The 72,089-nt window shown below is 40.0% G+C and overlaps 1 protein-coding gene and 1 pseudogene across 1 annotated transcript in view; one reads left to right on the top strand and one right to left on the bottom strand.

Annotated features, from left to right (window-relative positions):
- The window catches only part of LOC137255456 (sodium- and chloride-dependent glycine transporter 1-like), a 15,739-nt gene extending 10,368 nt beyond the window's left edge, over window positions 1–5,371 (bottom strand). Inside the window, exons 1-5 of the mRNA XM_067792892.1 lie at window positions 5,260–5,371; window positions 4,783–4,914; window positions 1,966–2,275; window positions 1,103–1,235; window positions 1–107 (exon numbers count right to left, since the gene is read on the bottom strand). The exon at window positions 1–107 is cut by the window's left edge and continues 28 nt beyond it. Coding sequence (XP_067648993.1) covers window positions 1–107; window positions 1,103–1,235; window positions 1,966–2,275; window positions 4,783–4,914; window positions 5,260–5,371 — 794 coding nt within the window. The remainder of the gene's footprint in view (window positions 108–1,102; window positions 1,236–1,965; window positions 2,276–4,782; window positions 4,915–5,259) is intronic.
- Window positions 5,372–38,818: 33,447 nt separating this feature from the next.
- LOC137256537 (uncharacterized) lies at window positions 38,819–71,873 on the top strand (annotated as a pseudogene).
- Window positions 71,874–72,089: the final 216 nt, after the last annotated feature.

Below are 72,089 nucleotides of genomic sequence, written 5' to 3'. Positions count from 1 at the left end.
GGGTAGATGTAGTAGTACATTCCTTGCAATGACCCCGGAAGTAAACATCCCCGAATGAGGAAGACGGCGATGAGGATGTAAGGTATGGTAACAGTTATGTAGACAAGCTGGAACAAAATGCTTCTTGCAGACTGCTGATCAAAAGAACAATCAAACACACAGGCACTAAATTTGGCAGTGATATTATCTCTAGTGGTATCGACACCGCACTATTTGAGCTTTATGAAACGACATTCGAGTCTGTACCAGACAACTTGAACTTATGAGACATATCCACGAGTACCTGGTTACAGTGAAATACGTTGAGACAAATCCTTAAGCTTAAACATCCGATCTCATCCTAAAGAAACAGATATAACACCATCATTTGTTGATTCTGCACGTAAAGCCAAGCGTGGGTGTTTGCCTCTGTTTCTAAACCGCAGTCCACAATGTATCTATTCTATATAGACAAGAAAGCTATGAAGAAATTGCTTCAGCACCTGATACTCATCTGTGCTACATCAAACATTGAAGTCCCAAGGAAATATATAATAATAGTGACCCATGAAGGTCCCGGGGTTGAACAGGCCTTCAGCAACCCATGCTTGGCCTATTACGACTAGGCTTGTCGTAAGAGGCGACTGACCTGTCATCGGTTCCCAGTTCAGGAGATCGATGCTCACGATGTTGATCACTGGATTGTATGTTCCTGCCTCGATCATTTACAGTCCGCCGCCATATAGCTAGAATATTACTGAGTGCGGCATAAAACTAAACTCATTCACTCATTATAATAATAGTTTCATCGCACGAAGAAGTCTTAATTGTCAAACTTGATCAGTGATGGTGACAGAAAGAAAAACAGCAGTGACAATAGGAAATATGATTAACACCACGAGCATTTACACATCTGGGATACAATGACAAGTGTCAACCAAATTATTAAGCCTAACCACCAGGTCTCCTTACTCGTCCGTTAAGACAGTCATGGCCTGCTTAAGATCAATTTTAAATTTAAACGTACTATGAAACATCATTGCTCCCATATTACTAATGTGACGATTGAAAGTTCTCACTGCCTTAAGAAGAAGGACATGTATAAGTATAAAGAGGCTATTACCTTTCCAGATACTTTGATTCCTTGGGCAACCCATAAGAACAAAATGACATTTGTAACCGCCAGACATCCCGCCAGTGGCCATTGTATGTTTCCCAGATGTTCCAGGCCGTCGGATGTGTCCAGGACATGGAATCTACAGGCAAGACAGATACATTGTCAAAGGTGCATAATTAAATGAAGGTTTGACAAATGTTTCAGAGAGACATGTCATAAAAACTTCATCTGGCAATCTTCATCTTTGAGAAAAACAAACGCCTCTCTTCACTTCTGTATCCGATGGTTCTCTAAAGGATGTTGACATGCTCTGCAAGTTTCGGTCCAGTTACATTTCCATGTTAGAACGTGCGAATAAATAGTGATACACGCTGCAATCAGTCATTTGCAAAAACAAAGTAAACCCTCAGTAACTGGATTTGCCACAAATACGTATTGCTACATATACTTTAAATATTGAAGTTACTGCATTTCTAGAATTGATAACATACATATCTATATGTCTACCAGAGACTGAAAATTCATTTCTATTTTTATTAATATTAATTTCCGCCGTGAATATGAACTGTTTTAATGAGTGGTCTATGGTGAGTTGATACCATGATTTATCAATCAAATACAAATATTTCCCAAATTCAGGGTAAAAGTCATGTCAGAGGCAACAGAATACCATGATTAATCAATCAGAATGAAGTATACTCGTGCCAATAACGGTTGTCTCCCCTTTCATTTTATGAACACGAATGGAGGTGACAACGAGTATTGATTATTGGGTATATTTCCCGAATTCGCCGTGCAATTCACATCAGATGCAACAGAAAGGTGAGTAAAAATTCGGAAACCAACTATATTCAGTAGACGGGACGTACCTCCAGAACTCCTCTGCTGCAGTTCTACGATCACCATCCAGAACAACTGATGTCAAGTTGTGGACAGTCATGTTATTGATGTCGACAGTGACGTTATTGTTGTCGACAGTTACGTTAATGCTGTCGACAGAAGATGGGTTATTGGTGGGTACATACGATACACAGTCTAGGGTGTTCCAAGTGTTACGGCAGTGAGTCCAGGGCAGCTTGGTTGAGAAGGAGTGATAGAAGTAATACATGAACCAACCAAAGTAGACGTTGTAGTAGGAATAATATAGCCCCGAGAATATTAGGGCCCCCACACCAATGCCTAAAACATGAAGGAAATAACTATGAGAATATGCAGGAAACTCATAAAGCTGAAACAAGACCATTAGGCTGCATAAAAAAATTAAATGTTTCTCGGGCACATTTGTTTCAAAAGTGACGAGAGTGGTAGAACCTTTTTGTTTTAAATGATACAGCTTGGAAAGTGTAGCACGTGTTCATGAGTTGTAGATTCCGTCACACTCGTTCTTACAGATACTCATTCTTATACTGCACAAACTGGCTCGACTGGGACGCGGCAAAATCAACATTATTTTTTTTTAAATGACAATAAAAATTTGTTACGAGCACAAATAAAAGTGACGCGCCAATGCCCGAGGAACATTTCACTTTTTTATTTAGCCTTATAACCATGGGAATATGATCCTCTCCTAACAGTGAGCATATGAAGGACTCGTCAATAGGTGTAACAGGATTTGTAGAATCAGTAGGATATGATTGTTGTTTAAAGTCCCAGCAATCTTCTAGTTATGAATAAGACTGAGGACCGACCTGACCAACAGACTCCGTTCTGTCTACAACAAGCATGGACAGCTATAGAACTTTCACATCACACATCAGCATCCGGTGTTGCTTAAAGTCTTTCTTGCAGGCATTCTAAAAGATTAATTACGGTTGTCCTTTGGGCTTTTTCTGAGAACACATAGACGTAAAAGTTCAATTCCGAACTTTCAGGCAAGTAAACATTTTAGTTTAGCATGTCCTAAAAGCAGTCCTAAATCAAGAATTCCTATCAGCTTTTCGACGCATGTTTAACAACAGTCAATATCGTTGAAATCCTGTTTCTATACAGGACAATCTCAGAATATGATTATACAAAACTTCAAGTATACAAGTGACACATCTATTCGCAAAGTAGGAAGAAGTAACCGGTATTTATGAAACATATAATAAAGGATGATTCCATACAAACTTCTGTTTCAAGAAGCCTCTAGTATTTAAGAAGTAACTGATGTCAAGAAAGTGAGAAAGAAGTCATTCCTGTGTCATAGTATCCCAGTTGTGTAGATCGATGTTCATGCTGTTGATCACTGGATTGTCTGGTCCAGACTCGATTATTTACAGACAGCCACCATATAGTTGGAATATTGCTGAGTGCAGGAATATTGCTGAGTGCTGGAATATTGCTAATTAGACTATGCTCAAGCGCGAGCGAGCGAGTTTAGTTTTACGCCTCACTCAGCAATATTCCAGCTATCTGGCGGCGGCTATGCTTAAAACATACGTTGCTTTTTAGGAGTTTATGATTGAAATCTAAACTGTCATGAGAGTAATATTTGTATTTTTGTATTTTTGTATTTACAACTTAACGGATTTATGAACAGAATATTCATCGTGGAGTTTACGGTAGCTTATCTGGTTGGAGCTACTGAACGTTTAAAACTATCCTAGAACTCAGTGCCTGTTTTGCATGGCCAATGTTGGCTCGTCAACTACCTATGCAGATAGCATGCCAGTATCCTTGGCGACGGTAACGTACTGTTAAATTAGCGTTGTCAGAGTTGTCGTGGCAACAGGCTATATCTCACATTTTATTACCGAATTGTCTGAACGAATTGTCTGAATGTTTAACCTGTTCGAGAACAATTGGTTTTGTTACTGATTCTCAGTGGTCTATGCTGATGCTTTTTACAACGAAGGGTTACATAATGGCGTGTTACATTACACGACACGAGGTGTCATTGCATTGTTAAATCCTTATCGTTTACCTTAACTGGATAAACTTTGTCGTTATGTATCAACTGGTATGGTAACTAAGGCTTCATAAAAAATTAAATGTTTCTTGGGCACATTTTTTTCAAAAGGGCGGTAGGACTTTGTATTTTTTTAATTTTTGATGGAAAAAGAGGTCACGAGGGAGGGACACATTTTTATTTCTTTTTTTCTTCTCCCAGAAATACAGCTTGGCAGTACGTGTTAATGTGTTGTAGATTCAGTCACAATCGTTCTCACAGACACTCATTCTTATGGTGCACAAATGGATGATCAGGACGTATCAAAGTCAAAATTATTTTGAAATGGTAATAAAATGGTTACGCGCACAAGTGACGCGCCTATGTACGAGAAACATTTCACATTTTCTTTTTAGCCTAAATGTTTTGTTTCATTTCCCTTGAATGGCACCTGTTCCATTGAATAAAATACTAACAGTTGTGGGTCAAAGATTTTTGAGTGAAGAACATGAATGCATGATTGGTACAAAAGGTATCTGATATCACAAATGAGAACTTACTTATTTACTTACAGTGTTTGAATCTATGAATCATATATCCATGCTGAATTCAGGATTCAAATTACAACCATATTGTGTAAATCATGTCAAAAGAAGACATATCATCTTGTTCGTCTTTATCACATGACAACCAGGAGTGATACCCTCCACTTATAGCACATCGCTGAACTTGAAGAATATGGATCCATATTGTCAGCACCGAAATGCATCTACACAATGCAACTAGAAGACGTCATGACACATTTTAATCCTCCTACCCTTGAAAGGTGGGCAGAGATTCCAGACCTTCACGGGGCCACTTTGCGAATACTGCCCTATCACCATCTCCAGGAAGACACAGGGGATGCCACAAATAACGGTAAAGAGGAGATAGGGTATCAGAAACGCCCCTGAAAGTTAATTAAATTCCTTAATTAAACCCCTGTCATAAAGACCTTGAAACAAACATACCCAATGGATCCCAGGCACATCTGGAATGCGTGGCAAGTCTAGATTACCACAAATTCTGAAGATGAAGAAAGTGTCAGTGCTCCTTATCCTTTGAAATATTTTACTTTTATGCTCTTGGAAAGACTCTAGTGTATACTAAGGGTTAAACGATGTGACTTATTTTTTTATGAAATATATTTTCTCGTTTGAATAGTCCTGTTCCCTCGCAGTGGCACAATGGATTGATATTATATACAGCATAATTTCATTGCTATGATTGCAAAGTATGGCCATTGGACACTTACCTCCGCCATTCCGCATACAGTAGAAGGGGAACTTGATGAACGTGCCAGATCCGACACTGTAGCCGAGCAGGGTGAAGACGTAGTCCAACTTGTGACGCCACTGTTGATGCATCCTAACGACTTCTAAACTGAAGGGCAGAAGAAAACATAAGTTTACTTTTATGCTGCACTCATCAATACCCATGCTATATGGCGGCAGTCCGTAAATAATCGAGAGTAGATCCAGGGATCAAAGGCATGAGCATCGATCAACGAATTGGGATACGATGATATGTGTCCACCAAGTCTGCGAGGCTGTCATCTTCAAGAAAAGATTAATATATAAGCACCTGACACCGTGTTAACTACCTTTACCAATCATCATCATCACGTTGCTGCGGTTTCTTGTTGTTTAACGCCGCACTCAGCAATATCCCAGCTATGTGACAGTTTTCTGTAAATAATCGAGCCTGGACCAGACAATCCAGTGATCAAACGCATGAGCATCAATCTACGCAGATATGTGTCCACCAAGTCAGCAAGTCTTTCCACCTAATCCTATTAATCGCCTCCTACGACAATTCACGGCTGCTGAAGATCAGTTCTAATCTGAATCTTCACAGGGAGATTTGACTAAGAAAACACAGACGCTATTTCGTACTGAAAACAGAACGAACAATTGAAACATAATGTCCAAGGCATATACTTCTTTCCCGTGTTTCAGTGTTATGGCCATCTAGTGATTGACATCATGACCATATTTCTACGCATTTTGGACACCGCCCATCGTTACACAGGCATGGGTTGCAGAGGACTAATTCTAACCTGATTTCCTTTTCGTTCTAGCAGATTATCTATCTGTATCACCTGCAGCTTTAATACAGATCGGTGGAGCAGTTTTGTGGTTTAACATCGTAACATCGAAGTCCCTATATCGATTCCCTGCATGGGAAATATGCTTGAAGAACTGCTCCGATATTGCTGGAATATTGCTAAACGCAATATCTTATTCACTTATTCATCTCATTCATCTTATTCACTCAGTTTCTTAAAACTGGCAGAAACATCAGGAATACCAAGTTAACCCACAAACACTTGTAAACAAACCCCATATTTAGTTGTATGTATACGATGTTGGAAGAATACGAAATCATTGTTGTTCCGCATATTGCTATGTTTGCGCATAGCCTCCATATACACGTATGTGGCTGGTGTTACTGTAAAGACCTGCTGCAGACGTTAAATGATTAAATGAAATACTAGTACCAGAACAGCAATGATGTCGCGTGGATAATATACAAAATGATAAATTACCAAGTACAATTAGTTGGGTTTTAGAAACGTAACTGCATGCCGACTCGCATCTAACATACCATTGCACGTTGTTAAAGAAAACACCCTTGTCATTTAATGACAATGCGTTCCAATTTAGGACAACTTTAGCGTATTTTAATAATTATTATACATATGCAAGCATAAAGAGTCATGACCTATTACAATACATTCACTGTCTACATGTACACTTAACGCATGGAAAATACTATATATCTCAACAAAACTAGGAACGCAGTGTTATCGCAGTTTTAATGAAAGGGCCAAAAGACAAACTGAAAAAACAGCTTTACAGGATATTGCAAATGAAAAAAAGATTAAGCAGTTGTCTGTAAAAGGTGAATGATTTAAAACATTTTCAATAGCTGAATCATTTTTGCATCGGATATGTCATCGACAAATGAAGGGATGGAACGACTTTAAACAAACTGTCTGCAATATGGTGTAGAGATGTGTCCTGGCCATACATCGTAGATGACCATGTGCGACAAAATATAATACACTGATCATGTCTGGTGTAATTTTGTTAAAAACAACAGACAGTCGTAACGAGTGAGCATATACCACAAGAGTACGACGTGTTCAGTCGAATTGTTCCGACTTGGCAATTCATGTCTACTTGTGAAGCATGAATCTCCTCCTTCTAAACAGTTCTTGTACGAGGGGATGTCAATAAGTTTTGAGCCTTGAGCATTTTTCATACCCAGGTGTCACAGCCTATGGTACGACATTGGGGTGTAGCTGATGTGATATATAAGTTTTGGTATCATACTCTTAGAAGTTATTGAACAGTTTACACTGACAGAAAGAGACCCCCCTCACGGCAGTGAAAATGAATAAAATTGAGTATACAGTAGTAATTAAGTTTTTAGTTTTTAGGAAACTCGGCGAAGAACATTGAAGAAACCTAAGGCTTTCAGCAGTTTATGGGAAGTCTTCACCTTCATCTGCTACCATCAAACGATGGGTCAATGAATTTAAGCATGGTAGAGAGAGTCTTGAAGATGACCCCCGTCCAGGTCGCCCAACAACAAGCACTAGTCAGGAAAACATTGACAGAGTGCATAGACTTGTGCTGGAAAATCGTCGAATCACACTCCACGAGTTAGAGGAGACCACAGGCATTTCACACGGATCCATCGAGACAATTCTTCATGAAGATCTCGTCATGTCTAATGTGTGCGCACGATGGCTGCCAAGAATGCTTACAGATGAAATGAAGCAAACAAAGGTCACCATAAGCAACTCCATGCTAACCAGATATAACAAGAATCCAGACGATTTTCACTTTAGGCTAGTAACCTGTGATGATACCAGGATCCACCACTATGATCCTGAGAGCAAACAAGAATCTATGGAATGGAAACATGTCACTTCTCCCAGGACCAAAATGTTCAAAGCCTCCAGATCAGTGCAGAAGGTAATGGCGACAGTCTTCTGGGATAGTAAAGGCGTCATCCATATAGATTACTTACCAAAAGGAAGAACAATGAATGGGGAATATTACGCTAACTTGTTGAGACAAGTGCGACAGTCAATCAAGGAGAAGCGCCGGGGCAAGATCAGACGTGGTATTCTTCTACATCAATACAATGCTCCAGTACACACCTCTCGCGTTGCAGCCGCTGCTGTCCAGGAATGCGGGTACGAAATCTTGCCGCATCCCCTCTACTCTCCAGACCTGGCACCAAGTGATTACCATCTGTTCCCAGATCTCAAGAAACACTTGCGTGGTCGTAGATTTGAGAATGATAATGAGCTTATTGCTGCTACTGAGGCTTGGTTTGAGGCGTCTTCTGCAGAGTGTCTTGACTCACAAGAGGACTATGTTGAAAAGTAAATGTGGTTCATACCAATATTTTGAGGTTATGCAAGGCTCAAAACTTACTGACATCTCCTCGTACCTACTTGATGTTAGGCAATGGCTGTCTTTCCATTTCCACGTCCGATGTCTGTTTCAAAGTGTCAAAGTTAACAACATTAACTCTCTCTTCACATGATGAGAATAAATTACCGGGCAAAAAAAAGGTATCACCAACTTTAATTGGCTCAACAGTAATAACAGTATGAGAATATTTATGACGCGCCTTTTCCAGGCCACTCTCCTGATCAAAGCGCATACATCTGACCAGTTGCTCCCTGGACGCTGAAATCCAAATAAAATCCCCGGATAAACCAAACTGCCTGTTAGGAGCTTGAGCGTAAATAGCCTCGAGACTTATTTTACCGGGTACCCACTTTCTGCTGGATGAGCAAAGAAAACTTGTAACACGCTAATTTGCCTTAAGTGAGACCACAGTCAGTTTGTAGCGTTTTGATCAACTTAGGACAAGAGTTATTTAACAAGGGATCATGGATTCCAATCTGTAATGCTGTTTTGCATTACAAGGGGGTAAGCTCAGTAATGGGAACAGTAAAACAGTATGGGTTCCTGAAAACAATATTTTACCCTGATCTCCACGGTTAGTTGGTTTGTACTAGTCCAGACTAAAGCTACAGCCCTATTCCACAGTAACATGATGACGGATCCCAAAATAAGAAATGCTGATACATCTCACTCCCTGTTTCATGCCCTTGATTCCGAGAACCAGGCAAGGTAAGAACTTTTAGCAACTTTTAACTCCGTTTTGGATGACCAAGGTTTGGATACGCCAGTATTCGATTCCCGGCTACAGTATTACAAGAATGGGCAGATGCACACACTTTTGAAAAATCTGCTTAATTATATTCATGTCTCTGATAACAGAAAATGCAAGTTCCACAGTTTCACATTTGAGAAATACATACCAACTGCACAAGAATAACGCCCAGGGGCAACCGACAGCTGACGTTTACATGAAACGAGGAATATGACCAAAATCATTTGTATGTACAATGGGGATTACAACAACGAATGTGCAAACATGCACGTAGTCTGATTTACATGATGTTGCTACCTAAGCTGAACCAACATAAACTAATACGTGAATAGCATAACAGTGTTTGGTTGGGTTTAGTTTCATATTCCAGTTACATGGCGGCGGTCTGTAAATAATCGTGTTTGGACCAGACAACCCAATGGTCAATAGCATGAGCATCGACGAACGCAATTGGGATGTGGCAACCATGTCACTGAGTCTGACCACCCGATCCTGTCAGTCGCCTCTTACGACAAGCATGGGTCACTGGAGGCCAATTTCAACCCGGGATATATGTCAGGATAACCTTTTCGATTCTTATGTTGCTATGATCAGGTAAGATGGTATGAAGGATTTTCTCAAATGTGTCAGTCGTTGTGTCTAACAGACTTGATTGTAAATACTGCAGTTCTAACGAGGTGCAATAAATGATCTCCCATCTTGAACTAAGCCACTTGCCATATTTAACAGAAGCAATGAATAACAATAATGATAATAATGATAACAACATAATGAGTCACTTGACATACATTTTCAGCACTGATAAATCAATTTCCCCTTTTAACCTATGTGTATCCAGTTTTTATGCCCACGTGGGTTCACATTAAGCAATGTTTCATACCGATTTCTATGCTGAAACAACAAATTATGTCACAGACAAAAAAGCAAATAATCCAAAAATGATTACAATAAAAATGGCCATTCATAACGAGCCGTTTCCACATTTGTGCATGCCTCAAAGCCGGTTATCCCGGATAACCAAAGGTGCCTGTAAGGCGCTAGGAGGATATTCGTTATATGACTCATCCCAACGGGTACCCACTTTCTACTGGGTGAACAGAAATTATACCTATTTGGCAGTTGTATCACAGAATTACTTGAGCATAGGCACCCTTCCCAAACAGACCAAGGCTGCATATTTATATTATTTGCGTACTACTGGTATTGGTGTAATGTCAGATAGAGGAATACGGTTGTCCATCGGCAAGCCTAAACACCTGATCCTGTTAGCCGCCTTTTAACGAATGAGTGTGTGGGTTAGTTAAAATCTCTAGATACAAACAGTATTTAGCCACATACTGACACGTTGCTGTATGCTTTAGGCAGAAAACCCAAAGTCCAGATATCTGTAGAGGAAGTTTGAAACAAATAAAAAACACAGATGCAGATGTATTTTATTAAAATGTAAATCTGATACTATAGACAATACAACAACTACAAAATGAAGCTTCAGATCGTCAACAGCTGATGGTGGATCACCATACCAAGACCAAAGACCATGGGTCTAACAGTACATTTGTCTACTGTATGAGCTCTAACTGGATTTACATGATCACTTCAGCCTTTGTGTGATATATCATTTTACAAAACATGTCAAAACTTGTCGAAGTTTTATTAGAAAGACAACAATTGTTAAATGATATTGACATAGAAAAGAAGACCTTTAATTGATTTTACACTGAAATATTAATCCTTTCTGATGGAAAACCCAGTACAGTCTAGCAGGAAGGAGGGTGGTTTGCTAAAGATTAATTCTATCCATTATTATCAATTCTTTTAACATTTGTGAAATGCTTCGTACATGAAGCATGCATTTAAGGATTGATTGTGTGTTTCTTTCGTTGCATTGATGTATGAAACTAAAAACGTTTCTTTCGTTGCATTGAGGTATGAAACCAATGTGCAAACTGTATGAATCCGCGTTTCATATAACAATGCAACGAAAGAAATACACAGTCAATTCTTATAATTAATTTCAACAACAAATACTACAGGATTTCAACAATATTTCTTTAAACATAATCAAATTCATCGAAACAGGTAACTTTGTTACCTCCGATTAACAATTTCGGTGTAAGAATTCGGTAATGGCGTGACCTGACTCAGGTGACTCATTACCACTACCAAACCATTAGCCAATCAACATAGAGCACCTCCAAACAGCTGTCAGTCAACCAAGCTAACATCGGGTTGCGAATCAGAACGGAACAACACAACGTGACGCGTCCCGGTAACAGCAAAGTTTCAAGTTCAAACATTTGAATTATTACCAGCGAACTGAAAGACTCAGTTTGAAAAGTGAGAATTGGAAATGAAGCCCGATGACATGAAGTCAGTGGAACTGAGATTGTTAGTGGCAGCAGTATTTGCGCAAGTGGAAAGAGGTTGTGATGTGACTGGGATTGCGATGCCATGAACTGATGTTCCATCGTCCGCACGTTTTTGTTGAGGCGTTACAACGTTATTAACGTTCACGGATAATTTTGAGTTGTTTGTTTATGTTAACCACAATGTATCACTTCAATGTTTATCCAAAGTTCATTAGGGTACCTGAGTGCAAGGGAATTCCCTCGCCGTGTAGAGGTATTCCCCGACATTCCACAGGTCCGAAAGTAGTCCAGTTCGGTGGGCGTGGCTTATCTTTTTAGATTCATTGGGAAATGAAATCAAAAGAAATGTTCCTAGCTAACCAATCAGATTGCCAGAATTTTAATAAACACAATAAACATTATTGAAGTTTATATAGAAATATTACATATCATTATGCAGTTAGTACGTACATGGTCCAAAAAGCTACTTGCAATGCTGAGCATACAATTCATCACTATAACATATTTAAGCTTTACACAATGGCATAAGGTGATAAACATTGCAAGCTTGGATTGTTTACAAGGTTGAATAATGTGGCAGAATATGCTTTATATCTCAAGGTCCATAACATCGTTTGTTGTGATAATTGTGGTTTTTTTATGAATGTTTGAAGACGTTATTAATGAATACATTAAGAAAAATACCAGATAACATATGCGAGGTGGTACACATAGTTACTGCCTGAAGTAATTGTGCTATCAGTCATCACGGATTCACTTGAATACGCTATGTGCAAAATACGTTGAACAATACACCATCATGTTATTTAGTTACATGAAAGTTTGTGGGAGTAAATGTAAGATACACTGGTCATACCGACATGTATTTACTATGCCACCCGTTTGGTATGTTGACTGTTACACATCTCTTGGTACTTACATTAAAAGTATCTCGCGAAGCCGATTGTAAAAATAATTTTAAGACATGTTTTGTTCGCAAAATAATTCATTCATTCAAGGATAATCACGAAATGTATTTCGTACATGGTAATACTCATTTGGCAAATTAAATGATAATCTAATTTAATTTAGCCGTGAGGTTCCGGGTTAGAATTGGGTTCTAGCAAACTGCATGTCTGACGAGCCAACTAACGCGATGGAATGATCAGACACAGCGAATTCAACGAGACACATGCCACTGTATCTCAAATGCGGGTGGTACGACGGAAACAATTGTTTCTGGTTTCACTTCTCACCTTCGGAAGGATGGATACTGTCACTCGCCTGCCATGTTTGCTATACAACAAGGAGGTACAGAGTCCGCCATGGTCGCTACGTACCAAGCACTTGCCATACAACAAGAACATTGCATGCTTGCCATGAAACAAGGTCATATCATGGATAAAGGGCGTACCACGTTTGCCATAAAACAAGAACACAGCATACACCAACCTACCACGTTTGCCATGAAACAAGAACACAACATACAACAAGAACCTACCATGTTTGCCATGAAACAAGAACACAGCATACAACAAGAACCTACCATGTTTGCCATGAAACAAAAACACAGCATACAATAAGAACCTACCATGTTTCCATGAAACATGAACACAGCATACAAGAACCTACCATGTTTGCCATGAAACAAGAACACAGCATACAACAAGAACCTACCACGTTTGCTACGCAACATGGACCATACAGCAATGGCGTACCAGTGTTTGGTATGAAATAAGAACCTAACATGTTTGCCCTTCATCAAGAACCTAACATGTTTACCATGAAACAAGAGCCTACAAAGTTTGCCATGAAGCAAGGACCTACAATGTTTGACATGCAAAGAGAACCTGAGTTTTGTTCACAGATAATATATTCCAGATTACAGTGACGAGTGCGAGCCATTCAACAAACACTACCCGTGTTGAGATCCGTGAAGGTAAGATTCGGTCATCAGTAAAAAGCCATGCTTGTTGAAAGACACGAAAGACAAAGCTGATTTGGTTTACAAATATCATCATATGTCCATACACAAGCCAAGGGGCACCATCGGAATGGCTTTTTCGGCATTTTACCTCACTATTACAAAAAGGCGCGCTTCGCGACATTCGTTTTGCAAATGCTACCTGCTATCATTTTGTCAGTATGACTTGAGATGGATACTGAAAGCAAAACGCAGACAATCAACACCAGCTGCGATAAAAGAAGCCGTAGAATGAGGATCCGAGTATACAAGACCCTGAATATCCGGGTTATAATTGGTCTTAAGTAATCCATACTTGTCCCTAGAGGTGACCAGCAGAATCGGGTGGTCAGGTTGACTTGATTGACAGGTCTAATCATATCCCAGTTGCGTGAGTTGTCTAATCTAGACCCAATTATTTACAGATCGTCGCAAAATTGCTAGAATATTGCTCCGTGTGGCTTTAAACAACAAACCAATCAAACAAGCGTACAATTCACTCATCTGATTACCTCAATCATGTTCATTGTTTAATGTTCTTGTATTTTTCGCAATTATGCCTCTTTTTGCAGTAATTATTCTGCGTTCCGACTACCATCAAAAGAACAACATGCTTTATCTTATCTTTATCCGGTTATCTGCAGTAGATGGTATGACATTTAAATAATTGTAGTAATCGGGTATAAACCTGTTCAGTCACTTCCATCATTTCTTGTACTTTTAGAAAACATGTTTTCCAAGTATTCGGCAAGTTTGTTTTTTTTCAGTTTCTTCTTTAAATGACATTATCCACCTTTTAAACAGTATTGACTTGATTGTTTTGATTTTGTCAATTAATAATTGAAAATGTATCATATTTCTGTATCTCTTGCAACATTAACGAAAATGGCATCTGTTGTAATACACATTTCCTGGCCATGGTTGCAGGTTCATGTACATGATAAACTATGTAAAGAGTACAAATACAATAGAAGGTACAAATACAGAAGAAGCTGTATAACCAGACACTCGCTGGGAACGACAAAATGTCGGATTATACAGCGTGTTGGATAATTCAATGTCTCCTTGCTTGAATACTTTTCAAACAGCAACATGCATTGATGTAAATGGTCTATATCGGTGAAGTTAATGTTTCATAGCAATTTTCTTGGCAAACAAGAGAGAGAGAAAAACTTCAGCATTTGCTTGATTGCACATGTTTATCGTTGTATAAGAAATATACGGTCTGAAAACATACACACGTCAATAAATACTTATTTCTTAAAGTCTCTCTTATATGCACTAAAATATTATGCTAATTAATTCCAATAAACTGAATTCATACTGAGATGTTGATTTTAAATACATTTTATTTTATTTCCACCTATGATTTTATGTTTATAGTGTTTCGTCTTCTCTTTCATATTTTTGATGATATCTCTGTGAGCTATCCAATCAAGTATAATAAGGATGGCATGTACTTTCTACATTCTTACGTGCATGCAAGTTCATTCCATGTTAGTTTCAGCTGCATGTCCTGTTCTAAAACCAAAAAAGAACAACAAACAAAAGCAAAAACCAAAGGGGACACGGGCAAATAGTGGCTGATCAGGTAGCTGAAAGTGTGCATATTTTGCCTGGAACTTCAATATAACTGCTTTACACACGTTACACATAGAACCTTTGCTCCTATTCGCTCTAAACATGGAATCTACATAAACCATCACATTCGGCAAGTATTTATAAACATTATTACTTTGCCACAAACATCTTATCAAAGGGCGATCGTTTAGCATGTGCCAAGTTTGGAGAATAAATACTGAGTTATTATATTCTGCTCCAGAAAAGAGCACTAACACCTATTTCAACCAAAGTCAACCTTTTCGCCAGGGAAACACAAAAGCTATTTATTCAGAATTCAGAGACGAACAGTACACCACAAAACTATGTGCCAAGTTGGGTGAAGAAATATTGAACGGTTTTCAAGTTGGAAAGATGAATGTGCACACACGGAGTCCATTTTATGACCCATCGCAAACGCATTGCTAAGGAAAATAAAAGAACCATGTGAACAGACTGTGACTGAACGCGCACCTGCTGAACCGCTAGGTATCAGTGCTCCGTAAACCTACTGAAACTATGTGTTTGAAAGTAGGTATAATTCATTTCATGAAATCATCATAAGATCGCTGAGAATGAGAATAGCTGAAGTCATTCAAGGATCTAGGAGTGGTGTTATCTTTACACCCTTTCTTTGATTTAAGATTTTATTTACAAACCCTGTGTATTCAGTTCATGACGGTGGTAACGGCTACTGTGTCGTCATGAAGTAACTCGATGAATAATTCAATCAACAATCCCAATCCATAAGAGTAGTGGTATTCCGATTAAATGAAATGATCGTAGATCAAACGACCAGGCAATCGATGACGTTTTCTCCTATTCGAGCACAAACGGTTTTGAAACTACTGTTTTGAGACACTTGAAGATGGAATCGACCTCAGAAGTTGTCAGGACCGGTAAATATGTTTAATTCTTAGAAACTCACATCACCCTCTTAAAAGTTTATGACCATGATATATTAGTGATCTTTTTAAAGTAGCAACTTGCATGATTTTACATCGGACGTGAAATTTTCAAATGAAATTTGTGTAGTTTCTAAATAAAACAGAAAACAATGGAGAAACACATTTTTTTCTTTTTGTGGAATTGTTTGATTTGCAATAACAACCTGAACAGGGAAATCTGAGAAATGACGCTAAACAGTTTGGTTTTTTGGGGTTCTTTTTGTGATTGTTCCTTTGTAACGAACCATTTGTTAGGTTTCAAACAAATCCCAACACTACATGAGAGAATAGAGTTTATAGATAACAACTTATTGTATTTCGTAAGTGTGACGTATGGATACGGTTTAGTATTACCACTGCCAAGAAGCGCAGTGGTTAAAACGTCTATATTGCACTTCCCAACTTCTAAAAGTTATCATTAAGAGAGAAGAGCCCACACGGGAGAAGAACAATGTTTTTGAATACATGTATCCAGTGAACAGCAGCATGCCAATCAATCTACACAACTGGGAACCGATGACATGTGCCAGCCAAGTCACCGTGTCTGACCACCAGATCCCGATACTCGCCTCTTACGACAAGCATGGACACTAGAAAGCTATGTTAACCAGGATCCTCAAGAGATTTCCTTACCAGAAGAGCACCAAGATAATCACCTCTCTTGACAACTTAAAGCCGTTTTCCTTCAGGAGACAGTATTAATTTAGTTGAGCAAGCACACGAAAACACAAGTTCCACTTAAAGTGACCGTAACTACTGCTGTAAGTTTGAATCAATCATGGATGTCGTTCGCGTTTAAAAGACAGTGAGAAGAAGCTACTTCAACATTTGTCCATTTCATCATGATGATCACATACTTACATAAGATATCTCTCGGCAATCAACAGGAGGAATGCGAAGAATCAGTATGTTACCTCTTCAGTTTTCAATATAGCCCACAGCAAATGGTGCTATGTAGAACACGAGCAATGTTCACTTGAGAGGAACATTGCGTTAAATACCGACATGTTCCGCATGGCTAACTATGCGTTAACACATTCATAATTCATGACTGGCAATATCAGTAATAGCAGGTGGTCGGCAAGGACTTATCTTGGCAATTTAACTGCTTTGGTTCAGTTAACGTTTTAAATTTTCAGTGCCGCTGCTCGTTTTAGTCTCTAGCCTTGTGGTCAGCTTATACGGGTGTTCAAATTCTCACTACAGTAGTCACGAAATCCACTCAGACTCTGTCTCCCTTTTTCCCGAATTTACTGAATTACAACGAACCTTTCAATTGACGCAAGGCTGGCCAAGTGTACCTTATGTCAAAACACGTGATAAAACTGGATTTTATTTGGGTACAGAAAACATCAGGGGCTGTGATTATAGATGGAGCTATATTCACATTTCTGAAGCCTAGTTATGTGAGGAGGAATTCCTGAGGCACATCATAGAAGGGGATGCCAAACCCACCACCGTGTAAACACGGATGCGTACTTCCTCGCAAAGTTGTTATTATTAAGGAGACGCTTGCTCTTTTGACACAAATTTGTAACACACTTCAACATCACGTGATTGAGTTTGATGGTTGCTTTGTTGTTATCGGTGCTGCTTTTTGTCTGATTTGCAAAAATATCATTCATAATGTTATCTTTCATGATGGCATTTCCTCCGGGAACAGCGCTCAAAACACTTCTCTTCTTAGTCGTCGCAGATTTAGTGACAAGTAGATCCGTTTTGTCGTTACTGTTTGTTTCTGTATTGGTTAACGCCGTACTCAGTAATAAGCCTCTAGAAAAGTAATCGAGTCTGGAATGGACAATCATGTGATCAACAGCATGAGCATCTTTGTGACATGTATCAAAGATGCCATGACAAGTGTCAACCAAGTCTGACCACTTAACCCGCGTAGTCGCCTCCAATAAACATGGGTTGCTGAAGGCCGATTCTGACCTGGACCTTCAGGGAAGTTGTCTCTAGAGTTTCAAGTCAAATTAACGATCGAGACAACGATAGATAGAATCCTCTCTCTGCCTGCCACTTGTTTCAATTGCACCAGAATCTGAAGATGTCGAACTTTGAATTAGATGGCGTCATTGACACACTGCAAACGTTACATCCAAGGTGACAAATATGTTAGATTTACAGAACTAACCTCCATCATGGGGCTTGTTGTTGAGTTTTGGGAAAGGTCCAAAACAACCAGCAGGTCGCAATACGGAGGACATTATGCTGTGGTCGCACGTGGTTGACCAGGGAGATAGATATATGGAGATAGGCCTTCTCTTACCGAAGCATGAGTTTCATGAGCCGATTGTAACGAGAATGTATTTTCCGTGATTTGAGTTGTTGTTAATTATTATTGCGGTAGTTGTTTTGGGGTCAAAATACTTAAAGTTTTAGTGTTAGTTCTTATGGGTTACATTTCCTGCACAGAATTATTTATACGGCATGTACTTTGCAGTTAATTACCCTTGGCTTTCTATTTGTTGACTTCCGGGAGACTGTTCTAGAGCATTTCTCGTTAGTGGCGATGGTCGTATGTTCTCGACCTCTAAGGAAATGACTGAATGTATATATAAAGGCTAGTTGCCGTGTTAGACACGGTTATACACATTTACTGGCGTACATAATTCTGCCCCTGCGTCAACTCTTGATCTGCATAACCGCTGCCTGACCGCTCGCTGTGTTACATTCTGCATAACACTCTCTGTGTAAGCAAGACTTTTGTGAGTTTGCTATGTATTTTGTGACCCATTGCCTTAGATTTTGTATTGTATTTGAAATCGATATTGTGAAATTGACTTGTGACCTTGTATAACTTGTTCTCTTGCTTAGACATAATAATATTATTTGAATGTTACAGACTTTGTTCTGTTTTGCTGGTTCACAAGGGGATTTCTTACATCGTTTGTCACGGTAAATTCTTCACCGTAACATCATGAAATAATGCTAAGTGTACGTGCATGCTTTCAGGGAGAAGACGACAATACTCACCACAGCAGAGAAGATCGCTTTGTTCTGCATACAGATGCGGTCAAAACGACAGTATTCAGTTGAATAAATACATACAAAATTACCCAATCAAAATAACTGACGTGTTATTTACACACGCAACTGGTGCACTTTAAATCATGTATATAAAAGAAAGAAATTATTACACCTGTTACACCAATTCTGGTCGAATATATGTGACGTTAATGGTGGCTGATTCATATCAGACTATTCACAGTTTGCAATACATGGCCACATGTACACGTTAAGCGGAATGGACAATGGAAAACATGCATTCGCCCATGCATTCATATCAGCATAAACATTCTTCACGAAACCAAGAAGGTAAAGTCTTTGGTGTCCCGTTTGTTTCTTCCAAAAAAGCGTTGGCTACTGACGACCATTTCCTTTTGTATTTTCACACTTTGCATGCATAGCTGTAAATACTGTATATATAATGTATACTGCACATCAAAGTTACAGCGTAACGTTAGTAACAATTCATTCTACTGGGCGTGGCACCCATGAAGAGCCACCTCCTCGTGGTGGGTGCTGGTTAACGCTAACTGCTCTTCTCCCGTGTGGACCCGGGACAGAATGTGCCCACAGCACCCCATTGCTTGTCGTAAGAGGCGACTAAATTGGCCAACCTGTTTGCCGTGGGTTGCGTCCCATGTCGGTGGAGGACAGGGGTCCTGGTGGTTGAGGGCAGTTGGGCTTTTAACTGCGTTCCATTTGCCCAACACACCACTTCGGCCGTTACTTCACCTAGACGGGTGGTTGAATGGGCCCGATTCAATCAATCGGCTGGTCATGCTAAGCCCTGTGCATAGACTACGTATGTGTCATTGCGCAAATCTGGAATTTGGAATTGTTTTGATGTTTGGTCTTGGCACTATTGTTAATCTGTAAATTTGCTTCAAAACAACAAAGTGGCAGAGCTCCTAAAGGGTCACAGAACAAAATTGAATTGTTCAATAAATACGGGTCTCTTGAAGACATGGACGTTTCTGAAAACGTCCATTCTAGGGCACATAGCTTGTCGCCCTCCAAATGAGTGCGGGGCAGATCCCCAATAAATCCCCCCAGAGTTTATTCCAATAATATTGTACAGTGGAACTGCAGAGGTTTTAGGACTAATTTACATGAATTACAGCTATTAGTCCAAGATTTTACACCTTCAGCGATATGTCTCCAAGAGACATATTTAAAACACACAGATACCTTTGACCTTCGTCATTTTAATGCATATCATTGTTTTTCACCTGCGGGTGATAGAGCCACTGGCGGATCATCCATTCTAGTCAGACAAAACGTTATTCAAAGCCCTGTTTCACTTAATACTAACATGCAGGCTGTTGCAGTGAGATTTGCTTTACATATAGCGTATACACTATGCTCTCTCTATATTTCACCGTCGTCGACCTTTGCCAAAACCGATCTTCAAGCTCTATATGACCAACTCCCGAAGCCTTGTATTATAATGGGAGATTTGAATGGGCACAACCCACTCTGGAGTAGTGTAAATACAAACACTAAAGGTAAATATTTGGAGGACTTTTGTTCTGACAATGATTTATGTATTTATATTGATGGTTCCAACACATATTTACACCCTGGTACAGGAACTTATTCTGCTCTTGACCTGTCACTGACAAATTCAGAACTACTAAATGAATTCGAATGGTCAGTCCATGATGACCTCTGTGGATGTGACCATTTTCCTACTGTATATTAAAAGCTGTAACTCCATATGATGTTCCTCCGTCATCAAGGCGGAATTTTAAAAAGGCTAACTGGGCTTTATATGAAACACTGTGAGTTGAAAAGCTTAAACCCAAACGTTTTCTTGACGTTCCTGATGCTATTAAATGTTTTTTTGTCCGAGGAACTGAATTCCATAGCTGATGAGTGTATACCAAAGTCCTCTGCAGTTCCACATATTCAAACACCATGGTTCAGCGATGAATGCAAACAAGCCAGGAAGGCTAGGAAAAAAGCAGAACATTATTTCCGTCTCCATCCTATGGTGCATAATTTAAATAAATTAAAAATTTTAAATGCTAAAGCGCGGTGTACTTTTAAACAGAACAAACGCCAATCTTGGTAGAATTATGTATCCAAAATAAATTCTCGGACATTCACGTCCAAGGTATGGAACATGATCCAGAAAATTAAAGGTAAAGGTACTAAATCTACTGTCCATCACCTGAAACACGGACATCAATTACTTACTGATAAATCAGATATTGCAAATAAACTGAGCGAAACTCTCGCTAAACATTATTCCTCTTCTAATTATATACCTAAATTTCAGCAATATCAAAAACAAGAAAAGAAAACTATTAATTTCAATTCTGACAATGGGGAAGATTATAATGAAACATTTTCTATTCATGAATTCCATACTGCTCTCAGTCAAGCTCATGACACTGCTACAGGATCTGATAACACACATTTTCAACTCCTGAAGCACTTACCAGAATCCCAGAATTTTTGATGATATTTGGACTTACGGGAAATTTCCTTCTTCATGGCGTGACGCCATAGTAGTACCAATACCTAAACCTATACGTGATCATACGGATCCATCCAATTATCGTCCGATTTCATTAAGTAGCTGTGTTTGCAAGACCATGGAACGCATGATAAATAATCGACTTGTTTGGTACTTGGAAACAAATAACCTTATAACAGATATACAATGTGGTTTCCGTAAAAACAGAAGGACTGTCGATCACTTAGTGCGTTTGGAATCATTTGTGAAAAACGCGCTGATTAATAAACAACACGCTGTCTCTATCTTTTTTTATCTTGAGAAGGCACATGACACAACCTGGAAATATGGCATTTTGAGAGATTTACATGATTTCGGTTTTCGAGGTCGTTTGCCTGAATTCATAGCCAAATTTTTAAATTACAGACAATTTCAAGTCCGAGTGGGTTCTACCCTGTCTTATCATTACAATCAGGATCAGGGTGTTCCGCAGGCAGTATTTTATCTGTCACACTCTTTAGTATAAAGATAAACAGTTTATCAAAAGTTTTAAACGATTCAATTGATGGATCGTTATTTGTGGATGATTTTAATATTTCATGTCGTGGTAAAAATATCCATACCATTGAACGGCAAATGCATTTGTGTTTAAACAAGATAAATAAATGGTGTTTTGAATACGGCTTTAAATTTTCTAAATCCAAAACTAACTGCATACATTTTTGTCGTAAATACAAACCATATAAAGACCCTGAACTGTCTCTAGATGGCACGCCGACTAAAGTTGTGAAGGAAGCCAAGTTCTTGGGTCTAATCTTTGATTCACACTTTGCCGCATATCAAATCACTTAAAACTAAATGCCTGATAGCACTTGACTTGTTGAAAGTGGTGTCAAATTCTAAATGGGGAGTGGATCAAGCTACCCTTCTCCATCTATATCGATCACCCGTACGTTCTAAACTTGATTATGGCTCCATCGTATATGGTGGAGCCTGCAAAAGCAACCTTAAACTTCTTGATTCTGTCCACCACCAAGGTTTAAGACTTTGTCTTGGGTCTTTCCGAACTTCACCTATTGACAGTCTTTACGTTGAGGCCGATGAACCATCCCTTGCACAACGCCGTATCAAATTATCTTATATAGTGAATGTTTTAAGTGAGTCTAAACTTTTAATGGGTAGTTTACATGCAATAGTTTGTGAAAACCCTTGCCAGAACTGGCCTTCAGCAACCCATGTTTATCAAAAGAGGCGACTAAAGGGATCAAATGATCAGGCTTGCTGATTTGGTTCACACATACGAATCTCGTAGATCGATGCTCATGTTGTTGATCACTGGACTGTCTGGTCCGGACTTGGTTATTTGCATATCTCCGCCAATGGGGCATTGCAGAGAATGTAAACAACGAACCAGCGAACACATTTTGTGAATAACCATTAACAGCATCTTATTTGATTAACTAAATATAATAATGTGACGTATTCATTCAGTGTTTGTGATTTGTAACTCCTTTTACTTATTTAAAGTGTGCGTCCCGTGAAGGTCCGGGTTAGAATAGGTCTTCAACAACCCATGCATGCCATAAAGCCGACTATGCCTGTCGTAAGAGGCGACTAACAGGATCAGGTGGTCAGGCTCGCTGACTTGGATAACACGTCATCGGTTCCCAGTTGCGCAGATCGATGCCCATGTTATTGATCACTGGACTGTCTGGTCCTGACTCGATTATTTACAGACCGCCACCATATATATGAAATATTGGTGAGTGCAGCGGGAAACTCAACTCACTTACTCACTATTTAAAGTATGCGACAAAAAGTGCAAAACACATCCTCATCGTTGCAAAGCTGCATATGCTACATGTAGTATTACTTATGGATTTGTGCAAAAAATAATTATTACATTATGCTTTGAATTCGCTCGGGATACCGTCAGCTGCCTTACTTTAAAACATATACAAAAAACATACTCAATTTCAGCGGTGAGGGTGTCATCGTTTTGTTTCAAGTCTGAGAGTTGATTTTATCACACGTATGATCTTTGATCAAATCTCGCTTGCAAGTATAGAATTGCATTCTGAATATAACATGAAGTCATCTGTTATATATAATATAACTATTAGTTTATATAAGTGGATACCGAATTGCTAATTCCACAACATATCCTGTCGCCAATTTAGGGAACTGACGTTTGCGATCAACCAGTCAGTAATAAAACATGTTCCACCCAGCACCAGCTTTGGAATGCCTCCCACCCTATACACACACGCACGCACGCACGCACGCACGCACGCACGCACGCACACACACACGCACGCACACACACACACACACCATTATGCACAAATCCACCCATGTCATTTCTGACTCTAATATTCCAGCATACCGCGTTCATTAACACAGTATGTTAATTAATTTAATTTGTTGATCGATACAAACGTGTGTATTTAGGTCAAATATGAGCAGGCCATTGATTGTAATCGCTGATGATGGTCACAATAAAGAAATGTGCATGAAGCATATATTCTTTAGGTAAATGAAATAAATCAGAAGGATTTCTATTTCATTTTAAAATGATCCAAGGAATACACCCGCAAAAGATCGCCTTGAATAACAACCTGTGGGCGGAAGGCTTCATCGTTACCACGAAGGCCTTTTTGATAGGTTTATTGTTATAAAAATCTATTCAGCTTAATTGAACAAAGGACATTGAGCTTCCAGATCTGATGTTCACGAAGAAAGTGGAGCACCAACCAACCAACCAGGCGTTTATCCTGAGTATCACATAATTTATCTCCTATACATATGGATTACATTTACTCAAAAACGCAGCGGCGGGTGGTGTAAATTCAACTAGGGTCCATGCAGGTAGCAAAGGCACTTATGCCTCCACTGTCCCTAGTGATCCACCTTCAGTTGTTGGCGATCTATAGCCGCTTTTTATATTGTATTGTCCAAATAATGTCATTAATTTTAATTCAAACTGTGATACTCTAGTTGTTTTATTGTCCTCTTACATTATATAATATACGTATATTTCCTTTCAGTGTCAAATATCTTCTTGTCAGGATATTGCCAATGTGACCTCAGTCACTCATTAATCGAGTGTAGATACTGAACATCATGTGTGTACAAATTCACGATGCATCCAACTCATTTATCCCGTTCTATACGGACGTTGTGAACAGCCGATGAGTTCAGTAGTGAGGCAGCATATGTGTAAGTAGAAGCTGGGTGGTGGGTTAGCCTAGTGGTTAAAGTGTCCGTTTGTCCGGGTTTTGTTTTCGACAATGTGTGAAGCCCGGTCTCTTCTTCATACTGTTGGAATATTGTTAAAGGCTGCTGAAAACCACACGCACTTTATGCAGAAGTAGTAATATAGAACGCGAGTGCCAACTGATCTCCATTCAAGATTATCTTCAGCAACAAATTACGCTTCGTGCAATGGGTAGGGTGGGGTTGGGAGTTGGGGTTGTTGTTGAAGACAGCTATGCATGAAAACAATGTGAACGAATAGCTGAAAATCAGTAGTGACAACAGGTGTTCATGTCAAGCGTAAGCTTGTCCTGCCCAGCCCATAAACATAATTTAACAGAAAACGGAAGATGTGTATATCTGACGTTTCACGTGAGGACAGCCTTCACATGACATTATGTATGATTGATAAGACTGATATAGAACACGTATCGACGAAACTAGGACATGCTCAAAAGGCGCTGTTGTTCTTCCAGTGATCATTGGATGTCAGTCTTAACGACATATCGCATAAGAACGCTTTACTGACAAAGACATTTTGGACAATGAAGCTTTGGCTTCAGCTGAAGGTAAAAACGACGTTTCTTGTTGTTTTGTTTGAATGTTGTTTAAGCCACAGTCTTTCAGTTGTATGGCGGCGGTCTGTAAATAATGGAATCTGGAGAATCCAGTAATCCACTTCATAAGCATCGATCTATGCACTTGGGATAAAACGACAGCCATCAAAAAGGTCAGCTGTTCTGACCACAAGCTGCTGTTACTCTTACAATAATAAGTTGAAGAACAGCTCTAACGCTCCCAGAAAGTAGGCACATCGTTCACACATGTTGGCACAAAACTGTCAATATTTGGGTTAAAGTTGCGAAAAAGACAACCATCCCACGAATACATCTCGAAAACGTTTTCTGTCAAGAAACGAAATACGTTTGAAGAACAACATTTTGTTCTGTGGAAGGCGTGTTACAGTCACGTCACTGGTCCCAGTTGAGTACAATAGCTTCAAGAAGGATTACTCAGAGTCAATGGAAAGAAGACTCCGATTTTTGAGCAGATGGCAGGCTGACAGAAGATTCATTAGAGATTTTGCAGTGGAATACACCACCGATAATTGGACCAGAGAATAGTGTATACATGCACAGCATGAAGATTTACGGCATGCGACAAAGACTGTGACGTTCGATGGCATGGACCCCGTTTCTGTTTCCCCGAATTCAGCAAACAGATTGCAGGAATTCAATGCCTGGTTAATTCTTATCTCCCTTCCTACTAGGTCACCGTCAACTTGAACCAGGTCATTGACCTTGATCGGGGTAGCCTAGTGGCTATGCTTGTTTACAAACAATGCAAACGATTGTTTGGGGCATTTTCAAGGATCTTTAATTTTAAAAAGACTACTATTTATAATGCAATTTTATTGCTAAATAATAATGTCTAATAAGATATGTAGTAGGAACTCAAATTCTTTAACCTTGGTGTTTAAATCTCGGACTGTGTGTGTGAAACACGCCCTAACTGTCAATAAAACTTTGTCAATGAACGTGGATCATGAAAAGTAGTTCTGTCAACTAATTATATTTCTTCTATGCTTAGCTGACCAATCAACGTTGAGAATCACTGAAGAGCGAATATCACAAAAATAATCACTTGTGTATCCTTGCCCGTTTGGGCAATAAAGGTCCGTTAGTTGGAGGTCTGTCTGCGATTGTTTTTAACATTGAGGTCGATGGAAGTGTGTGAACTACTTGTTAAATTTGAATGTAACAATAATTGAAGAATAGCCATCGGAAATAAAAAAAGGTTGACACACAAAGTGAGGTTTCATTATTTCATTGATGCTATGACACCCAAGACTTACACTGTCTCGTGTACTGTCGAAGGAAATGCCGTGACAATATATCGATTTTTTTTATCTTCAGTGCCTAATCTTAAGTTCTAACACCTCATTTTTTTAATGCTACCCCGAAAGCAGAAAATGAACATGAGACGAGCACTGATCCTTTGTTTGGGGTAAACAGGGTTTTAATAGCCTAAGGACTTGTAACAAATGTCAAAAGATGCACTATAGGAAATAAACGAGTTCTCTAGGTAAAAATATCGTTGGTGACATGTTCAGATCTGAAGAATGTTCTGGGATGTTACGAAACTACACTCATGGCCTGACAAAAACTCTTGTGTTTGCCCATGGTCGTATGTTGATACTGGACAGTGTATGAAACTCATGTAAAAAGACAGAAAGCCCATAGGGCTGATAACTAAAACATCTTGCTGACACTGTGAACATGTAGCCAGCCCTGTATTAATTATAGGAAATTGAGACATGGCGTTAATATTTTATTAGACCTGTACTATCATTCATTGTTACCTTGTTTATTCAAGATATAACCGAATATTATGGACTAGTTTGTGTATTATTTTGCTGGCTTAAAATGGACTTTGTAGAATGTTCACATTCACGTAAACAGTTACTTCCAGCAAGCTTTTCTACTCGTATACCCTTGAATTGAAGACAAAATATGACGGTATAGGACTACACGCAGCGCTGCCGCTACCAATGATAGGTGTAGAACTAAATATCGTCAAGTGTCGCCCACATTACAACGTACATATGCCTTCCCATACCGAAACATGAGTCTGATTAACCTCTTCAGAACATAAGCTAACTTTGGAGCCGATCCAAAGTTTCTTGTGTGAAAGTGAAAAAAGAGACATCAAAACGAATCCTGGTTACACTGAATTCCAAGATCTTGTTTCATAAGAAGATGTTATTTACGAATGAATGTTTTAACAACACCGTATTTCTATATCGTTTTGCCCAGGTTAAGGCGACATGATCTTAACTAAGACACCCAAGCTTTTTCCCTGTTTGATGAGGTCACAAAATGATTCACAATGCATCTCGCTTCTCGCTCACTGGTTACGCTTGTTATAACGCACATTGTGACTGATATAATGTCTGTTCCGTACCAGACCGCTAAACCGTTCTAGCGGCAGAGCCAGGTTTTCGATTTTCACAATTCCAGGTTTCCGTTTGTCAGACCGTGCACGCTGAATTACGTGTTGGCAAGGACTGGAAGGAGCGTAGTGTTGCGATGTGAAAGGCTTAGATGAATCAAATCTCGTAAAATGAATTAGTCTTAAAATTCCGGACTGGTTATCGCACTGAGATACACAATGGGACGGAACCCAATCAACAGGAAACGAGATGGTTGTGTAATCAATGATTTGACATAGTTAATTTCCGGTCAGGGTGTCCATCGATGGTCAGACCTCTGAGATCTCAAGTGGAGATTCGAGTGAGGATTGATCTTCAACAACCAACGACTGTTGTAAGATCGGACGGCTTGGCTCGCCGGCCTTGTTGACACAATCATGTCATCCTATCCCAGTAGATGTATCGATACTTAATCTGTTGATGACTGAATCGACTCTTTATTTATAATCCGAATAAATTGGTGTAGGAAGTGTTAAACAACATAAGTGTTCATTATATGTATTCATTCCATTATCATAATAGTAAGACGCATATCTCATGAAGTCATTGAGGTTTAGACCCGTGAAGGTCCTGGGGTAGAACAGGCCTCCATGAACACATCCTTGCCATAAAAGCGGTCTATGCTTGTCGTAAGAGGTGACTGACGGGACTGGGTGGTCAGGCTCGCTGTCTTGGTTGGCACATGTCATCGGTTCCCATTTGCGCAGATCGATACTCATGCTGTTAATCACTGGCCTGTCTGGTTCAGACTCGATTATTTACAGACATATAGCCATATAGCTGGACTATTGCTGAATGCGGCGTAAAACTAGTCTTACACATTGAGGTTTAACCGATTCCTAAGCGTCACTGTACTTCTAAACAGCAGTCGTATTCAAATAACTGTTTAGATTTTCCGGTCCATCGATCACTTTATTGTCTAGTTTAATTGCAGGCACCGCCACATGGCGAGGGAATTACGGTGAAGCGTCAAACAATAATTACGTTTAGGCAAATTAATTTACTGGCGGTTGCTACCGGCAGACAGGGCATGCTCTCCCTTTTCGTATACTACTGGTCCCGTAGCTGATTTCCACTGATGTATTGCCTTTATTTTCACAGCGATGTTACCTTTAACAACCAACAGAATTTGTTTTTGAGGACAGTCATAACTGGGTATGCTTTTACACTAACGATCTATGCTTGTTCACAAGACATTTACATATTCAGTACTAAATTGTTTGATGTTGTGTTTTGTGCGGCAGGTTTTGAATAAACATTCGACCTTAACTCTGCAGAGAAGGGAAATGTGTCCCTGTGGTAGTCATCGAATAAAACCACTAAACACGTGTGTTTTTGAACAATTACACTACACTTCATACCAGCTCATATGAGGGATTCGGTTGAACACCAATTCCGAGCGGAAATGTTCTAATCAATGTAATTACGTCTATGTGACAGTCATGATGATATGATAATGATGATGATGATGACGGTGAGTGTGGTTTTACGTCGATTTTCACATAAGTCCAGAAATGTCACAACGGGGGACGCCGGAAATGGGCTTCACTCATTGTACCCAAATGGGGAATCGAACCCCTTGTCAACAGCGTAAAGATCCCTACCGCCCCTGATAAATTATCTCAAAACGAACAAGCGCACAAATGCGAAAAATATACCTAACACAATGCCGTATTTCCATGTGAATAAAGAGCAGCTGATTGCAATGTCAGGTAGGTATATATGCCAGAGAAAATGAGTTAATTTGTATTTCACGTCGCATCGGAATTATTTACTACACTATATGACACTACATAGTGATACATTTACCACGCGCGGCACTATTAACGGTTCTGACCGTAACGGGGAATCGATTACAGGACAGATTAGGCTGAAAAGAACATAAACTGCATGAAGCGATAGTTAATATCTAACAATACTTAAGTTCGCATGCTGTGTGTTTGTACCAGTAATTATTCCATAGAAATGATCGATATCAGGCTCCTAGCATAGGGATTAACCTGTAGGCGTGTATGTGTAAGTCTGTCCCTGTTGTAATATTTTAATGCTGAATTGGAATGAGACACAATTGTCATTTTGTGTCATAACTGTGAACTTGAAATAGTAGTGCTAAGTAGGAGATAAGAATGTACATAGCAAGGAAATTTATTTTTCCATTAATTAGGATGCTTAGGACTTCTCTCACAAGAAGGAAGGTGTGAGTCACTACTTAGATTGTCACACACACACACACACACACACACCATGACATAAAATGTTTGGAAAGACCTTCCGTGTTCACACATAAGATCAGTATTCCATTTAGTTTCGGATTAATTGAGTAAACCAATGATCCATTTATACGGAAAGTCCAATATACCTGACGACGACGTTCTCTCCGCGAAATCTCAATGCAACGATCCTATATTCAATTGCGGTGGACCCTATCTGAACTGTTTATTGAGTTTCTTGAGAGGCATTTAGAAAGCTGGTGAACATACAAGACAAGATTATGGATGGCAAATTCTTCTTTATTGTTTAACACATCGTGAGATTAAAGACAGGCGTAGAGAACATAAAACACACACACACACACATAATGTTTTTCACACACACACACACACACACACACACACACACACACACACACACACACACACACACACACATAATGTTTTTAAACAACGTTTTCTACACTAGTCTTTAATCACCTGAAGAAGAGGCAAAAAGAAACCCAGAAACGCCATGTTATACAATACACTTACTTTTAATTGTGACAGAAATATATTTGCCAAATACAGGATAGCTATGTTGGACGTAATTGTAAATAGGGGTAGAAAACTGCCCTTCCCCAAATCTGAGAGATGGTGTTCTTTGTGCAATGCAATTCTTCAGTTGAAGATGAAGCACATTTTACCCTTGACTGTTCAATCTATGTTAAATATGCATTTATTCGTCTTAGCGAGGACTTACAATTAAGGGAGTAGCAAATAATTCAGTGGAGTGTTTTCGTTTTAACATTAGATTAAACATTGAGATATTTTTGAAAATGTTGTCAATCAATGTTCACTACAATAATGTTTACGAAAATCTATTCCACGTTGCAATACTATGTATTTGTCACGATTTCCACCCCAATTACTTGGCGGAAGAAACTGGCACATACCAAAAAAGTCTTGTTATCTTATTTTATTCACACATGTTGAACATATTGGTTGGAATAAAGTAGTGTCCTCTCTATAGAGTGTTATGTTTTAATATGTACGTAAAGTAGAGTAATGTCTTCGGACAGGTTGACCGAACACCTTTTTTTTCTTCTTTCGTTGAAGAAGGAGTTGAATCGGCCAAAAACCATCATATTAACAGTGTATGTATATTGTAAAGAGATGTTGTCTATTCAGATGTGTAGATTCGTCCTTGAGCAAATACAGGATTTCAGTTGTTTATTTTGTTGTTGTTTTGTTTTGTTTTGTTGTTTTTTTTTGGGGGGGGGTTGTTTTGTTTTTTGTTGTATTTTGTTTGTTTGTTGTTGTTTTTTAATTTTTTTCTCTTCATTTTTTGTACCTCCATATATAAATACCCAGAATGGAGAAACACTGAGAAACTTTGCACTGAAGGTATATGGTTTCATTGCATACCAAAATGAGGATCAATGCAAAGCGCATGTTTAACATCATTGACCATAATATGAATAACTGGTTTCGATGATAAATGTCAAATTGAAATATATGACCAGAGCACAGTGCTTTGCGTCAATCATGTGTGTCTCTTTCACTACAAGTAAGCTATAGTCATTTCGGCCGGAGATATAGAATTGATCTACCTGTTTCCCTGTACAATGTCAGTATATAGAATTGATTTTAGACGAACAAGCCGAAAGAGGGCTCTCTAAATCACCCACTCCTGGAATATTAATACGTTTTCTTTTTTGTCAAATCAAAGGGAAACTTTTCAAAAGGGTTTTTCACAGAACGTTTAGCAATATTATTTATTGGTTAATATTGCTTTCGGTTATGTGTAAAAACAATAACTGGCTGCTATATAAGGGATGGGTCAGTTTCATAAACGGCTGTGGTCGTGTATTTTGCCGTACTAACAGAGAAGAGTAACGGTGAATCAAGCCCAGGAGGAGAGCGCAACACGGACGTGAGTACTATCTTCTACCTTCTTCAATATTCCAGTTACATTATGATAATAATGATAATAATAATATACAAAAGTTTTTTATCACACTACACGATTTACACTCATTCTCATTTGCTCTGTTGCGTTGTTATATGATTGTAAGCGCAAAACATATTGAACTTCATCACGGAAGTTAGTTTTGAAATACAGACACATAGGGTATTCTGTGTTAATTTACCATTACCATTTCCACCGCACATTAAAACATATTCTTAATCACATTTTTATCAAAAGACGTTCTTAATGTAAAATACATTTGCTGCATCAAAAATAACACTATTGATAATGCATGGTAACTTTTAATTAGTCATGTGGAAGATAGCATGCTGAATTGTACTGTGAAGATGACACATTTGATTCCTCTTCCGATTTATTTGTGTTGAAATTAACGTTAGTTCATTAAAGGATTTAAGCAAGAAGTTAAAACAAGTTGTACTATAGAATAAACCACTGAACACATTTGTCTTTGATCGGTTCTTACACTACGCTGGTCAAACTCATATGAACACAAATTCTTTTATGTGGCCTGAAATACACTAGAAAATATCCCACTGTTAATAGGTGCCGTTTATAAACAAACGATAAGACACAGCAAAAATAAGCTGGTTTCCGGAACACTGAAACCGGGAAGAAACGTCATGGAAACCAACATTTCCAGTTGGTTTCCAGGGAGTTTCCTATAGTTTCATTGTGGTTTCCATGCAACTGAAACTGCACCATTTCAGGATGGTTTCCAGTTCGTTTCATTACCCACTCCTCCAAGCGGGATCCAGTTGGTTTCCATGTACGAGTTTATGGTAGGTTTCAACCTGGTTTCCATGTATAAGTTTATTGTAGGTTTCAACCTGGTTTCCATGTATGAGTTTATTGTAGGTTTCAACCTGGTTTCCATGTATGAGTTTATTGCAGGTTTCAACCCGGTTTCCATGTATGAGTTTACTGTAGGTTTCAACCCGGTTTCCGTGTTGTAGTTTCCAACCTAGTTTAATACCTAGTTTCCATGAACTGAAACTTGCTCGTGTCGGCCCTTTACCCGGTCCTCCGGAAAACATGTTGTTTCATGTCTCACATGTAGCAAATCAGGTATTTTATACAACTGCATAATGGTAAAAGGCTTCAGGATGACAAACAACAGAATAAAACACAAATTCATTAAAAGTTTATTTATATTCAACAATATGTTTGTAAACAAATAATATTCGGAATATTCAAGTTAGTAAATGAAACAAAAGCAAGGGAATAATTAGCAGTGAGTACAGAATATTTTTCTTAAACACACTGTAGACCAGCCCATATGACTTGGCTTCCTAGTTTGAAAAATGTTAGCTCTTTCCCCAAGAGAGGAAGAACTGTGTGCTTCTTCTCCTCCGGCCAGTCAATCGTTTCACAGCCTTCCTGCTTTCCAGCTTCTGAAATTTAGAAAACAAACTATCAGTACAAACAAGCATTCGTCTACGATATCCATGGCTAGAGAAAAGAAAACTGTCAAACATTGCTTGAGGTGAAATACACTGAACCCCATGTCCGATAAGCGAAGAGATCAAAAAGTATAAACTGAGCATTTGACATCAAAAGTTTCAATCACGGAACAGCTTATTGATATATGATAGAGTGCAGAGACATGAAGAAATTCGCCTTTGAAAGCCATAGTTTCTGAATGTTACTTACAATGCACATTATGAGTATAAAACTACGATTTATTCGTTATTGTGAAAAGACATGTTTTCTTAACCAATAATGTGGAGTCATTCAGGCAGACAAGCTATGAATATGGGGTCACAAGCATACGCTGCAGCATAATGTGCTGCATGATATTTAAAACTTTTTAAGCTGTATTTTTCAAAGGATACATTGCACTTTTTCAACAGTGTTCATTTTGAAATTCCTTTAATGTACATAAAAAGAATCCATATTAACTTGATATTTTAAAGATTTCCTTAAATTTTTTAATCTCTCCAAGATGTAAAATGACTAGAATATGATTACTTACTCTGAACTTTTTGCCGTTCTTTGCGTACAAGCCGTGGGCCTCTGCTTTCCCCACACCTTCTTAAGTGATCCATCGTGTTCAACCCATCAAAAAGCTTCTGAAAGGAGACATGTGCATGATGCATAACTATAAGTGAAACATGTTTCCAGTTGGAGGTTACAAGAATAGTGACATGCGCCATGCATTTTTACTGATTCCTTGGATTTACATTATTTGGTTATGTTGTACGTACATTATGTACTGGACGGTTCAGGTTATACATACCTTTTGTATGTCAAAATGAGTTGGTCCTGGCTGCCTTCTTCAGTTTTTCCAACACTGCCCTCCTTTATGCTGGAAACGTAGAAATGCATCGATTTAAAAAAAGTCAGGAACTTGTCATATTGCACTCTTGATAACAATAAAGTGTCGGATAAAAAGAATAAATATCAATTTGCAAAGTGTTGAATATGCTAGATGAAAAGAATCCAGGTCAGCAAATTCATATTCTATTTAGGGTTGGCAATCCATCATTGTATACCCATATATTCTTTATATCAAAAACTCTTTGTAACCTTTTCTGTGGGACTAACACAATCCACATTTCTTCATTCAGAGTTCGTTAAATCTTGATATGACAAGCATAACACTACTTACATCAGATGGCAAATCTAAATTATCTCATAAATCAATAATATAATAATATTCACTCAAACAATGCACCAAATCTGGTCAGAGAATCCCTAACCTATAAATGCAAAATGACACACTATCCCCGACTACATTGTTTTCAAACGTGCAAATATCAAAAGCAGTATGAAAAGGATTTCTTAAATAAATATTCGTATTTATAAATACGTTTGAAGTTATTTTGAGTCGTAACAAGCACATTAGCAATAATATACTAGAGATATTTGTGATTTATTTTTTTCTTGCAAAGATAATTTTTCATTCATTGACACATTGAACCATCTTAATCGTGTGTGTGAGCTGATCCAAATCACAGTAATATTGAGTTCTTGAATTAACAGAGTGCTGAGTGAAGGAAGCCATACATCTCTCTTGCTACGAATTCGACACGCATGTGTTTACCGAGGTCCATCAAGTCTAAAATTTCATATGTATCGTAGTAGTTACTTATTTACGTTAAACATTACGAATAACATATGCTATTGCTTATTTCAAGAAAATAACACTGTACCTGGCCAGATCGTGGAATGTTCCTTTTCTCCCGCTGCGATCGACGACTGCTGCTGTTCTCAAGTTTTCACGTATCCGCATCTCCAAAGCTTCTATTGTAAATCTCATTGCCAGTCTCTTGAATCAGATAACACGGGCAAACGTAGGAATACTGCACTGTGTTGACTTCCTTGACGTCGTTACTGGACATACCGGGTGAGAACTGCTTTCAAAATAGTCGTCTCAAAACAACTTGGGATCAAGTGACAAAATGGCGGCAACTGTGCGTAGGGGCATTGTGGGTAATAAGAAATACCTGATCCTTTTTCGATTGGCAGGCACGAAATCCTTCTCTGACCCAATTAGGATGTGATGTTAAGACAAAGACTGAAAACGACCACTTCAGTATATAAAACTGTTGCTTTAGAAAATGTCACGTGTTCGCGTGCCCATGGATTACCGGTTCATTACTTCCGGTTTTGTCTGTCAACACCTGACTCAGGTAAGTTCTATTGTTTTTACAGCTAGCTAATTTTGATAATAGGAGCCTGTTAAGTGAGGACTGTCCCAATGAAGCCGACACCCGAACCCCGACACACTAATGACCTGACACTGATTACTTGTCAAGTATTTGAACTCAGTGTCAAAGTATGCCAACTATAAATGCTTTTAACGCTAAACTTTACGCACTGCCTCAGTTTATTGTATAATTCACGTATATTCTGCATAAATATCATCATGTAACTACCGAACTGACAATTGTTTTAATGACTTATACTAATCTTCCTAAATGCTTATACTCTTTCACATTCCCAGGAGTTGGCAGTCTATAGCCTGTTTTTTTATATATTGCATCATTTACCTTTTAATTATTGATATATATCTGAACTATTGCTATTGCTAAAGTGGCTTTAATTTTATTCATTTTTACGCAATATATTTACTGAAAGGAATACAAGTCCGTACACAACTCAATGATCCAATAAGTTATAATTAATATATAATAAAAGTTTGAGCAATGTTTCTATGCAGAGTCAACTCACCTTTTATTCTTGTATATAGATATCACTGTTTTATTATTTCTTTTCAGATAAAGAAAGCGTCTGATCCTCAATTTGACATAGTAGACAACCGAAACCTGGGCTTGCCCCATTCATCCCAATCTAGAGAAACGGAACTAAGTGTGCCTCGCGCACATAGCTGGGCAAAGGTCATTTATAGCCATTCGTCCTTTCACCATTTGCATGTTTAGTACGGTTATTGTGAAGTTTGTGTGCATGGTAGTTGGAATATGATGCTTCATTACATTACGAATAAACAAGAATGTGAAGGAAAAAAGTGTATAGTTTGTTCTTGTATCATCAGTTTGAAGCCACATTTAATATTGTGATATCCACAGAATGATGCGTCAACAATTTACTTTTGTTGTCTTGTTCATCTAAGCAATGATACGAATCTACTATTCCTTCCCCAGGCACATTCAGATTGAATTATAACACCTCGTGAAAGCTAAGTTTCAGTCAGGAATGGAAACCAACACATGAACATTGCTTCGTGTCAGTTTCCATCACCGGAGCTTAGAGTATCCATTATGGATTCTATTTGGAAACTAGGTCAGCCAGTTTTACTGAATGGATACCAACTGGATGTCAGGATGGTAAACAATTACACATTTTATGTTACTTAGTTCAAAACAGCGCAATGGAAACCAACATGAAACTACATTTTCTACTTTTATGTTGGTTTCCATTTAGTGAGATCTGAGAGTTGCAAATTCCAGGTATGGAAACCAACAAGAAACCCCCGAACTTAGTTTCATTTTGGTTTCCATTTACAGAAATACCAAAATCACATTTCCAAAATGGAATCTAGTTGGAAACTCAGTGAGTTTCAGGGAATGGAAACCAACTGGATTCCGCAATTACCCACATTACGGATAGTTTCCAGAAACCTGGAAACCAAGTCATTTTTGTAGTGAGACGTTAATCCTATCATTCTGTACATAGGTTAGTGAAGTGAATAATACTTATAGTCATCATATCGAATAAATTCTGTTCAGATACAAAATAATATATCGATTTCCATGATAGGCCTTTTGCAACCCATGCTTGCCGTAAAAGGCGACTATGCTTGTCGTGAGAGGAAACTAACGGGATCGGGTGGTCAGGCTCGCTGACTTGCTTGACACATGTCAACGGTTCCGATGCTCATGCTATTGATTACTGGATTGTCTGATTCGATCATTTACAGAGCGCAGTCATATAGCTTGAATATTGCTGAATGCGGCGTAAAACTAAACTCACTCATTGAGGTTTAACCGAAAGTAAAACTCACTCACCCATGATCACAAATGTGCAAGCTGACTGGAAATGAATGTGTTAGAAAGTAAAACCTCCTCAGGCGCTTCCGTCTTAAAACTGACATAAGTTGTTAAGTTTCTCAGGGTAGATGGCAGATTGTTCCACGGTGTTCTTGCAGTCTTGTCGAAGCATCTATCACCATAACTTTTTGTTTTTGTTTGTTTGTTTGTTTGTTTGTTTGTTTGTTTGTGTACAGTGATGCATGAGTGCATCCTGTGAATAATGGAGGGATTCATATCACGATCACGGTCTCTGAAGCTTCACTGGTAATACTTCCCACGCTTTGATTTATGGTTTCTTATTTGCATACACATGTATTTACCTAGCCCATGGCCAAATGTTAGAAAAGTCCCCATCTTTTAGAACCTCACAGACCAACTGTAAGAGTCGTAACCACATGATCTAATGGACAGTGACAAGCATAATGGCTCAAAGTGGGCGGTGTAGGTGAAAAGGGTTGGCAGTTGTATGGGTGATAAGGCTGTAACACGTTATCTGATTACTATGATATCTCTACAGTGTATCTTCAAGGTGTTGTGCTGTGTATTTGATAACTAGCAGTAATGTTGACAAAAAGTTATATTTTACAACAGGAAGGTATGACGCGAGGTGGAAAGGTTTAATACTGGTAAAAGCCACGAGACCCACACAGTACTGGCATCTGAGTTGAAAGTTGGTTTAATGTTATGCCTATGATGTGTATGAACGAAACACGGGAAATTTATGAGTGAGTGAGTATGATTTTACATCCATTTCAGCAATATTCCAGCAATATCACTGCGGGGGAGACTGGAAATGGGTTTTACACATGGTGGCCATGTAGAGAATCGAACGTGGTCATCAGCATGACGAGCAGACACGTGAACCATTAGGCATTCGTTTGGAATGCGGCTGTTGACGAAGCAAAGCGAGTCAATGTGTATAAAAGATAAATTTAAAAACTATTTCCTAAGTTTCAAAATTTTATAAAGTAACTTACCGCCTTATATAGAAACCTTAAAAAGAAACCTTTGTTGTCTATATATGTTTACATCATTTTCATTTGAATCTGAAACATAGATAAAATAATACGGATGGCCTACAATGACTACTTCACGCAGGCCTAATCCGAATGCACTCGTGCTGACCAAAGGGACGTAGTTTTAGGGGAAGTCATAGGCTAACACAAACCGCTATCCCCAACAGGAAGATACTGATCTTCAGCTATCCATGACTCGCTGAGATTGACAGTCGATTTTCGATAGACTGCTGTCATATAGCTGGGATAATGATGAATGCAGGGTTAAACGAGAAACATATAAACGTGACACTTTTCTTCACCGTCATGTCATCTGTACTGTCTTGTTCACTATTTCAGAAGATGAGATACATCTTGCTAAGCGTACTGGTGCTGGCAATACTGGCAACATGCAGTGCGTTCACAGTCGACGTGAATGGCGGTCGTATTCGCATGCGGAGAGAGGTGACATATTTCATACATTAAAAAATAAAAATATATGCAACATTTTATTCTGTAAGAATAAAGAAGTGTTTTTTCGATGGTCATTACAGCATGCTTGAACTTCAGTATGCAATGTTTCGGATACTGTATTCAGGCTGCAAACGTGTTTCGATAGTATTTTGTAATTTCGTAAATAAGAAATTTTCATTTCGAAACAATTGCTGTTTGGAGGATTACACTCTCTGAATAAAGAACAAAATCTAAAACTTTTGTTGGTTCAAATCTCATCTGGGTTTCGAACCCACACTGTGAGAGTCTGGCACCTTATCGGTCAGCACACAAAGTCAGCCATCTAACCCACTCAGCTGCGACACTGATATTTGACACCAGTGCCACTGGAGTGTATGGGTCGTTTACCAAAACAGTTTACGTTCCTCTTTGCTAACACACTTTACAACTCGAAAGCGAAAGGTACAAAAACGTTTTACGATTTCACGAACACTCTGACAATTAAAACAGACGTAATGTGAATACACTGAACAATAAGAGAAACGCAACTCTGTTGGTTTTCTTTTCGTCAAGCTTTTAAATAGAAGCAATAAATGTGCACGCTTACTTTTATGAAATTTCATTATTTCAAAAAATGCGTTTCTTTCGTTGATCAGTATACATGTGGTAGGAACGGGGATACTATTGGCTAAACTGAACCTGTCATTAATATATCAGAAGAAGTAGGTATGCAACACTGCTGATTGACATATCAAGGTATGATGATACGGTTTCAGACCACACTTACTCATTGTTTCTATGGGGTCTTTTTTGTCCCAGGCGAATCCCCTTTCCTTTAAACACTCTGGCATCATAAATCGTTTCCTACCTGTTTCCTAGCATCTGGTTGTAACAAATCATGCTCTTCAATATGTGCATTCATCGTGGCTATACGTTCATCAGTAAGTTCATTGCCTGAGTGTAAGAATCTAAAAGCTTGCGTTCCCAGAATGCATCATAAGTACAGTTTTGGAAGGATTCTTCGATCAAGTGGTTTCTCTTTGTTTCAGGCGGAAGACTCAGCTGAAGAAGCAGGCACTGGAGACGGGTCTGTCGAATCGCAGAATACTGGCGACACAGAATCGTCCGAGGAAACCGAAACTTCTGACGAAACAGCTGAAGCCCAAAGTTCTGATGAAACAGCTGAATCCGAAAGTACTGAAGAAAAGGCTGAATCCGAAAGTTCTGATGAAACAGCGGGATCCGAAAGTACTGAAGAAAAAGCCAAAGTCGAAAGTTCTGATGAAACAGCTGAATCCGAAAGTACTGAAGAAATAGATGAAGCCGAAAGTTCTGATGAAATAGCTGAATCCGAAAGTACTGAAGAAAATGCCGAAGCCGAAAGTTCTGATGTAACCGCTGATTCCGAAAGTACTGAAGAAAACGCCGAAGTCGAAAGTTCAGATGAAACAGCTGAATCCGAAAGTTTCGAGGTAACAGCTGAAGCCGAAAGTTCTGACGAAACAGGAGATGCCGAAAGTGCTGAGGAAACAGCTGAATCCTCGGAATCAGGGAGTACAGATGCTGGCGGAAGCTCTGAAGATCCTGCTGCTCCTGAGTCACCTGAGGCTGAGTTAGAAGTGGCAGTCAAAGAGGAAGATCCCAGTGCTTCTGCCACTGACGAAAAAACTGAAGAAGAACTTCCAAAGTCTGAAATGGTCCAGACAGAAGAAGCCGGGGACGATGACACAGGGAAGCCAGATCCAGTGGAGGAAGCCGGGAAGGGGAAGGGAGCTTCCCTTGATGGGTCTGGTTTGGTGGAAGAGGAAGATGAACTGACGGCCATTAATGAAAACGGCGTGATCAATGTTCGCCCGGCGAACACGGTTTGTAGTAAATCTTCTTTTGTGATGCCAAAATATAGATATGTGTGTGACTGTAGTATGCTTCAAGCAGCTCTAAACAGAGCTCGGAAACCCACTGATACACACACTGCTACATCCGACTTCTATTCACAGTAATATGCATTGCTTTCACTTCTTTTCATAGTAACACACACACACACACACACACACACACACACACACACACACACACACACACACACACACACACACACACACACAGGGCTTCATTCCACTTCTAACTTCTATTCACAAGTAATAGCTGCATCCGACTCAAGAATACGGAATTTACAAGGGTCTTACAGTCCCGTACACCCTTTCAAATCAGCGTGTAACTAATAATATGAATGTATATCCTATTGTTTATGTTTACCCTCAGTAATCGCCGTACATACAATCTACGTTGTTGTGTCTCCAGTCATATATCCAACTATATTCAGTTTCCATGCATCCGTTATACTATACAACTGCAAACGAATATATCCGCTGTAATAGAGACAGTTATATCAGACTTTGCTGTATCCGAAGTAATATAGACAGCTTAATCTAACTTCTAACTTCTAGATCCGACCTCGAGCTCATTATATCTACTGATACGCCTATTGATTTCGTGACATACGTTATTACTCATGTATTTACTTATGACTTCGTGATATCCGGAGTAAGACGTATTTCACCGTGTAGGAAGATGTAGCAGCCAAGGAAACTGACATGGAGGCTAAGGTCCAGGCTAAAGAGTTGGAAGAGGTGATGACGGGAGAAGACCTCGACGACCCCAAAGGTGGTGATGAAGATGGTGATAGAGAAGAGGATGAAGATAGTGAGGACACAGAGGATTCACCAGCTGGTCAGAAATGCATCCTTTTTCACAGTGATTAAGGAAGTGTGTTACAGTACGGCATGTGTTTCAAACATATAAGCTGTCACTTTATAATCGGAGCGGGTACGGAAGGGAGCTCATGGTTAAAGCTTTCGCTTGTAACGCCCGGATTCGACTCCCCATGTGGATATAATGTGTATAATGTGTGAAACCCATTTCTATTAATACTGTCTATTCTTATGGGAGGGCATTATGTGAAATACATGCACATATGGCATTACACAGAAACCCTCATTATCCGGAAACTTCGTGAAATTTAAGTGAAACATGAGTATTTGAGTGAGTTAGGTTTTACATTGTTCTTAGCAGTATTTCAGCAATATCAGGGTGGGGAGCACCAAGAATAGGCTTCACATATTGTGTCCATGTAGGGAACCGAACCCGGACCTTTGGCGTGACGAGCGAACGCTTTAACCCCTAGACTAACCCACTTTCCTATCATCTGAATTTCAATTACCAAATTGAATAGTGCCAAATACCCACCACTGTGTCCAGCGTAATAGACCACTTCACGCCATCATCCATCAACTAGTCAACGAGAGAAAACGCATGTGTCTGGATGTTCGAGGTGCGACTGTCTTTTCTAGACAGTACCCCACATTTAAGGTTTCATCTTCAAATGAGTTTGTCCAAAATTCCCTCTACTCTCCCAGCAGAAAATGGGCACCCGGTGGGATAAGGCAGATAAGTGAGTAATAACCTAGCACCTCACTGGCATGTTGCGTTATCCGGGGTAATAATAATCACTCTATCGGCGCTATCAACATCTATCTATTGAATGGAGTTTAGCGAATATAAGTGCACTTATTATTATGTGTATATTTTGTTTTGTAGGTGAGAGTGAGGAAGTTGAAGGAGCTGCCAAAGATGCCTCAGGTGATTATCATAGGAACAGAGTAATCAAACCCTGCATATTGTCCTGGCAGTAGAGTGGTCATGTGCGTGTGCGTGTGCGTGTGCGTGAGTGTTGATATGTTCCAGCGTTTACAGGTTGCATGTGGAACTCGTGGTTTATGCGTGAACGTGTCGTAAGGTTTGCACTATAAAATACTCTGATACTATGATTTCAACCAACAGGCAGCAGTTCAGAATCTACAGATGATGTAGAAGCTGTTGCGCAATCTGACCAAGGTGATAAAACATGTACGTTTACTCTTATATCAAGTTCGTTTGGGTACTATTGTCCTTCCTTCCGTCCCGAACTGAAGTTTAATCTGGAAATACACAGAGTCTTAAAAATTAGCATGATAACGTGACTGAAGAACGCACGGCAAAGAATATGGAATGGTGCATTTTTTGAGTCAAATGCAGCATCATTGAATATTGAATATCTCGCTATCCATGCTTCAGTATTGGGCCATATGAAGCATACAAAATATTGAATATCTTTTCCAACAGCCAACAGTGATGAATCTACAGATGATGTGAAAGCTGTTGCAGAATCTGACGATGAAGATAAAACAGGTAAAATTCATATGTCACGTCCGTTCAGACGTTTGTTTGTCTATTACTTCTTTCGTTTCCTCGTTCGTTCACGCTGTCATATGTTTCCGTCCTGGGCCAAATTGAAGTTAAGTCAGGGATACAACAGATTCAGAAATGAACGTGATGGTGTTATTAAAGGTTATGATCCATGGAGAAAAACGAATATCTTGTCCACATATGAAGCATGGTGAAAACGTACTGAACAGCAAAAGAAACACAACTCTGTTTTTTTGTGAAGTAATTAAATGGAAGAAATAAACATGAACGCTTAGACCCGTTAAGGTCTACCCGGGTTAGAATAGGCCTTCAGCAACCCATGCTTGAGACCCGTGAAGGTCCCGTGGTAAAATAGGCCTTCAGCAACCCATTGACCCGTGAAGGCCCCGGGTTAAAACAGGTCTTCAGCAACCCATGCTTGCCATAAAAGGTGACTGTGCTTGTCGTAAGAGGCGACTAACGGGATCGGGTGGTCAGGTTCACTGACTTGGTTGACACGTGTCATCGGTTCCCAATTGCGCAGATCGATACTCATGTTGTTGATAACTGGATTGTCTGGTTCAGATCCGATTAATTACACACCGCCGCCATATAGCTGGAATATTGCTGAGTGCGGAGTAAAACTGAACTCACTCACTCACACACATGAACGCTTACATTTATGAGATTTCATGTTTTCGAAACTTACGTTTCTATTGCAGTTCAGTATAAATTGAATATCTTTACCAACAGGCAGCAGTGATGAATCTACAGATGATGTAGAAGTTGTTGCAGAGGAAGATAAAACAGGAGATTTAGTGTGTTTGATTATTCGTCTGATTGGTCAGCCGTTCTCTCGCTCATATTTCAGTTCCTTCCTTCCTTCGTTTGCACTCTGGGAAAACTGACTGGACTTGTGAGTCGTTTTGAAACCCACAAAACTTTGATAGAAAACTTTAACTTGCCCTCATCACATTTTTTAGGGAAACGAGATGCTATTCCCTGTTGTATTGTGCCTAGTTTAATATTGATTAACTTTACATACAGGCGGCAGTGCAGAATCTGCAGATGGTGATGTTGAAGTGGCTGCAGAATCAGACGAGGGAGTTAAAACAGGTGAGTTAGTGTGTTTGATTTTTCGTTTGATTGGCCTGTGGTTCGCTCTTTCATATCCTGAACAGGAAAAGAAAAAACGCAGCTATTTTGTCAAGGTTTTCAAATAGAAGACACGAGCGCTTCCTTTTTATGAGATTTCATTTTTCAGAAACTTGGTTTTCGTTTACTGTTCAGTATATTTTCTACTGTAGTTTATGTTTCAGCACCCTAAAAAGTCAAAATTTAGGCTGGGAGGAATAAATAATTGAATGGTTGGTTTCACGGGAGTTATTCTTCATAAATCCATTATTATTCAGCATAACGAATCAATGTTGGGACAAATGACATTAGCTTACATTGTCAGTGGCTTTAGCGTCGCTGTGATATCAACGTTGAGAATGAAGCTCAATAACGTCATATAGGTGTATATTGCTTTGGTTGATCAATAGTTGAGCACTGAAATGGGAGAGCTATTATTGATTATCTGTCGTTTGTTCTTTTGAGTGATAATATATTATGTTGCTATTATTATCATCCATGCTGTACATCCGTTGTTGTATAGATAGATTAATGTACATGACAACTTTTAAACGTGTAGATTTTCATGGGAAATTGACGATTATATTGAACGAATTTTTGAAGTTATGTTTAAGCATGAAATGTAATGATCAAAACGATGATAATGAAACATATACATATATATGTGTGTGTGTGTGTGTGTGTCTGTGTGTGTGTGTCTGTGTCTGTTTTTTTTTTGTGTGTGTGTGTCTGTGTGTGTGTATTTTCTACCTTGAATTAGGAAAATACGCTATTTTCCATTGGTCAGTCAAATTACCACTACCACCTCTGACGGAAAGACGTTAATTTAATTATCGGACAAAGCTTACATACATTGAGAAATGTCTCAGTCAGTGTTGGCAGACATTGTTGAATAACAATGGAACATTTAGTAAGAAAATACAGTTTCCTTTTCGCCACATTAATAGCACGTATTGCAATGATAGTTGGAAGGAATACGCGATGAAAATCAACTTACACTGTGTACTTGGAGATTATGGGATTGATCACGTTTGAGTATGTGACTGCCACCCACTTCCAGCACGTGGAGGATAAGAAATATATAAGATATATGATAAATGTACATAATACTATTTATCATGTGGTCAAACGCCGCACTTGCTAAGTAAAACGATTGTAGTGCTTTTGTTAGGTTGAGTCCGATCTTTGATACAAACACACACTGTCATTTACCGGTTCGCCAGCACACAACATTAGCGATCTAACTCAGCCACCGATGCTTCCCTAACATGACAGATGGTAGTCTAGGTACATCATGTGCATCCGTTTAACGAAGGTGAACTGTCATCGAGAGGGTTAAGTATATACTGAGTGTTCGCTTACGAATTGTTTTTTCTTCAATTTATTCATATTAAAGCAATGATGTTTCATTTCATTAAAAGGTGATGGTGGAGACGAAGAGAAAGGGGACACTAGGGAAGGAGATGGAGACGGTTCGTGATGTAGCATCCGTCCGCATGGTTAAATTATGTCATGCAGTAACTCTGACAGAAACTGATTTATATTCTTGACGTTTGCACGACACAAAGACAATTCAGAGCAAAACCATATGGTAACCCAGTGTATGAAATGAATGTCATTACCATATTCTGAATGAAGATGGAATAATAATCATATGTTTGACATGAGTATAAGTGAATCGTTCTAACCTCATTTGGGGAAGGGAAGAACCTAAAATAATAACGATTTAAATGTGAGGATTAAACTTTAAAACGATGTCAGTTCAGAGTATGTGATCCCTTCAACAGGTGAAAACAACGGAGAAGTTAATCTAACCGTAGAGTCAGATGACAACCCTGATGGTGAGTCAAAGGAACCTCCAGCGGAAACCGAAACTGAAGAAACAGAAACACCAGACTCTGTGGAACCAGCAGCGGAAACCGAAACTGAAGAAACAGAAACACCAGACTCAGTGGAACCAGCACCGGAAACCGAAACTGAAGAAACGGAAACACCAGACTCAGTGGAACCAGCAGCGGAAACCGAAACTGAAGAAACAGAAACACCAGACTCTGTGGAACCAGCAGCGGAAACCGAAACTGAAGAAACAGAAACACCAGACTCTCTGGAACCAGCAGCGGAAACCGAAACTGAAGAAACGGAAACACCAGACTCAGTGGAACCAGCAGCGGAAACCGAAACTGAAGAAACAGAAACACCAGACTCTGTGGAACCAGCAGCGGAAACCGAAACTGAAGAAACTGACATATCTAGCTCAGACGAACCAACAGTGGAAACCGACACCCCGGAAACAGACAGTGATTCAGATGAAACCCCTTCGACAGGTGAAGCAGACGAATCGGCTACTTCTGATCTTGAACCATCTGATGGGGATGGAGATAACGATGAAGACGATGAGGAGGAAGCTACATCTAATGACAGTTCATCATCCGAGGTAATTACTTGACCAAGTTACACATTAGTAAGAATGTTTTATTATCGTAAGTGAGCATAGGGGGATAGGTTTGGCTGTACTCTACTGGCCTGACCATGAACCTCCGTCCGAATTATGCCAGAGACACCCATAACTGACAGTATTTCACCCCCAAAACAAGTGTACATTTGATGATTGACTGATCATGGTTGTCTATCATTCATATAGGAGGGTTAATTGCCCTTCACATTACAAAATCCTCATTATCACTCGTACACAGATGTCATCTTTCATAATCTGTGCATTCAAATTCTTAAACGAAATCTTTAATTTAGTGTATTGATGAAGATAGATCATATGAATGACATTGTCTTCATCGTTATACTTAGCACCGTTATCATATTGCAGTGTATGTAACAGCATGTGTTACAGTTAGTAACTTTAGCGCTATGTTGCAGACTACTGGCAAGCGAAGAAGGAAACGATTAGCTCTCGCTGACCCCAAGTACATATGGGACGATGCAATATTCCCATTCAAATTCAAGGACGGGCTTGGTAAGACTTCTGGCAAGAAAACCAAAACAATCCTGGTTGAGTGAGTGAGTGACGTTTTGCTTGGGTTATATGTATGATAGAGTGACGTGAGACAGATCCATTTCTTTACTACTTGTTGGAGCCAACGATCAAGGAGGCGATGCTGACAAACTCAGAAATAAAATCAGAGTGAACCATGAACCCATACGTTCCTGACTCATGTAAGAGACACAGCTCAGCAAGGATTGCGGATTACTAGGTCAAATGTGCGGAACACGTTTCACAGAGGGGACTGCACAAGGAAGAATTCCAATATAAAACATACTATGGGCAGTGGTCAAAGCCCATGTTTGTCACGCTGAAAATCAGGTTCTATTCCCTACATTGACACATTGTGTGAGACCGTTTCTTGTGTGTCCCCCGGAGACTGGATTGTGCCGGAGTATTGCTAAAAGCGCGAAACGTACTCGTCTGCTCTTTGTGACGTCCAAAATTCTAAAATGACATTCAAAGACGACCGTTTCGCGTCCTTGAAAGTTATTTTAGAATTTGGGAAGCACATTATAGAACACGCTTTATGGATAACAACTTTTTATGTGACTGCGGTTGTGTTCAATATAGAACAAGCTTTAGGCTGCATAAAAGTAATTAAATGTTCCTCGGGCACAGTTTTTTTCAAAAGTTACGAGGGCGGTAGGACTTTGTTTTTTTAATTTGATAGAAAAACGTGACGAGGGATGAATACATCTTTTTTCCCTCAGAAATACAGCCTGGGAAGTTGGCACATGTTAATAACTTGCAGAGTCATTCACACTCGTTCATACAGACACTCATTCTTATAGTGCACAAATGGATGATGGGGACGCGACAAAGTCAAAACTATTACGCGCACAAAAAAAAGTGACGCGCCAATGCCCGAGAAATATTTCACATTTTTTATTTAGCCTTGTGGATAAGAACTGTTATATTCGTGAGTACGACGTTTCGACACAGATTCTTGTATCGTTATATTTTGAATCTGTATCGAAACATCGCACTCACGAATATTGCAGGTAGTTATCCATAAAGGTTGTTCTATATTGACCCTTTAGCGATATAATTTTGAGGGTCACCATGACCTCGATTAGTTTCCGCACTGTTTGCTTTACTGCCAGCAGTATTTCCTTCTGATTCCATGTTCTTGTTGTAGCTGACAAGATCAAGGTTGAAGCTACGGCAGCCATGGGTTATCTTACTCGCCACACCTGTATGGAATTTGTCCCTTACGAAGGCCCTCAGACGAACACAGAGCTCGGGCTGTCCCACCCTGGCCATCTCATCTTCACCAACGAAGGAGGGTAGGTACATCATGGCTGGGTAGGTACGATTTGAGAGGGTAAATGCAACATGAGAGGGTAGGTACAACAGAGGAGAGTAGCTACAGAAAGGGAGTGTGGATACAACAGGGAGGGGAGGGCTGGTACAACATGGGAGTGTGGGTACCACAGGGAGGGTAGGGGAGGGCTGGTACATCATGGGAGAGTGGGTACAGCTTGGGAGAGTGGCTACAACACGGGAGGGGTGAGCTTGTACAACATGGTTGAGTTGCCACAACTTGAGAGTCAGCATAGGTGGGAAGGTACAACATGTGCGGGTGGCTACAACATGGGTGAGTGACTACAACATGGAAGGGTGTCTACGACATGGGGGGGGGCATGGATGGGGAGTACAACATGGGTGGGGAGAAACAACATGGGTGGGTGGTTACAACATGGGTGGGTGGTTACATCAGGTGAGGGCTGGAAGGGAGGTACATCATGGAAGGATGGCTACAGCATGGGTGGGGAGGTACAACATGGAAGGGTGGCTATAGCATGGGTGGGGAGGTACAACATGGGTGGGTGGCTACAACATGTGTGGGAGGTACAACACGGAAGGATGGCTACAGCATGGGTGGGGAGGTACAACATGGGTGGGGAGAAACAACATGGGTGGGTGGCTACAACAGGTGAGGGCTGGTACATCATGGAAGGGAGGTACATTATGGAAGGATGGCTACAGCATGGGTAGGGAGGTACAACATGAGTGGGTGACTACAGTATTGGTGGGGACGTACATCGTGGAAGGATGGCTACAGCATTGGTGGGGAGGTACAACATGGGTGGGTGGCTACAGCATGGGTGGGAGGTACAACATGGAAGGATGGCTACAGCATGGGTGGGGAGGTACAACATGGGTGGGTGGCTACAACATGTGTGGGAGGTACATCATGGAAAGATGGCTACAGCATTGCTGGGGAGGTACAACATGGGTGGGTGGCTAAAACATGTGTGGGAGGTACAACATGGAAGGATGGCTACAGGATGGGTAGGGAGGTAGAACATGGAAGGATGGCTACAACATGTGTGGGAGGTACATCATGGAAGGATGGCTACAACATGCTGTAGCCACCGTCCCTGTTGTAGTCACCTTTTAGCAGTGATCAACCGAGTGAATCCACTGCAAACCAAGTAACAGGGTGCTTCGGAGTAGGTTACTGTAGGACGTTGTGCAAGTCGATGACAACTGACGTGCATCGTGACGTCGGTTACCAAGGGTGCAGACGTAGTGAGTCCATCACAGTGTGATCTTATGCAAAAGTGTACAATAGTACATAATTCTTCCGCAACGTATTTCTGAAATCGGATTCGGTATGAAACCATAATAATCACTTAATTACGCCATTTTATCAATTTAATGCATTCAAGAGATGGTAATAAATAAAATACCACAGTCGATCTCATTGCATATGAATTATACGAAACTCGTGATCTTCCAATGAGACCTCGTGTAGTATTCTCTACGGATGACAGGTACAATAGGGAAGAGTTGGTACTGTGTCCATTTTCAGTGGAGATTAGGTACAGCATGCCGCATTACAGAACGGTCTTGATAGCAAGCACGCCCTTAAACACACTGACAATTAACGAGTGCGGCGTTAAACAACAATCAACCATTGGTGGGAACATGCACCAAAGGAATGCAATCAGCACTTGCAAAGTAATACACACATGGACCAGTCCGAGCAATTTGACCGACAACAGTACCGTCCAATTAGATTAGGTGTTTATTGTATCCCTATTTATCGTTGTCTTTCCAGATGTTGGTCTTACATGGGACTTATGATGAGAAGCAGGGGCCAGGAAGTGTCATGCATGTCCCGTGTATGTATCTGACTTTTTCTCGACGCCACAGTTTATTCCATTACAGAAGACACATACACTCCCTTAATGGTCAGGTTCCTTGCCTCAAACATAAGTGACATGCCGTTTGGTAATCGTGGGTTTGGATTTTACATGTATAAATGCTAAAATGGTAAAACCAGACGTTCGTCTTAAAAACACACCCTTCAGCAGCGTCTTAAAGCGCTGATTATTATTCTCATTCTTTCCACTGGCTAATGCACTGCCAAGGAACACGATTCTGTATAGAGTTTTACGGCGACTCAGATGCCAGTCTTGACCCTATGCCCATGTTAATCTGACGCGCACCTATATAACTATAGCTTAACGTATAGCTTCCGAGTTCTTAAGGGTGCCCGTCAACAAATGTTGGTAGTGAAAAGCGTTCAAATGTTTGAACAGGTTGCCGTCAAAGTGGGAGAATTTTGGTGAGAATGACAAAAAGCAACACATTATGTATAGCAATGTCTTTCCCTCCGTAGTCGGTGTTTATACACGAAATCGGCCACTCGTCATTCCTGCTACACGAACAGAATGGTGACAACAGAAAGGGCCTCATCAGAATCAACTACGACAACATCCAAGACGGTAAGTCAAGATGGGTATACCCTGCCATTACCATCGTTTTATCATTGGTGAAGACTGAAATGTATGGAATGTGACATAAAACTGAACCAAATAAAATCTGATATTTGTCATTCCAACTGTGATTCTGCTGAAATTTGTAAGACTTCACTTCAAAGGATGTATCCAAACTATTCATGATTCCTTAGCCTTATATGAACGTTAGATGTGACTGCGATATGTAGGTGACTAAGGTATGAGATATATAAATGTGCAAGACACAGAGAGGTTTCTTCACGAGCAAGGTTTCGCACAACAGTAACATCATAGAATTCGGGTCTACTGCTAGACATATATTAGATGATCCTGCGCACTAAACGCATTTGTGACAAGAGAGGCGGTACAACGAATTGGGCGAGTATACTTGGCTGCTACAGGTAGATATGCGATAAAGCATGTGCAATACTTGCTGACCGTGGCGTGAAATCAATGCCGCTGCTGTTTAACACAGCGACTTAGTTCAGTAAAACCATCACGACACGATTTGCACGGGGAAATTTACTTTTTCAATACTTAGACGACAACCTGCTTCCCTTTTGTTTCAAATGGAATGTTCTGGAGGGCGTTCCCATTTATGCAAAATGAGGTCATTTGTCAGGTCGTGGCTCATCTAATCCTTGTCGAGCAGTAAAACTGATCTTTTCTAAAACATTCTACTTAACATAAATCTATACCCCTGAAGTATGTATGAATTTATGGTTACGCATTTCCTATTTGGTTGAGATACAGCTGTTACATAAATGTCTCAGTGAGACATGTTGCTGAGTGTCAAATGTAAAAGTTCTCACTGTCCTTCAATTGCAGCCCTCAAAGACCAGTACATCCAGCTTCCAGCATCCACGACTCTCAACTTCACCGGATATGACGTGTCGTCACTCATCCATTACCCTATAGGAGTAAGTATGGCGTTGTATGTATAACGCCACAAGCATCTGGGCCGGGTTGAGTTCAGGGATAGACATGATGAACTGCTGTGTGTGATTAGTTTATGACAGGTTGGGGTTAATTGCTTATTCCAGAATTCCTTTCCCAGGGTATCGGTTCGTCTTCGTAACAGGATCCGTTGATGATCAGTTCGCCTGGCTCAAGGTCGAATTCTCGACCACTCCGTAGTTTTGAAATGCTATCTTACAATCAGTTCATCCACTCCTCATTTTAACTGTTGACCTTATTTTTTCAGTGTTAAAAATCCACATCGCCTCACTACGAGAAGGTTACTCAGTTGGGGCCACTTAACAATTAATGTTTTGGGGGAAAACTGTAAATAAAACATCAACAATTAAGGTTTTAAATACCTTTTATATGGAACAATGAAGAAATATTCTTTTGCATATCATCTGTTGAAAAACGATTGGAGAATTAATGTAATGCATTATCCTGTGTAGATGGAATTTAATTTGCTGCATAAAAGTTAAAAAAGTGAACAATTAATGTTTTGCATATTCTCTACACGAAACAAAGGACAGTCAATATGTTACATACCTTCTGTAGGATACAATGCACAATGTGTTACATTGCTGCTATAAAAAAACAAATGAATAAAAAATCAATAATTGTTTTCTATATTCTCTACGGGTGGCAATGGACAATTAATGTTTCTATAAATACGTTCTGTGGTCAATAATCATGGGACAAGTAATGTTTTCCAAGGCGAAGCATATATACAGAACAGCAGGAGAACTGCAACTCTAATTTTGACAAGTTTTTTTTTCAAATAGGCGACATAAACATGAATGCTTACTTTTAAGAGATTTCATTGTTTCGAAAATTTCCGGGTTTTTTTTCTTTTTGCTTTTCTTTGCATCACCATCGAATAACCATTTGGTGTTGGTATGATATTTTACCATGAAACATGACTGTATACTTCTCTTTCCTCACCCGCAGACTGAAATAAATAGTCTCTCACAAAGAAGGGATTACGCACTCGTATCTCAGAGACACCTTAATTATGCATATTATGTGTGTGTGTGTTTACTAGATGAACAGCAAGAACGGTAAACAAACTCTGTCCATCCTGTACGAGGCACCAGATTTCCATGTTGGAGGACATCTGTATTATGTAGCTGCTGAGATCAACCTGGGCTACAAATGTAAAGGTTTGTGTAAAATACCATCATTTATCCGGCCACAGTTTAGCATGAGTTAAAAGTGTATTATAGTGGAAGCTGTCTAAACCGGTACTCATCTGGGCTGAAGAAATAGTCCGGTTTAGACAGCATGCTGGATTGTAGAGCTGATGATACATGTATAAGCCAAGGATAAGACTGAGATTTTAGGCTGGTGTTGACAACTTGCCGGATTGGACAGATACCGGTTTTGACAGCTTTCACTGTCGGGCCAGTGACTGTAGCGATGTACAGGTCCTGCTAAACTTTTACTAGAAGCGGGCTGGCGGGCCTGTGGCTTTGTCGTACTCTGTGTCTGACACACAACACTTGGACAGTTGGTACTCGATTCGGCATCGGACCAACCACACACGGCACCTGACCCATTGCCATTTCCTAAGACAAGCAGATCTTCCTGTTGTTAATACCGATCTCTTCAAGGCATACACCTAATATGGATAGCAACTTCTTTGTAAGAACGTTCAGGAACTTTATCATGTATCCCCAACAGTCTTATGATAGGTTTGTCTGTTCCCGATTAGCTTAGTTACATATTCCAGGAATATTGCTGAATGAATCGTTAAAGATCAAACAAAATCTCCAGCAGGCAACTACTGCTTTCTCCATGATTCTGACGTCATATGTTTATTTATGGTCCTCCTCCTCCACAGAAAAGGACTGTCCAGACTTCACCACTAAATGTGTGAAGGACAGCTACGTGGTCAAGAGAGACGGCAAATGCAGGTGCGAGTGCACTTCAGGAGTTGACCCGGAATCCGGATGTGCCGATCCAAAGAAGGCGCGTAAGTGCCCACAAGGAAACTCAGAAACCCAGTCAGGCGATGCGGCTTCTTTGCTTCTTCATGCAGACGTATCTACCATTGGACAAGGATATAGTGCTGTTTAAGTGGCATTCAGCAACCTCATTCTACAGAAATACTACCTATTGTCTTATATACCAAGTGCCAATTTTTGACTGCATTTACCGTACCTGTAAATGAGTGAAAAAAATTGTAAAGAAAGAATTAGACAAAGATAGTGCTGAAATATGTATAGTCGTTTCTTCATAAACAAACATGGACCAATGCAAATAATTCGGTTCCTATTCCTCGAGTATCATTTTTGACACGTATATGTGAATAAAGAACACGATTAGGTATGGATTTGTAATAGGCTTGATTTTGTGTTTTCAATTACAAAAAAATAATAGTGTTGATTATAGCAGGGCATGGAGTCATCCAAAAAATGTAAATCTAGACTTTTGCAATCATATATTATTAGTAGATGTTATGATTAACATATATTTCAATTCTCAACGGAATCGGTGAAGGAATAGATATTTTAGAAAATTATACCGCTACACCCGTTACATAAGTTACACACATGTGAAGTCATCTCTCATTTGGCAACCTTACGTCCTGCCTGGGTTAAACTCTTTAGTAAAATCGACAAGGCGTCCAAAGTGGGATCAGAAGGTCCGTGGTTTGAATTCCCTCTTCATCCAAACAATGACATCATGTTTTGATTTCTCATAGGCACGAAAGGGGTCGTGGAGCGAAGCCAGCTGATTGTGCGCAAGAATAACTGCCATAAGATACTTTTGGCTGTAATAACAATATTCAAAAAGTCATTTTCATCAGCATTATCATCGTTACCCGTAAAGATCGGGTTACAACTGTCTTCAGCAACCCATGTTTGTCGTAAGAGGCGACTAACGTGATCGAGTGGTCGGCGCTGGCCTGGTTGGCATGTGTCGCATCACCAATACATAGATCGATGTTAATGTGATAGATCACTTGATTGTCTGATTATTTTCATACTGCTACCATATAGCTGCAATATTGATAGTTTCGGCTCTAAAAAACAAACAAATCATCGTTGTCTTCATTATAACGTTCACTATGGTTACACGTGTTTGTTCTCGTAGCTTCCAAGGTTGCCGGCTGGGGTCCCGGCAAGCTGTCGATGCCGAAACCCAAGGATGGCTGCCCCGAGGGGATGAAAGAAAAGATGATAGAGCACGAGGGGGATTCCGCCGGTAGGACGTCCAAAGTGTTCCATCTGGCAGCCTCTATGGGGGCGAAGAGTACCCTACCTCTGTGTGTCACTGACGGAGGAGAAGGCAAGTGGCCTATGGGAAGATATTGCCTGCACAACGAAGGAGACAGCTGCCCGGAAGGTGCGTCCACATTCTGTTTAAGTTGTTTGGCATTGTTTGGAATGTGCTCTCGAATATACAGAATAGCTGTAAATGTTCTTTCCTTTTGAAAACAACAGTTGAACCTAAAATGGGGATAAACAATTAAAAGCGTTTTAATGCAATTTTTACACAGGTTATGCACGCAACAAGTAAAATAACGTCGCTATGTACCACGCTTAGTGTGTAGCTTCATGATGGTGCATTGCCTATTCATTTGAATATATGGAATACGTATCCCGTAAACTCTGGACCTGGCAAAATGCAGCGCTGCCCTTCAAGGGGCTGCAGTCTGGTTAATACTTTCCAGACGGCTCATCAGACGACAGAAATTGTGGGTTCGAATCCCGTTTGCTATCGAATATGTTCGTGGTTTGGTCTCACATACCTGTTGGCTTCACTCTAGCTGTCAACGCCTGATACACTTCATAGTTTCTTCAAACATCAAGCTGTGATAATTGCCAATAACAGTCCACGGTGCTGTCAAAGGTTACTCAATCACGCGCTGTTTGAAAGTCGAAAGATAAAAGTAACGTATGTTTTCGTTGTGACAGGTTTTGAAGCCGGCAGTTTCACACTCGGGCAGAAGAGCGGTGACAACACGATTCTCGAGTTTTGTTGCAAAGACGATGGATTTAACTTTGAGGAAATTCCAATAAAGAATGAGAAACCTTTCACATTCTACCGTCTGCACAAGTCCTGCCAAAATGTTGAAGGTGAGTCGCTGAGTCAGCACACTGTACGCCGTGGTTTCTATCAATTTTTGTTGGCGAGAAAACAGAATACTAAACTCGCTTCCGTGAAATACCATTTTTATCGTGAAAGATTTAGCATCAAATCCCCTACTCGTTTGATATAAATGGTATTACACGGAAGGTCGTTTAGTATGCTCTACATATTATCCACCCACTGACCATCAACAGCATTTTCGCTCCGTTTCAGACATGTACGCTTATGAGGAGACCATTACGTTAGACAGCACCACCAAGATAGTCGCAGACGGCAAAACTCCGGTCAGCCAGATCTCAGGAACCGACCACGCTCTTACACTGTTTGTCTGCTACTACGTGCCTCTGCAATATGGTAACTGTTGGCAACCGTTGAACAACGAAAACCCAACTCAAGATAATTATTTTGATATCTGCTGAAAATGGAGTCGTGATAAATATTATGAAAAAAGTGACAAATCCTTAACGTTCAGCATTTTATAACAAATTATGTTCCATGAATACATTTTCTGTATGAACTTTCAGCCTCTGAATGACCATCAAGGGCCCTGTTAAATCTTTGTTGCATTTTCGTATAATGATACTGAACCTTTATATACTTATACCTTTTGTCGATATACTTGTGTTTTGCTTTGATGTCAGTGAGTGGGCTTGGGGTAAGGGTAAAACAGCTTCATCGTCTCTTTCGGTATCTTTCACGAAAATACATGTGCTAATAGCTTACTCTCACCTTGGTCGTTACAAGGTCAAGGTCACCATGTTGTGAATGCGTGTCCTTTGGCGCTAGAATAATGCTTGGCGCATTCATACAAATGGGTTCAAAAAGTCTGCAATCCAGAATATCAGAAATTGTTCTTTACTGAGAAAGTGTAATTCCAAATATAATCATAATCACTGTATCACGGAAAAGGATGCCCGTGCGATTTTAACACTAAAATCCCGACTCCCTGATTGCACAACCTGTTTACAGTTGACACCATGGCGTTTTGGCGTTCACTGCGCGTCAGGTCAAGTTGTTTATTTGTATGAAGACTATTGTTCCATATACACATAGTGCGATTTCATCAAACATTAGTTACATACAGTGCATAAATGTATTTACATACGTATGTTACAGATTTCACACATACTGTTCTCTTAAGATGGAGCTTTGACAAACATGTCTACATATATTGTTTAATGCATCGCTAGACTATGAATCCATTAGCTGTTTACATGTGTGAATATTTACATTGTGGTGACGTATACACGGTAGATAACGCTGCCTTACGTTCCTATAGCAGGGATAAAATGATACCCATTTTCAGTTCCACTGTTACACAATTGGCATAAGCCCTGAATTAATTCAATTTCCAATCACCTTCCCTCGTTAACTTTAAATTTTATAAATTCCACATCAAAGTCTTATGCTGATATTTCGTTTTCTATGTTCCTACATGAGGATTTTGTCGGATGAATTTAACTAATCCTAATGTTTCCCCAGGGTGCGGGGAGGCGATTGACTTGACCCCCGAGAACCCGACTGCCACTTTGAGCACCCCCAACTACCCAGATAATTACCCCAAGAGTACACAATGCACCTGGCTACTGACGGTAAGATTCCATCAAAATAATCCACTACGTTTTTATTTACACGACGTGCGGAGGGTGTTGTAATCCAATAACACAATGCAGGGAGGAAACATCATCTTGGAGTGTTTCTTGACCAGTGTTAATTGTACCGATAAAGATCGGTTAGGTTGTATATCTCTTAAACTGGATGTCACAATTATTTTTAACGTCCCTAACGATGTCAATAGAATTTAAAAACACGTAAATGATGACTAGTAGCTGAATACGATCGCTGTCGCGTCTAGCAGGTCCATTGTATTGAATGAGTGGTTGTTTGGTATTTCCTGAACAAATATCCTTTCAATTCCCTCTCCGATTTCCTCATAATTTCTTATGATTCAGATAGCCAACTTTTTGATGCGATCGCTCTACCTTTGCAATTTATAGGTTGCCCAACTATATCAAAGGGAAATAACTCAATCCGTTCTTAAAAAGAACAGTGTCTAATGAACGGTGTCATGTCCAGTCATAACAGGCGCATAGCAAGTCATTTTTTCGCGTTAGTCCCATGGGCTGCACAGTTTTATATGAAGATGGTATTGAGGGCTTACCCAGCCTTTGTAGCAACAATAAGGTGAAAACCCGGGCTTTTCTGTAATGGTAGCAACGCCCATGATTGATAAATATCGTGTTGCTGTTGGCGCATATCTTACTGTGACATTGTCTAATGCACATCTTGTAGTAGTCTTAACGAGAATTCAGGTTTAGGGCTGGGACGGCTACCCGGAGTGGGTGGTAATGACTCGGGTACCCGTTTTAAAAACCACACCCGTTATGATAATGTGACTAATAGATTAAACAATGTAATATTTTATTTTTTCATGACTTCGAGGTTGCCTCTGAAGATTTAGACATAATTGTTCAGTGACCTGTTTTGAATTTACTACATTATTAAAACATTCAATAAACTCGAAATAGTAGTCTCCAAGCTGAATACTATATTTCTATTTCTTACAAATATGATGTCAGGAATTAAAATAACGCCGCATACGAGCCTTATTCAGTTTACATGCAGAGAGGAAATTCATTGCATACTTTACACAAGGTAATTAAACTTTTCAGGGATCTGAGGAGGACTCCGTGATCGTGATTGACTTTGACGATGAAACGTTTTGTCTGAAGGAAGGTGACCATGTGGATATACACTACAACAAGATCGGCCAGCCAAGTCTCAGGTAATCTCATACAGTGAGTGAGTGAGTTTGGGTTTATGCCCCTTTAAGCTGCAATCCAGCAATATCACGGCAAAGGACAGAAGAAATGGGCTTCGCACACAGTAGCCATGTGGGGAATAGAACCTGGCTGTTCAGTGTGATGAGCGAACGCTTTAACCATTAGGCTACCCCACCGCTCCGACGTTAAGTGATAACTTGAAATACTGCATCACCCCGAATACTTTATTATGACGTCATTATTGTTTGTGATGTAACGCTGTATATCACGTGACCTCACCAGAAATACTTCAAACAGTGAAACTGTTTTCAAGTTCTACATGTTTCAAAACATTTCTCAAGCTCTGTACAACACATGCTTACATTGTCTGACCTCGTGTCATCATTCATCTATTCATATTTCCAAGGTATTTTCCCTTTAGCTTTCTTTGACGCTGAAGCTGTATAGTTAAAGCAGTTTCCCATATTATAACCGCTGGATTTAAGCAAATGCAAATGGATAATACTTATGCCCACTTTACAGAAATACCGGAACGGGATACAAGCCAAGTGTGGTCACTTTGTACAACAGCGCCAAGATCCAGTTCAGATCAGATCTGGAAGAGGAGTGCTCCGGATTCAAGGCTACAGTCAAGATGGTCACAAGTATGTAGTTCACAGGAGTATATAGGTCGGTAATAACTTGTGAGTAATGTTGAAACTTGCCTCTGTTCACCTTGCAGAAAATGGGTACCCAATGGTATATGTCATGTTACTTTTAACCTTCCATGGCCTCACAGGCAACTTGGGTTATCAGGGGTAATAGTTATCCCATTGTGCTTACCAGCGCTTTGGGCATTGGCCGTTCGTGGCCAAAGTCAGCGCTATACAAATGTCATTATTACTACTGCCCCAAGTGAACCAGGCGTGGTTGAGTAGTGATTAACGCGTTCGTTCGTCACGCAGAATACCCGGGTTCGATTCCCTAAATGGGCATAATGTGTGAATCCTATTTACTATTTACTGTTCTCCACCGTGATATATTGCTGAAATATTGCTAAAAGCGGATTAAAACTAAACTCATTCACTCACTCACTCACCCAAATGAACCATGTTTTTCAAATCCATGAGGATTTCTAATACATTTTCCTTGAGAATACTCAAATTGTTTCCTAAATGAGAAAATGTGGGTTTCTTTATCTTAACTCGAGACAAGGAAACCATCCCAGCTGGCAAGTTGTTGTAACGTCATCACATTTGTGACGACATTCACATGCATTGTGAGTGACGTCATTTTCAATTGTACCTTGTGACGTCAGTTTGTTATGGGTCTCTTCGAAACACTTAAAATAATGAAATTATTGTCGTACATGTTTTGTACAACACTTGCATGTATATATCCCCGATGATAACTTAAAAAATAACTCCAGTAAGTTGCCATGGCCCGGTTTTTCAAAACTCGGTTATCTGGTAACCAGCCCTTAATATATTTGACCGACTCTTATTAATACCAGTGGGTTGTCTTGTTCAAAACTCTGTTAACTTTTAACAGGATGGTAATGTGACATTAAAGGAACACACCTAAATTACCTTTTTAATGGTGTACTTAACTCGCAAAATGGTGTTTATGACTAACGACATTAGGAGGTAACAGACTGTTAAGTTAACAACCGGTCCAAGGTGGTTTAAATGGTGTGTATACACCATGTCTCTCCATTACCCAGAACTACATTCAGCCATATGATATCCACCCATGTAACAGTAAACGTCGTAATAACCAACCGATATGATATCCAGTAACATCCTCCAGTCCGGTAATGGCATCGTAACATGCAACAACATCCAGGCCTTTAACGGCATCCAAGCGTATAATGACATCATTACGTGTAACGGTCATCAAACATATAACAACTTCAAACAAACGGCATCGAAACATATGATGACATCAAAACGTGTAACGGTCGTCAAACATGTAACTGCCTCATACTAACGGCATCCAAACAGATGTTGACATTATAACGTGTAACGGTCGTCAAACATGCCACTGCCTCATACTAACGGCATCCAAACATGTAATAACATCACAACATGTAACGGTCGTCAAACATGCCACTGCCTCATACTAACGGCATCCAAACATGTAATAACATCATAACATGTAACGGTCGTCAAACATGCCACTGCCTCATACTAACGGCATCCAAACATTAATAACATCATAGCGTGATTAACGGTCGTCAAACATGAATAAACAGAATATACCAACATCAAACTGATGGCAACCAAACATATATTAACATAATAACGTGTAACGGACGTCAAACATGTAAGAACATCCAAACCCCTGAAATGTAACGGTTTTGCACTTCTTCTAGAGGAAGAACAAGCCTACAACATCGCTGATGAAGGCGCGAGCTACCGAGGAACCATTGGCTTTACCCACAACACCATCCCCTGCCTCCCCTGGTCACAGATGACAGAATGTCCACACCACCCTTTCGCTCCCGGGTAGGTACTCTCGCCATATCCAAGGTAGCAAGTAACGATAGAAAGGATATATAAAAGGCATCAACTGCTTGATTACATAAGTACATATTATGTTTCCTCCCATTTACCATAAAGAAATACGTATTATTGGTCATATATATCAAGATGAAATTATGTATTTACCAATTAGGGCTGGCTATTGATATGGATCATTATATAGATCGATTATTGCAAAGTAAATATCGATTGATTTGCGATAGATATCAGAGATCTATCTTAAGCAAAAAAGTCAAGACTGTCTGAAAGAAATGAATATGGAATATACACACATCACAGGTGAGTGGTGACATGGTTTTGCTTGGATTATTAGCGAAACAGCGTCCGGAACATAATTTAGAAGCAGGCGATTAATAAAGTCCAAAATTTGTATATTGTGAGAAAAATATGTTTCTATCACAAAAGGTTGATTGACTATAAATTGCAACTCACTCACTCCCTAAAGTTAATAATATCGATAGCACACATTTCACATCGATAATCATTAATATTTTTTCCTGTCTACGATGTTTTCGATTATCGATCATTTTAACCACCTCAACGACAATGTGTCTCTGAAATGACTACAGCTGATTTGTAATGATTTATTTATGAATTGAGCAAATGTCTCCTCACCATTACCCCAGACGAATGCCAGTGATGGTCATTTCATGGTAAAATGTAAATATGTGTTTATCAATGTCTCTCTGCAGTGACTTTGGTGACGGGTTGGACTCCAACTACTGCCGTAACCCTGGCGACGGCATCGCCCCATGGTGCTACGTATCGCACGACAACTGCGAAAGAAACTACTGTGATGTCAGTCTCATTGGTGAGAATTTTCAGTAACATATGTTGATAATATCATTCGCTGATCCGTTAGTCAATACACGATCGTTAACTTTACTGAGTGCTATCAGAAACGATACAATCATGACTTACAGTTGCTAAAACTGACGAATATCTAGGATGAAATCAAGTCATGCTCAGGATTCATCTTGCATCTTTGGTCCCTACTAAAGTTGGTAGTTGGTTTCTATAATGCTTGATTACACTCTCAAGCTTAAATGCAAGTGGCTGTTCTATATCGCCTGATTGCATCATATAGAACAAATTTAGATATCTCTTCCTTTGTGAATGACTTCAATAGAACACAAGAGAGACGTCTATGTGTTTCCCAAAATTTCACTGTCCTTTTCGTATTTTTCCATTCCATTTCAGTTCTCAGATAAATTACATATGACAATGTATATGACATCATTGTGGTTTTGTATGGTTATGACAATGTATATGTACATATAGAATGAATGAATGAATGAATGAATGAATGAATGAATGAATGAATGAATGAATGAATGAACGTGTTTCTCATCACTAATATACAATACCCGGCCAGGTCGCCCGGCTGACAACTACCCCGACTGCAAGGAACTGATCGAGGCCAACAGCGACTTCTGCAAGGACCAGGATCAGGCGATCAGAGGGTGTTTCAAGTCTTGTCTCAGTGAAATCAAATATGACAGCACGCCTAAAAAAGGTGAAAATCTCAAGACACACTTGAGTGAAAACGTTCGTTCGCCTCACTGACAATTTGGCACATCTAGTTCTGGAGCCAGCTAAGGAGCCCTATGACGTTATATTCCGAATTTGCCGTCTCCGACTTGTCAATACTAATTTACCCCGCATATAAATTTGCTACCGTGTCTTCAAGAATATTGACGCTCATCAGAAATTGGGGAATATCAGCTTCATGATTGTGTAAGATGTGGTGAGGTGTATGACGTGACAGGTGTTTAAACTGTATTTGTGCATACAGGTGTGAGATAAGAGTCCATTATTCAAAGCGACACTCTACTTTTCAGTTAATGAGGTGTCATGTCCAAAGCCTGATGCCATTGACGATGCCGAAATTGTAGATGTCAAGAATTCATACAAGATGGGCGAAAAAGTTCTATATAAGTGCTCCTCGGGCGAGGGAGAATTGACCAGGACATGTACTTCCACCGGCGAATGGACACCCGGTGGCTATGTGTGTGGAGGTAAGGTAATAAAATAACAAATACTCCTACTGGATTGGACACGTTTTGGCTATGTATGTGGTGGTAAGTCAACTACATACCTTGTACGTCTACCGACGATTGGACACCTGGTGGCTATGCGTAAGTCAACCACAGAACATGCAACTGAACATGCAACTCGACATCTGATAATATCTATGTGCGGAATGCACTTCTGACCATGTACCTTAAGTGGCAACTGGACAACTACTGAATTACCTAACACACGGTTTGTGAGGTCTGGGCACCTGATATTTAAATATTGTGCTATGATATAACCAGGGAAATATACTCTATACAGCATCAAGTGGTTGTTTTATAGTCACGTTATCCTACAGTTTACTTAACTGTCCTAAAGTTGACATACCTGTCCTACCCACATAGACATACTGGACTTACCTGTCCTACAGTCTCCCCATTCTATAGTTGACCCACCTGTCCAAACGTTAACCTTTCCTGCAGTTGATTTTCCCATTCTATAATTGACCCACCTCTTCAAACATTAACCTGTCCCGCAGTTGACCTCCCCATTATATAACAGTATATAACTCTCATACGTACAACCATGTATATTGCTGCCACTACCCAACCCTTTGCAATTGCGAGGATCGGATGAAGCTAAGTCCTATACATTACAATGTCAGATTGCCCCACCGATTGGATTCCTCACAACGGCTACTGCTATCGTTTCTTCGACACCCCAACGTCGTATGCTGTAGCCGAGGAGACGTGTAACTCCTACAACGCATTTGTCGTGGCCATGAAGACCCAGGAGGATTCCGACTTTATTGAAAGAATATCGTAAGTTGAACTGTTTGCTGTCTACTATCAAATAATCGACTAAATGAATTAAGTGACTGGTTTTGGTGACACGGTTGATCAAGTGTATCCCCTGCTCTTAGACGTTGCTCCTGATATCCCCCTTTGGTTTGTCTAGCCCAAACTCGAGACTGCCATATGACAGTGTGGTGGTAAATAACGATTAAAATTCACCTCCCATCGCCACATGTTCATTGGAAATATGTACACAGACTGCCTTTAGCTACTGATGAGTGTTAAATGTGACGCTCCGGGTTAGATTGGTCTTCAGTAACCCTTGGTTGTCGCAACAGGCGTCGAAAAGGACCGGGTGGTCAGGCTCGCATACTTGGCTGACACTTGGTCGTCGTATGCCAGATGCGTACATCGATGCTCATGCTGTTGGACACTGGATTGTATGGTCCAGACTCGATTATTTACAGTCGGCTACAACTTAGCTGGAATACTGCTGAGTGCGGAGTAAAACTAAACTCACTCACGCATTGTCACATTCAGAACAACAAGTTTGTGCGTTCCATGACATGTGTTTAATACGAGTAAGTGTTGTTACACCCTCTGTACACTACATTCATAGACGTGTACAATGAAGTCATTTCGTATATTTGCTTATTCTCGGCATTCAATCTTATTCGGTGTACGTTCGGTTTTTGAACACTTTCTGACCATATACGTTCTCTTCCTAAAGGCCTCAAAGGAATGACATTTTCATCACCTCTTCTGCACACGTGCTTCGACTTTCTATCTGCATGCTCGGCGTGCGCATGCGATACTTCATTCCCCAAAACAAAATTAGAGTTACCTCCCATTATCCGACTGGGGATTTACATAAAACGTTCATAAAATATGTTAGCATTTTGGCCTCAACGTACCAGCCCTTTAATTGTATCACTGACTTAAGACAGTTATTTTTAACAGAACACTTAACAGAAGGTATAGTTGACCAAAATATTTAAAAATTATATAGGTATACACACTGATACAACAAAACCATAAAAGGTTATGAACTGGTTAATAATTGAAGACGATTCTAACTGAAGTAGACTTTTGCAAATTTCATCAACCTACAGGTTTAAGCATGTCTAGGTTCTCAAAAAGTGTTCGTATTTCCTGGTAGTAATGCCCTGCTTGTGATTTTGTTGGAACAGTATTTTTCAAGCACTTTAGAGGAGTGATTTGTGGCCGAAGGCCAGTGACCAACACAGATGGGTAGTGCCCGCATATTCCACTTGGTCCAGTGCCGTTTGTTATAGACACTTACATTAGCAGAGTGGACAGTTATCCATTGCGATAACTGAATTGTCTGCTCCAGACAATTTACATACCGCCGCCATATAGCAGTAGCAATGGTGGGTGCGGTGTAAAACTAAACTCACTCATATATATGTACGAAGTGGACATTGCCCCGCTGCCCCAATGAATGGTACATCGGTCTGATGACACTATTGCCTGTATGACCATCTTCTTAATACCAATCTAATGATGCTATTTTCCAGACGACCAACGTCACCCCAGTGGCTCGGTATGAAGAGGAAAGGGAAGAGTAAGACTGACTTTGAGTGGGATATTGACAAGGAGCTTGTCGGTTCGAATGGATACTCCAACTGGTACAAGGGTATGTGCTTTTCAGCTGATAACCTGTGTGGTTTACAAGTTCTGGTTTACAATCCATATTCCACCTTATCTAAAAGTGTAATGGTTTTGTTTTCTGGTGCATATTGCAACTTTTGTAAGGGACCGGTGATTATTTATGGATAGGGGGCATCATGGTGAATTAAAGGGAGGTGGGGGTGTCACCCATTTTGTTCTCAATTTTGCAGGCGTGGTCTCGGGTGGTTGGTGAGTGGAGGTCACTAATTTTGTATATGACATGCAGGGTGTGCGTGTGTGTGTGTGCGTGTGTGTGTGCGTGCGTGCGTGCGTGCGTGCGTGCGTGCGTGTGTGTGTGTGTGTGTGTGAATGGTCATGATTTGTTCTGAGAATGTGTGTAGGTTGTTACCATGCATTTGGCTGTTCATGTGCTTGAGTTATCATGAATATCAAATGAAAACACTCTCATACAGCAAACCAATGTTCCAGGTAAGCCACACCACAACAGGAAGCGCCAGAATGCCTACAGTCGTGGAAGCAACAAGGACATGACGTGGAGAGCTCAGCGATCCAAGAGCAACAAGCCGCTGTTCCCATTCACTTGCCAGAAGGCAATGCCAGGTACTGACTAACAATCTTGTATGACTTTCTCAGAGCGTTGAGTCACCAGTCTGTTTGTGAGGACATTCGCTGATATTGTATGTTAGCAGTGTACTGGCAAGTCTTTGATTAATCAATAGGCGACACACACTGGACTTACTCATGTCTTATTCGGCCAACTGAGATGTTCTCGAAGGATAAGTTATATACTTTAAACAATTGTAATGCGGACATACTGGTCTCGAGGGTACACAATCAGCTGATTGAGATGACGGAGTGAGTGAGTGCAGTGGGTTTGATAACAGTATTCGTGTTATATCGTGGTACACCCGCTGTATTTGGAGAAAAGCCGATGGTGAAGCTTATGTCAGACGCTAGTCACGTTGATGAAACCCACGTGCACAGGCATGACCCTAACAAACCAAGAAACATAACCCGAACGAACATATATTCGAAAAGGACGAAATTTCGCGCCGCGAATTCCCCGACCTGGTCTGTAAGCGGCCAGATTGACTTGGTGACCTCATTGCGTTAGGCTTATGTTACAAAAGAGTAACTCGTTAGAACCCGGATTAGCATAGGTCTTGAGCAGCCCATGGCTGGCGTCAAAGGCAGCCATTTTGGGGATCAAGTCTTCGGCCTGGTTGACATCATTCATCATATCCCATTTGCTCCGTATCGACGATCGAAGCTTATAATAATGACCTCTGGATTGTCTGGTCCAGACGGACTTATTCACAGAATCTCGCTGTGTGTGGCGTTAAACAACAAACAAACCAGATACAAAGGACTTGTTAGTCGGGACCCATTTCCAACAGTGATTGGGCCGGAGGGGTAGGCTAGTGGTTAAAGTATTCGCCGGGGTTCGATTCCTCCCACACATTTGACTTCACTGAATGTACCTATGTGGGTAATCGAACCCAAGGGTTACGTCTTCGGCGTGACGAGCAGATGAGTGAACAACTTGGTTACCCTATCACCTAACAGTAATGCGGAAAGGGGTTTAACATTACGTTCATTACAACTGGAACCTTGTAGCAAAGTTATTTCCAAACTAAGCACATTTATTTTCAATTTCCATCACTAGACAACATCCCATGCGTGGACCGACTGCCGAACTGTGAGGCTATAATGGTGGAGACGCCGGAAGTATGTTATAACTACTCCGGGTCCGGCTGGGTGGAGCAACAGTGCAGGAAGACGTGTGGAGCTTGTGGGGAGATGGCCAGTGAGTAAATTCAGGCACAAATTCTTTATTTATAATATAACGCAGGAACGTTATCAAACATATTTCATCGAATCCTGATGATGTCAGCTATTGGAAACGCTGGCTAAGATTGATTATTTACATGCCGCAGTCTTGTATCTATACCCTGAAACCGTGAAGATCCTGGTTTGATTTGGTTTTCAGCAGCCACTCTTGTCGTGAGAGGCAACAAACGGGATTGTATCATATTGCTACAAGTCATCGTATGCCAGTTATGTAGATCGATGCTCATGGTTTCTATCACTAGATTGTCTGGTCCAGTCTAGATTACACACAGACCTCCACCACATAGCTACTGTGTGGCGTAAAACAAAAAACAACATGACAATCAAGTGAATTATATGTCAGTCGTGAGGATCCGGGTTAGACATTTTCTTCATCAAACGCATGCTCATGATGTCAATCACTGGATTGTCTGAATAAGACTCCACTATATACAGACAGCCGTCACATAGTAGCTGTAATATTGCTGTGACAACAAACAAACAAGGATAATGTCATGTCATGTTGTATTATGTTCTTAGCGTGTACGATCCCGGATGCCGGCGCTAACGCCCACGTCCTCACCGAGGGGACGTTAGAGACGGGTGAGGTAGCGTATTACGAGTGTGAGGAGGGCTACACAGTCAGCAAGGGGAGTCTGATGTTAGCGTGTCTCCCATCGGGCAAAATGACCAGCGACCCACCTGAATGTGTCGGTAAGTGTGGACCACTGTCTGGGTGAATTGTTCCAAAAAATACAGGAAAACAACGTATGTATATGGGAATTGTCGGTCTGATGAATGAAAGTGGACATAAGAATGGTGTTTTGATGCCCCTTTCTATAAAATAAATTGTATGACCCCATAGGAAGGTTTCAAAACACACAAGCGCGCGCTCACGCACACAAGTGTACAACATACGTTACTTTACAAACATACACGTGAATCTGTGTGTTCTCCATCATCCGTTATGAAAACACCATGCCAATTAGAGAGATCAAATGCATTTGTCATATTAGGGGTTCAGATTCTAATACTTCAGTTAGGTTGAATGTCTTCCAGAGTTTGCTCTTAAAGATCCAGCCGCCATCACACAGCGATCTAACTCACCAAGCCACATAGCATTATTTGAAAATGGCGTTATGCACTGGCGATTAGGTGTTCAAGAACAGCACCTCAAGTAGATTCCACCATTCTCACAATAATTTGTTATACCTTACAATTGTAGTGTTTTGCCTAAATACGAGAAATAACCGTACACTATTTCTCATTGATCACAGCTTCAGGCGAGACAGAGACGGCCATTGATGCTCACCTTACCGTTCTAATTTGCCAACAGAACTGAAGGCCAGAATCACTCTAGCTTTGTTATTGCAGAGAAAGGAAGCACTGTAAGGCCCAGCAACAACAACGACATCCGACCTCGAGGTGGCACCTTCGGCAGCTACGTCTCCTTTACCGGTTACGACGATATGTACATGATTGATGCCCCAGGCAAGGTCATTGCCTGGGAGTTCTACCTTATGTTCGCAGGAACATCAGTCTTTCAAATATGGCGGCCTACCGATGATCCCGCCGTGTAAGTGCAAAAGCTCTTTAACTGTTTAACGATCCCGACCATTGGTTTCCGGGTTTGTGAGTTGCCTCAGGGGACAAGTGTGGGTTTCAAAAGACCAATAGCGAAGGCGGAAGACTGAATTCAGTCTCGCAACAGTGTGGCCATGTGGTGAATTCTAGCCACGTCATGAGTAATGAATAGTTACATAGTCTTCAACCATTGACAATATACGGAGTACTGAAAGCGGGCGTTAGGGAGCGGAGCTTGTAATCACGACAATCGAGGATGCCATTTCAGTGACATCATAATTTCAGGATGTTCATCTATTATTACGAAAGTACATGTTAAAGTATTCATTGGAAGTAATGCGTCTATTTTATTCGAGAAAGCCTCTTCACAAATACTCTTCACAAAAAACTGTTCATTCATCGTTTTCATATGGAGTGACGTAATATTGAATAATTAATGAGAACACATTAAATGCTCCTGACAGGTATATTCGTATTTTTACAGATTCACCCTGGTTGGCCAGAACTCGATAACTGCTACAGCTGTTCGCCCACACATTGTCAACATCCCTGCTGAGGATCAGATCGAAGTTGAAGCTGGGGACAGAATAGGTGAGAATGATGTAATATTATAATAATAGACATTTACAAAGCTGGTGTATCCGTCTACTTCTACTCGCTCAATGCACTAAGACATTATTACCCCGGTTCATCCAAACAGTTTTAGGCACCACCTTATGTACAATCACATGACTTATCCCACCGGGTACCCACTCAATGCTGAGTGAACAGAGGCAAATTTGAACAAACTTACGGGACTGGGATAAGACAACATGTGTCGTATGTTCTTTCTTGTTGGTGTGAAACTCACGAGTCAAGCTGCCAAACATATATTACTAAGAGGTATGTTCCACAGCAGGGGACTGGCTTCCATGTGATGTAGCCTGTGCTTATCCACTTTTACAAGTTTCAGTGAGCACTGCAGAGCCACAGGTTACCTTTCACAACTGACAGTAGAAGGATTGAGTGAGGGCTAAAAACGTGAAATATGAGTCATTAGTCCTTTCAGTTTTAATTACGCTGTACCCCTTTAAATCCGTCACGTGGAAAAGATCATACAGCTTGAAGAGTGGGGAAAGCAGACATAATTAACACACTATTTTCAACATTTTGATTGATTTTATCTTTTTTATATTCCAGGTGTGTATAACCCGTATGAGAGAGCGGGGATCACCTATGACACGAACCGTGCGCAAGGACAAGGCAGCCTTAAACTGGCCTCAAACGTGTGGTACGCCAGCGATTTCGTCATCAACAATGACTACGAGTTCAAAGAAAGCAGCCCACTGAGGATTATGTCCTTCAGAGCTATCCTCGGACCAAAATAGTGCAAGGTGAGAGCATGAACTGTATCAACGTATACATGTATGGATACTGATAAGCACGCCGCATTGTATTTGTTTACAACAATTATTACCAGCTTGCCAGTGCCCAGAAAGATTGCGGTCGCAGCAGCGAAGATTTGTTCGTTGTGCGACTCAGATTTTGAGGAAATCATACAGACATGTACTAATTGATAAACCTGAAACTTTGAAACAATGGATGCAAGAACTCCTTCCGCCTCTTTCAGAAAACCTCTGCATTGTTTTTGTTGCCAGGTTTTATCGGTTAGATAATTTAAAAAGCAAAGGAGTGTTGTGATTGGTTCTCTTCCCAGTCTAGACACCTGATTGGATAAAAAGCCAGCCAAGGGAGGTAATAAATTTATCGGTCTGCATTCAGGGTATAGTGGAGACAGTGGAGGACAGAGGCCTTTTTTACGCAAGAAACATGTAAACGATAATAGATATTCTGATCTATTAATCTTAAACCTTAAAAAGCAACATATGAAGAAACAATAAATTTTGAAATGATTCAAACTGAAATGAACATTTTAAGCGCAAGAGATTTGGACTACAGATTTATAATTTTATTTCTGCACGCACTCATACAATACCTACCTCGAACACTGCCAGCATACCTGCCACCGCTCACTCATTTGGTTTGCAAAGAATTGTTATTTCCGTGAAGCTAAGAATGTTATAACGTCAGCAATCAATTGTGTAAATGGAATGGACTATTTAACATGTTTAAATATAATGTTTACACCTGTTTCGTATTGATTTCTTAAGGGAATATTAAGTACACTATTAATGTGTATAGTGTTGAAATATTGGATTTCATTTATTTTGTTTCTTTTTGCAGATTCGTCTGACTTGTATCTATACGAAGACAGACGTCCGATTGCGTCCGAAAACGAATACGACCCGTCCACAAATGAACAAGTTTCAAAAATATGTTTTCATTCCTACTAGCAGACAGGATCTATAATTACCACTATGGTGCGATTTGGGGGTTATTTAAACCCATTATACAATACAGCATAGTTTGTAAGGAGCTGATGTGAGCATTTATACCCTTCAGTGCATGCATAAGCTGCATATTCTGTTAAGGAATGTGTCGGATTTTCATGCATTTTAATGATGCTGAGGTTAAATTTGAAGTAGCACTATTTATGTTGCTGAGTATAGTGCTTTTCTGTTCCCTTGTTTTTCGTGTTCACTGTGGTTCTAAATACTTAAGCAGCGATAAATAAACTTAATGCAAGCAGAACCATTATTGTTGTTGTTTTGTTGTCTTCGGTTTTTGTATTCATTGAGCGCGGAAAAGCAAATTATGTTAACATTCCCAGACCGTCTTGGTGGTCACAAGAAGACTGATGGGAATCCCAATCACATCTTCGAACACCGGGTGCGCCAGTGATGATCGCTAGGTGCCATGCCTACAATGTAGCGAGACGGAGGCACCTTCAGAGTTAATC

Source organism: Haliotis asinina, chromosome 11, assembly GCF_037392515.1.
Source record: "Haliotis asinina isolate JCU_RB_2024 chromosome 11, JCU_Hal_asi_v2, whole genome shotgun sequence".
In the NCBI taxonomy this organism is placed as follows: Eukaryota; Metazoa; Mollusca; class Gastropoda; order Lepetellida; family Haliotidae; genus Haliotis; species Haliotis asinina.
Note: the sequence above shows the minus strand (reverse complement) of the source record. Positions and strands in the feature narration are given on the sequence as shown.